The sequence below is a fragment of the Furipterus horrens genome, unplaced genomic scaffold, assembly GCF_987537825.1.
Source record: "Furipterus horrens unplaced genomic scaffold, mFurHor1.1.pri manual_scaffold_10, whole genome shotgun sequence".
NCBI classification, from domain to species: Eukaryota; Metazoa; Chordata; class Mammalia; order Chiroptera; family Furipteridae; genus Furipterus; species Furipterus horrens.
Window position 1 is genome coordinate 82,828,482 of NW_028327180.1, and position 60,948 is coordinate 82,889,429.

The 60,948-nt window shown below is 53.4% G+C and overlaps 2 protein-coding genes across 3 annotated transcripts; one reads left to right on the plus strand and one right to left on the minus strand.

Annotated features, from left to right (window-relative positions):
• The first annotated feature begins 15,533 nt into the window (after positions 1–15,533).
• TCOF1 (treacle ribosome biogenesis factor 1) lies at positions 15,534–49,409 on the plus strand. The gene is made up of 27 exons (XM_090288409.1): positions 15,534–15,700; positions 17,999–18,054; positions 20,777–20,925; positions 21,689–21,762; positions 22,751–22,892; positions 23,457–23,530; positions 25,370–25,600; positions 27,424–27,597; positions 27,815–28,000; positions 28,141–28,347; positions 28,504–28,686; positions 28,846–29,097; positions 29,184–29,381; positions 32,107–32,232; positions 32,427–32,600; positions 32,725–32,931; positions 35,461–35,571; positions 39,852–40,014; positions 41,270–41,400; positions 42,785–42,898; positions 43,202–43,448; positions 43,921–44,003; positions 44,514–44,694; positions 46,580–47,116; positions 47,750–47,847; positions 48,544–48,587; positions 49,337–49,409. The coding sequence occupies exons 1-26, from the start codon at positions 15,593–15,595 to the stop codon at positions 48,568–48,570; spliced, it is 4,233 nt and encodes a 1,410-aa protein (XP_090144535.1). The 5' UTR covers positions 15,534–15,592; the 3' UTR covers positions 48,571–48,587; positions 49,337–49,409.
• Positions 49,410–50,833: 1,424 nt separating this feature from the next.
• Positions 50,834–59,427, minus strand: CD74 (CD74 molecule). Of its 2 annotated transcripts, XM_090288410.1 has the most exons (9): positions 59,307–59,427; positions 55,533–55,705; positions 55,243–55,322; positions 54,709–54,771; positions 53,872–53,967; positions 53,460–53,544; positions 52,310–52,507; positions 51,768–51,830; positions 50,834–51,486 (listed from the first exon to the last, which is right to left on the minus strand). In XM_090288410.1, the coding sequence occupies exons 1-9, from the start codon at positions 59,381–59,383 to the stop codon at positions 51,476–51,478; spliced, it is 846 nt and encodes a 281-aa protein (XP_090144536.1). In that variant the 5' UTR covers positions 59,384–59,427; the 3' UTR covers positions 50,834–51,475. The 2 variants fall into 2 exon arrangements, with proteins under 2 accessions (XP_090144536.1, XP_090144537.1); XM_090288411.1 differs by lacking the exon at positions 52,310–52,507.
• Between the last annotated feature and the right edge of the window lie 1,521 nt (positions 59,428–60,948).

The following is a 60,948-nucleotide window of genomic DNA, read 5'->3' on the forward strand; positions in this document are numbered from 1 at the left end:
CTCTGCCTGAGACTCCCTTTGCCGGCCCTCTTCCCACGTTCAATGGACCCTTAAGTCTTGATTTAAAAGAGGGCCTTGTCTCCCACACCCACCTCAGTGTGCTTTCGCACTTCACTGAACTTACCTCCTTACCTGGAGTTCTGGGAATGAGGGTGGGAGGCGGTAACTGTGTGGGTTTTTTTCTTTTCATTGTATTTCTCCACTGGCCACCAGGACACTGTATGACGTTGAGCTAAATCAAAGAAAGAGCACATGAATTCTTCTTTCCCTTTCCCCAACCCCCACAATCTGATCAGCCACCAAGTCCTGTTAATTCAACCCGGTTAAGAACAGGAGATCTAGAGAAGGCTGCCTGGGTTTAAATCATAGCTCTCTGCCACTTACCAGTTGAGAGACCTTGGGTAAGTCACTTAACCTTACAAAGCCTTAGTTTCCTCGCTGTAAAATGAAGCCAGGCCTAGTACTTTCCTCATAAGTTTGTTGTAAGAAGTCAGTGAGATAACGCTTGTAAAATGCCTGGCCCATTGCCTGGCGCATTGAGCAAATGTTAGCTGCAGAAATAATTTAACTCAAAGTTTCATTCGCCACAGCACCTCTCCTCCCCTCCACAATCACCATGACAGCACTTGACAGCACTCGCTTTGAGAAGGGCTCATCTAAGCTAAGTCTCCTGCTAATGAGCAGGTGCAGAACATGCGCCCAGAAGCAACAGAGGAAAGAGCCAGGGGCCTAAGGCTTAGGCACTGTCCCATGGTCAAATCTCTGCGTTTTGGCCTGGGCAGGTAAGTCCATGGCCACCTGCTGGCCCAGCAGCTCGAAAGGTCAGGTCTCCCAGGGAAGGACCAGGCCCCAGGGGGCCAGCCAGCTTCACATTAGAGCAGCCTGAGCAAGAGTTTTGGTTCCCAAAGCCCATCAGTGTACCTAAGGCCCATGGAATTTGTTCCTTCTCTGCCTGATGTGGGTAGAAAGGTAAGGGGAAGGAAGGAGACTTCTTCTATTCAAGCCTTGGAGCTGGTGCACTCTGTGTCTAGGATGTTGGCGGGCTGCTTCTATCCCCACTGGTTCCAAAGCCTTTTAAATTGTCTTCAAGGAGAGACTACTAATTCCTGACTGATACAGAACTTTTCAGTCCCCAAAGCACATTTACTTTCATGATCTCACTTGATCTCTTAGTTTCCCTCCTTTAAACAGAGTAAGGCTCTCTTCAACTTGACTGCTGGTCTCCTAGCTCCCTTACCACTTGTCCTGTCTGTTGTTTGAGGCAGGTAGCGAATGTTCTCTGTAGTGTCAGACCACATCCCTTAAGCAAATAGATCGCGGCCCATAAACATATGAAAAGATGTTCAGCCTCATTAAGATTTAGAAAAAATACAAATTAAGATCATTATTAGATATCATTTTATACCTAGTAGATTAGGAAAAAATTAAGGAACCTGGCAATACCAAGTGTTGACAGGATGTAGACCAACTGGATGCTTACTGCTAGAGAGAATGTCTATGGGAATAAGTAATTCGGAAAACAAGCTGGTATCATTTTATAAAGTTGATTGTTCACTTTCCTTACAACCTAACAATTCCACTCCAGGCATATATGCTCCCAGGCACCCATATGCCAGCGCTTACCATTTTGACCACACTGCTTGTTAAAATTTTGAAATAGTTGCTTGACAGTTGCTAAATAGCTACTACTTTGGGTCTCTCCCCGTTACCCCTCGGCCCTGTGACCTCCTGTGCTCTGGCTGCCCTAGCTCCTCCCTTGGGGACCTTCCCAACATTCCCCATGTTCCATGGCCTCTTGGAATACCTCCAGCACCAAGCTCCATAGCATTCATCCTGATTGCTCAGTGCCCTTCTCTTTCCAGTTGTTTATTATTATTATTATGTACACACTAGAGAAACTCTTGCTCACATGAGCCAGAGGAAATGCACAAGTTTATTCATAGCTTTAATGTTCTTAGTAGAAACAACCACCACCCCAACAACCACAATAACAAATAAACTATAAATAAGTGGATGTGTGTGGATGGGAGATGCCCATCCTGTTGGGTCAGAGAAGCTGCTCAGGGCTCAAGGTGGATGGGGAGATAGGCCTGTCTTCTAGCAGGTCTAAGGCCCGGTCAGAGGTCATACTGGCTAGCAGGTACTAGGCGCTCACTCTGGACCAGGTGCTGAATGTCTTAGAATTCTATTCATTTGCCAGCCAAAGAGGCAGTCATTATTTTCTTTCATCCCATTTTCCAGGAAAGGAAACAGAAAGGTAGAGAAGTCAAGTGGCTTGCCCAAGGTCACATATTGTGAAGCTGGGATTTGAGCTCACGTCCGTCTGATTCCAAAGCCCAAACTCTTCTTTACCACAGACTGGAGGTTTCCGTGGTACAGGACTTTCTCCACTCAGGATCCCCAGCATCGAGCCCAGAGCCTGACACATGAAAGATGCTTGGCCCAGAGACCTGATACGAGGAATCAATCAAGCTGGTGTGTCCGATCTCAGCCTCTGACCGGGCCTCACTCCGTGCTTATCTCCTGCTTGGTCCCTGAAATGCAGGCCAGGAGACCACTTCTGCCCTGAGTCCCCTGGCTTTCTGGCCTCCTGAGTTTGAACCCAGATTTGTGAGACATCTTCTCTGAGAAGCCCCTCCAAATCTTTAAACACAAAGAATGTGGCTCTAGTTGCTCTTTCCTGCATTCTCTAAATGTTGATTGAGCAATTCCTCTGTGCAAGACCCTGAGCTGACTTGGGACAAACAGCAGTGACCAGATATGGTCCCTGCTCTCTGGAGCTCACAGCTGCCCTGTGACCCCAACCCTGAAACCATGTGCTCCAGAGCAGTGGGTGCTGAAATGAAGTCCATGTGCCAGGCTCAATGGCCCTTTACCAGGCAAAGTGGTAAATCAAAGTGTCTAGCACTGCAGTCCTAGGTTGGGTGTCCTGTCCCCACATGCCTCCTGTCCAACCTTTTGCCTGAGGAAGAATTTATTTTTTGCTCCAGGAAGAGAGGTATAGCTGTGGCGAGTTTAATGTGTTCATTTATTCGTTTGGTTTCCTTAATTTAATCTCTTTAGCAAATAAAAATAAAGACGGTACAATATGTTTGCCCAAAGAGTGACAGGCCCCACCTGAGATGTTATTATTACACTTTCCAGAATTAGAATCACACCACTCCTGCTAATGGCCTAGGTGACCCGGACAGCGGAGGAAGTGCCAGGTGGGGTTTGGAGCTTGACTAGCAGCCCAGCTCTGCCAATAACTGAGGTGGAACAGCCATATCACCTTTTCAAGGCTTTGTTTTCCTATCTTACTCAAGGAGAGGGTGGAACACGCTTACAAAGACAACAGTTTACCTTCACTATCTCATGTTGCCTTCATAAAATCCTGCCGGGATGGCATTCTGATCTTTATATTTTTGATGGGGAAACTAAAGCTGAAGAGACAGAAGAGTCCGGGTGACCGGGCCAGTAAGAGGCAGAGACGAGACCTGACTCCAGGTTCCCGACCATGACCCGGTGCCCTTGTGTCTTCACCAGGGTTTCTCATATAAGTAACATACAGATGCCTCTAGAAAATTCTCACCACTCCTAAGAATACTTCCAGGGACCTTAGGGGCCTGCGGAAACAAAATAGAAGAAGCTGCTTAGTTTGATCTACATGAAAATGTTGGTGTATTCAGAGGGCTGTGGAGTTATGAATTATTCCAGTGCCATTGTGATTGTAAATACACACACCAACATGGGTGGGTTCATGTGGCCACCCGGTGTTCTCGGGTAGACATCCAGATGATCCAAAAACATACTTTTACATTGTTTTAGATGATCACTGAAGTAAACATAAAAGAGTTAAAGTCTTAGAGAACTTATGGAACAACACCCCTCTCCCCATCTGAGATTCTGTCAGGCTGCCTCCACATTGCCTGAAAACCCCTCCCAGTTCTACATTCTTTGAGTTTCCCTGGTAACCATCTGCTGGTAGAAATGACAATTAAGCTGTTCAGCTGCCTGGTTCACTTAGTTCCCCGATATGGCTCGGGGCCAGGGTCAAGAAGGCCTGAATGTACCCACCTGCAGCGACATGCTGAAGCAAGAGGGAGCCTCTCAATGTCAGGAATGAATCTCAAAATAGAGTGGAAAATGCCTAAACCTGGATGAACATCACTCATTCACCCACCACCCTGGATCCACTAATCTGTCCATCTGCCAACATTCACTTCTGCCTGTTCTATCCCAGGTCCTAAATTTGGGAGAGAGAAGATAGGGTTAAAAAAATAATAAGCAAGGTTTACCATAGTTGGCCTAATGTGCTACTCTCACTGTTATATAAATACATATATGTATTTACTCTCTGACAACATTGCTTCCTCCTGGGAAGGTGGGGGGCTCACTTTTCTCTGCAACCTCTTTGTATCTTTATGATTTGCATCATGAATATCTATCTCCTACTTCAGAAATAAGGTTTAATTGTAAACAATGCTCCTGACTGCCATCCAGTGCTCTGGTCACTCCAGCAGCCTGACCCCTCTGTGGTGGCGCTGGTGCAGTGATTTGGGGTCAGTAAATGGGGTGAATAAGGAGGCATCTTCTGGCTCTATTGACCAAGGGTTCTGTGGCCTTGTCCAAAAGGCTGCTGACCCCAGAGGATTCTACTCACGTAACCCCCAGCTTGATCCGGCCTTAATAGGGTGCTGTGCCCAGGAAGAATTACTCGAGGGTAATAAGGGTAACCAACCCCCTGCTGTGGCCTCAAGAGACCTGTTTGTGTGGGTTGGCATGTGGTCACATATGAGTAAAAGTGACCAGGCACGTGTGCCCTTTCCTTTCCCCAGACAAATATTATCGTTGGAGCTATCAGATGCTCTACCAAGCCTGCTGCCACCAGTGAATGGGCAGCTTTCAGTGGCTGTGGTGATCAGGAGGGCCACTCCACACATGTCCCTGCCTCTGGAGTCCCAGACATGGGCTCAGGACACAGGGCCATGGTGGAAGGGAGGGGGTCATAGACTGAGGTTCACTTGTCCCAGTTCCTCCAGAGGCCCAGCCCCACTCAGAGATGTAGTTAGATCTGCAAAGACTGTGTTGATCCCTTTGGGCCAGGCGAGACTGGGACATCTCAGGTGACAGCTTCTCTGGAGACTTTTCTCAATGAGCCTTCCCTCCCCTTGGGATCTCGGCACTTCTGCTGTTGCTGTCCCCCTTCCAGCATCCCTGAGAGCTAGAGACTGTCCTTACCTCTATTTTAAAAGTGATGAAGCTGGAGCCCAGAGAGAAATAACTTACTGTCAAGTTCACCTAGCCTGTCGATCCCTCACCCTGGACTCGAGCTGGCTGGGACCGAGAGCCCCTTCTCTCGCTCTGCCACAGGCCTCCTGAGAAATGTCCTAAGTCCGCAGAATGGCCTCACCTTACTACAGACCTGACCACAGAGGAAGAGACTGACGCCCTTGGTTATACCAAAATGTAAAGCCCCTGTGCCTAAAGACTCCATGAATAAAGCGAAAAGTCAGGCCACCAGTTGGCAGGAGATCGTAGCAACAGCCCCAGGATGAGAGTTCCCACAAATCAATAAGAACCATGCAAGAAGCCTCAAGGAATCGCGGCTGGCGATACAAAAACAGTTTCAGCCCCGCTGATCAGAGACACACAAATTACAAACATGAAAAAGAGACATTCGATGGCCCCCATCAGAGTGGCATCAGTTCTAAAGTCTGACAATTGCCAGCGGGCATCAGGATGTGCAGCTATAGAAACTGGCCAGACCTTCAGATGCAGTCGGGCAGTGGCGGGTGCCCCAGCAACCCTCCCTGGGCGTGCACAGTGACCCATGCAAGGATGTTCACGGCACCGTCGTTTGCATGGTGGAGAACCGGAAATGAGTCAAATGCCCGTCCAGAGGAACACGGATTAATAAATTGTCGTCGTCGTCGGCAGCCGTCCGTCTCGAGAGACGATGGTGTAGCTTCTTAAGAGTCTATCTGCACCGCCGAGAATGGCTGTGCAGTCCGACTCGGGAGTGACACGGTATCTGTCTCCTCCCGTGTTGAATCGACATCTTGCGATGATGCTGGAGTGTCCTCTCCAGTGAAGCTGAAGCTACAGAGCCTGGGCAGGGTGATATGGAGGGTCTGCTGTTGCCCATGCAGCAGACCCCCCCTCTCTTCGCAGCTGAAGGGTCCAAGGGAAAGACGGAGTCAATACAGCTTGGCTTCAGGTGCGCCGCAGGAGTTGCCGGTGTTGACTACAACGTCAAACCGCCTTAGGGACTCTGGCTCCGGATTTTCTGTCGGGGTTTACTCCCTTAGCCTTTCCCCTGAAGAGGTATGCCGCAAGGCAGCGGAGGTTTTGTAAATTGTGGTGCATACCGAATGACTGAGTAGGATAGTGGCAACATATATGCAGAGCTCTGCTCATCAGTATGGATACATTTCAAACAAAATGTTGAACAAAAACAAGCAAGTTGCTTGTATAGGAGGCTATTACAGTATTATGTCATTTACAAAAACCTTTGAAATCTGCAAAGCAATGCTTTATATGTTGTACAAATGTATGCCTATGGAGCATAAATATGGAAATACATATAGGAATGAATCACGCCAACCTCAGGAAATGGAGGGGTGACTCTCTTGGGCGGGAGGGAAGGGAGTGGGCCAAGAAGCATCTTTGTATTTGTGATGACTTATTTCACAACCCAGGTGCTGGCAACATGGGGGCTGTGTGTATTTGTCCCCATGTTTTTATGTTAAATATTTCATCATTTAAAAAAAGCAGGAAGCTGGACGACTGCTCCAAAGCCCATTTGTCTCCCAGGTCACTCACTGATCACTGTCAGAAAATGCCATCTGGAGTTTTCCTCCTAGTTCTTGCTCTTGATTCTGTTCCTTAAGGATCCCGCTTGAAATCCCAGCTGCTGGTGGCCTACATTGGAATTGGCTCCTGCCCTCACAGGCTAATATGCAGGCTGGCTCTGCGGGGAGAAGGCTGCATCTCCCAGCCGCCCCTCCATCGCCACCTACCTCCACCTGTCCCCACTTCTTCGGCCTTCTCAGCAGATGGCTGGCCGCTCCCACAGCAGGTGCTCTTGTGTTGGAAGTCCTTGAAAAGCCCAGAGCCAAAGGAGGCTGGAAGAAACCCCACCCATTTATCAGTGGCATTCTCTGCTAACCATAAACTAGGCTCCACAAGGGATGCAGTGGGGAGAAGTGAGACATCTATTGATTTGCTGGCTGACTTTTGGTAAATGACACAACCTCTCTGAGCCTTGGTGTCTCCACAGGTACACTGAGAGGCTATATGGTCAAATGTGGTAGTTGCAAACGAAGAAGCATCAGAATCAATGGGGGAGTTTTAAAAGCCTAAATGCAAGGCCCTTTAATGGAATTGCCTGAGGTGGGCCCTGGAATTGTATTCCTATGGAATTGCTAGGCGCTGCCAATGCATGACCGAGTTTGGGAACCATGAGACGGTCATTCCAGGTTGGACATTCACATATGTGAGAAAAGCATCTTATTTTCTCTCCCCAGCCCCAGTGCCTTCCCGCATCCTTGTTAATCATCACCCTGGATAGTTTATGCCAAGCAGGGTGCTGGGTGAGAATGAGGGAGCAGATGAGCTTCCAGAATGCGGCCCCTCTCAGCCTCCCACTCCTTAGTAACAGCAGAGAAACTGAGAAAGAAGGGGTGAGGGGGCAAACACTCACCCTTCCACAGGTGGAGGAGGGTCAGGCGGTAGGGACAGACCCCTCTGTTGAGTTTCTGCCCCTCTGCCCCAAGGCCCAGTGGCTCTTCCTCCCTGCCTCCATCCCTAGCAAGGGCAGGAGTCCCTGCAAATCACAGAATTCTAGAACATCAAAGGCAAACCAATGTTTTCTCAATTGCAGCCATTCATCACTACCTTACCACTTGTGCTATTATTTAATTGGCACTTTCATTTATATTGACTCACTGTCTTTTTACTTGAATGCCTGCTTCAGCCCCATTCTAAGCCATAATATTTGTGAAATAACAGGTTTCATGTCCTAGTTATTTTTTTGTTAATACGCATAAAAATAAACACACAGCGATTTCCATTTTCCAGGGTCCATCTATTTCTCTCCTGATGTTACTTCATGCGTCACCACCCTTCCAGAACACGGAGCTGGGCCAATCCCCCCCCCCGCCCCCCCCCCCCGGTTTCACAGTGATGCGAAAGAGGCACAGGGAGGTGGGTCTTGCCAAAATCACGCCACTCTGGTGGCACCCCGGGTTTCCACAGGTCCCCACTGAACACTAAGGGGAGCGCACCTAAGGGCCTGTGATGGGCCCCTGGCACCCTGGTGACCTTGACCTTTTGGGATACCTTTCTTTGGTTTTGCACTGCCCCCTCCTGGCAGGTCATTCTGCAATATTCTTCTTCCTTGAAAGAGTAGCCAGAAGAAGGGTCTCGCTGTGGAATGGAGATGATCCTGCCAGAGGGGAGAAGCTGGGGCAGTCAGGGAAGGCATCATTGTAGAGGTGGCATTTTCACTTGGCTTTGAAGGATGAACAGACTTGAATGGGTTGGAATGCCTATTAAGAAGCTGTGACTTGCCCTGGCCTCTGTGGCTCAGTTGGTTGGAGCATCATTCCATAACCAAAAGGTTGAGGGTTTGATTCCCGATCAGGGCACATACCTAGGTTGTGGTCTGATCCCCAATCTGGGTGCCTACAGGAAGCAACCAGTTGGTACTTCTCTCTCTCATTGATGTTCCTCTCTCTCCCTTCCTCTCCCATCCCCTCTCTGTAAAAGCAATGAAAAAGGATCCTCTGGTGAGATTTTTTTTTTTTTTTTAATGATACAGAAAAAAGAAGAAGCCATGACTTGATCCCGTGGTCAGTGTTTCCCCCAAGGGAAGTGATGCAATGCCAAGTACAGTGTGGAGAACACACAGGGAAGAAGAGAACGGAGGCAGAGGTGATGTGGAGTGGGGAGCAATGTGGCAACAGTCCAGGTAAAGAAGGACAGGGTCTCTTCACCTCACCAAATCCATTCCTACCTCTGGGCCTGCTTCCTTGTCAGTCAGAGCAGGGAGTGGGGCTCGATGCTCTCCAAGGACCTTTCCAGCTCTGAGAAATAAAACCACATAAATAAGAAATGATGCTGAAGGGACTATGAATTGCTACAACCCTTTTGGTAGTTAAGCTGGCTTTTAGCTAATAAAATAAACCTGGGCATCCCCTCTGGCCCACTTTTGATCCATCCTACCATCATTAAAGCTCGGGGCTGTAAAGATGTATTTACTAGGGTGTTTAGAGCAGTACCACCGTATGAGCCATAAAACTAGAAGTGAATAATCTATGTCACGCTGTCTCCACCTCTGTCTGTCAGTCGTCTTGCCTGGGGACTGAGCACTCCGGTAGCTGGAACATGTCACTCACTGACTGTGCAGCATAGGCCTTGATCTCTCTGAGCCTCAGTCTCCTCATCTATAAACAGGGTTGGACCCAGTTACATGCCTTATGGGGTGCTCTGAGGGTTAACTGGTTTGTGCTTGTGTGCTTCAGAGCACAGCACTGGCTCAGGGTACCTGCTCTACAGGCTGTTGCTGCTACTCAACAGGCTACAGAAGATCCAAATATTTGGAGAAACGGCTCTGATATGTTGTTAAGTGAAAAAAGCAAGTCACAGAGTTGTGTGTTTAGCATGATCCTCTTTTGTAAAAAAAGAGACATGAAAAAGACAAGGAGGATTCAAAAGGAGGCCTGTGTTTGTCCCTGCAGAGGAAGGAGGTGAAGGACTCTGACACCAGCTCCCCCACCCCAAGACTGGTTGCGAGAGGAGGGCCTGGAATGTGGGTAGTGGGCTGGAAATGGATGAGAGGGAGGGAAGATTGACTTCATCTCTGTACATCTATGAATTGTTTGACTTGTTACTTCAGGAATAGCTTTTCAGCATTTTCTAAACCTTCAACATCTCCAATAAGATAAAGAGAGAGAGAGAGAGAGAGAGAGAGAGAGAGAGAGAGAGAGAGAGAGAGAGAAATTGTCATCCCATGAGAGGAAAGGAGGTTGTGAGAAATGTACTGGTCCAAGTGACTTAGTCCAGGGAGAACCCATTGCTACAGTGAATGAAGGGACTATCTCTGCGTCCTGGGGTCAAGGGCAGCCATCCCAGGTAAGCCCCTCTCTTGAGAGTTTCAATATTGAAAGGGCCTTTTCCAACCTCTCCAATGAAAAGAAATGTTGAGGATTAGAGAGGGCAAGAGAGTGTCCAAGGCCACACAGCAGAGCCAGGCCAAAAGGGTCCTTTCCTCACTCCTGACCTAGTAGCTCCTCCCTGTATACTACCTCCCACCGCCGTGTGGGAGCCACTCCTGCTAAGAAGAGAAGGGTATAATGCCTCACCTGCTTAGCTTCCTTCTCTTCTGCTGACAGTCCTTCCTTTGCTCACTTTCTCAGTGCCCTGCTCAGGGATTCAAGATGACTAAGGCATGCTGCCTACCCGAGAGGCGCTCACAGTCGAGTGGTTTGGAAGCTTCTGGTTTTTACTGCTAACGAAGACATCTTTTTCTAACCGGTAGGAAAAATGCTCTGAGGCTAATTTTTTTTTTTTTTTTTAATGCACTGTTTTGTTTGCCACTGTCTTAATTGTTGCCATGTTATATTTTATCAGTTTAATGCTTTAATTTCATGCTTGGGGCCTGAAGCAATTCAGGGAAGCATATGATTTGGAAAACCAAGGAAATAAAGAAATTTTATTAGGAACAAAACAAAAGCAACCTATTGCCAGACAGAAGGTATTAGACCATCCTAGATTGGTTTGGGTTTTTTTGTTTTGTTTTGTTTTGTTTTAATACCAGTTCTCCATTTCTTCCAAGGTCAGCCAAGGACTCAGCCCCCGGTTCTTTCTCCATTGCCTTCTAGAAACCTTCCACATTTCTGCTTCCAGGCCTACACTCGCAGTGTGCACCAGCTTGCTCTGCCCGCCTCTCTTTTGCAGGAGACAGGCTGCAACCACCCTTGCATTTGCAGGTATTTATTGATTGGGGTGCAGCCAACAGGACAAGCCCAAGACTGCTTCTGGAGAATTTACATTCTACTAAGTTATGCATTCTACTGGGGCGATCATGCCCCAAGGAGGTGAAACTTAGTTCCTTGAAGGGTAAAAAAATAATCTTTGCTCTTCCAGTGTTTTGTATGCTCATCACCCTGTCTGCTGTCTCAGTGAGTAGCCATCCATCTAGCCACCCAGTCAGTAACCTGGGCATCGTCATCAATTCAGGTTGCCAACCCTCTCTGAGCCCAGGCTCCTGATCACCAGCCCTGTGGAGGCCCAGTCCACAAAGGCTTCCTCTCTCTCCTTGAAAGTTGACCCTATCTGTCTTCACTTTTCCTCTGTGCCCAGATCCCAGGGCCCAGAGATTGAGCATCTTTTTTGCCAACACTTAGACCCCTGTGCTCTTTTCCCCCACCCATTTGGCAAAACCCTAGGCCTGGATAAATCCCACTAAGCACTTTCCCTCTGACTGTATCCAGGTAAGTGAGCTACGAAAGGGGAATCACTTGGCAGAACGGGATAGGACACACAGAAACTAATGGCCACTACCCTCAGCTGGGTTGACAACACTATCAGGCAATTGGGGATTCTGTGGGGCAAGTTTGCTCTTCAACTCTGAATGCTCATTGTCCTCCTTCCTTCAGGCTCCTCCCTACCTCTTTTTGCTCTCAGCAGAAGACCTTGCCTCCCACTTGGCAGAAAAAATAGCAGCTCAAGATGAAATCTCCCTCAACATCCCACTACAAACCTACATCAACATCTGCACCCATCCTGTCTTTGTTCCTTCTTTTGGTTCTGCAGAAGTCATTCCTCTTCCTCTTCCAGAGCAACCCCTCCACCTACACGCCTGATCCCAACCCCTCACACGTGCTCGGGAACATCGCTGATTACCTACACGCCACCCCACCCCCCATTAACCTCTTCCCCTGTGATCTCCCATCAGCCTTTAAACAAACTCAGGTCTCTCTCACCTCCTAACCCACCTCCCTCAGCACACATGGACCCTGTCACAGCTGTCTCCTCCCCTTCACACAAAAACCGAAAGACCCACAGCCTTCCTCAGCCCTCCTTCACTCATTGACCACTGCCAGCTGACCTTCTCCATCATTCCACAGAAGTACTGTGCCCTAAAGCCACCAACAATCCCCATGCCTGTCATTAAACCAAAGCCAATGGTTCCATTCTCACCCTGTCCCACCTCTCAGGGCATTCCCCATGGACTCTCCCCACTTTCTGGAAACTCTCCCCTTGCCTTCCCTCCCTGTGGCCATTCCCCAGGGTTTTCTCCTTCCTCCCTGCCCGCTCTTTCTCTGCCTTTGCAGGCACACCCCTCTCTGTGCAGCCCTAAGCTGTGGGTGTGTCCTGGGCTCCATCCTGGGCCATCCTGCCCTCATCCCCCACCCCCCACCCCTGTCTCAGGTATCATCTCTCTATGGACAACTTTCCCATCTCCCTGTGGGTCCAAACCCAGGCTGGCTTCCAAGTGCCTACTCAGCATCTGCACGTGGTGCCTCCAAAGCATTTCAATCTCAACGTGTCTAAGTGGAACTTCCACTTTTCATGTTCCCCTCTCCACCCGACCCTCCTCGCTCATTTCCCCATTCTAGTCCTGTCCAGTTTTCCCTACCTCTGTGAAAGTCGCTGCCTGCCTGTTTGCACAGAGACCTCTGAGTCCATTCTAATACTCCTTGTCCCTTACCCTCCATGTCAACACACCTCTATGGTGATTTTACTTCCTGATAACTCTGGAAGCTTCCACGGCTCTCCAACACCACTGTCACCAGCACCACTCCCCTTATATTCTCCCTGGATGCCTGCCTGCACTTCTAACCCTAACTTGTCTTCCTGCATCTACACACACTACTCTACTCTCCCCTGGGCATTCACACAGGGCACATTAAAATTCAAATGTCATCCTGTCCCTCTCTGGCTATACTATCATTGACTTTCATCACTCTTAGGTTGAAAAGAAAGATCCTTAATGTGGAATCTACCCTCCGCCCACCGCCTATACTTTCCAATCCTTCCTCTCTCCCTCTGGGCCCTACTACAAAGGACTTTACCTGCCTCAGGCCCTTTGCGAAGGTTCCTCCCTCAGCCCAGGATTCTTCTTCCCCACCCTCCCCTCATAAACACCACTTCCTCAGAGAAACATTCCCTCCAACCCAAGAAAAGACAGATCCCTCCTTCCTGTTAAATGCTTTCACAATGACTAACACATATACATGCAGCACTATTGTTAGCAACTCTTCTTAGCTTTTCCACTTAGAGCTCATTTACTCTCCTGACACCCTTATGAGGTAGAAAATACAGTGATCTCTGTTTTACAGATGAAGAAACTGAGGCACAGAGAACTTATGTAACTGACCCAAGGACACACCATTAATAAGAAGCAAAGCCAGAATGTGAACCGAGGCAGTGTGACTCCAGGATAGAAAACACTAGCCTTTTCCTTCCTGCACTTACTCGCTGTAACAAGGTATTGGTGTGACTATTTGTTTAGTATGTGTCTTCCTCATTAGACAGTAAGCTCTGTTGGGGTAGAGACTGTTTCATTCCCAATGGTGGGTGCTCAATAAATATTTGCTAAGTAGCTGAATGTAGATTAGTCTCCTCCCTCGTCATTCACTGCACTCCCATCAGTCCCATAGTCCTGTCCCTGTTTCTTCCTGAAGCCTTGCTAACCCTAGGAGGCTCAGGTATGTGCTTATCTATGTCTTGGTATCTGATGGAAAAGGTTAAGTGTCTGTACACATTCCAAGTTTTCTAGAGCAAAGGCTAGGTGGTTCGTGCTGTCTTCAGAGTCTCAGCAGGTCCATGAAGTCATACAACAGCTCATTCAAGTGGTCCCCAGCCTAGCTCACCCTGTCCCTGCCAACCTCCTCTCAACACCTACAGCAGCCTCTGGGTGTTTTCTCTGCAAATCCATCCTCCACACTTGGGTCAGAGCAATCTTTTAAAAACACAAACGCAGGGCACCCTCCTGTAAACCACCAGCCAGAGCCTACCTATTTCTTTTGAAGCAAAGTGCAAACTGCTGGTGGGTAAGAAGGTCCTGCAGGCACTGTTTACTTCTTCATCCTCGTGTGTCCTCACATGTCCTCTCTTCCTACCCCCACCTCCAAGCCTATAGCCCAGCAGCACAGACTAGGTTCTATGTTTGGGTTTACCAACCTATACCAGCCTTTAGCATCTCCCGTCTATACTCAGGCAGTGCCCTCTGCCTGGGATGCCAGTCCTTTCCTCTGCACCTAGAAATTCCTACTCCATCAGTAAGCTTCAGTTTAGATGTCTCTTTGGGTACCCCCTCATCTCTGCTCCCTGTGGCTCTGCCTGTCCCAATAATGCACATAAGGCATTGGATCACAGTTGCTTAGTTACGGTGTCTCTCTCCCTGTGAGTTTTGAGGGCAGCTGCCATGCCTTCTTATCTGTCTTTTCATCCCCCCATCCTACTAGCCCATGGTAGCTCAGAGTACAGTGTTCAGTAATGATTTGTTCAATGAATGAATGATGATGGCAAATAGTTTATCAACATAAGAGATGTCCAAACCTGTAAGAAATTTTATGAGTTTATTTGAGCCAAAGTGACAATTGCCAGGAAGCAAAAGCTCAATGGATTGAGAAAATGCTCCAGTGAATGGCAGTTTTGCACCTTATTTTATACATCACAATCAGAGGAGGAGGTATAAGGGGTTACATGAAATCCGTTGGTGGTAGATTTAGGAGGCGGGAGAAAGCAAAGCAGGGGAAATCTCTGGGACTGGATAAAAAGTAAAAAGAATAGACACATTCTTCTTTTACGTTGGTGGGTACAGGATAGCTAACAGTTAACAATTAACATGATAATAGCAACGAGGAGTTCTGAGGTGTCCTGCTCTGGTGCCGTGATTGTGCCCTGACAGGTCTGGAAAGAAGGAATTTACCCTGACATTCCAAAGGAATGTTATCTCAGATGCAACTATAAGGTAAAGGTTGACCCTTGTCAAGGAAGATGCAGGCCTAAGACATGACTACCCGCCATGACTCGCTTTTAGTTAAGGAGTTTTAATTTCAGACCAGCCTATGTGGTTACTTTAGGTCTCTGAGTTTGTAAGGCCACCACGCAGGGCTCCCCGAGCTTGTCAGGTTTAGTATTGGCCCCTTCTTCGTCCACCAGTTTCTAGCTCATGGGTCCTAAAAAGTGTGTAATGAACAACTGAGTTCCTAACTGGGAGTTGGGGTCTAGAAAGAGATGCAGATTGGGATGTTCAGAGATGAATAACACCAGATGGCTGGAAGGCCGGCAGAGAGCTAAGGCGGGAGACAAACTCCTTCAAAGGGCAAGGCTGAAGGATTTAAAGAGGGGTTCAGGTCCAAGCCCCCACCTCGCCGACTGGAGGTCTCCTCGCCCTCTGAGCCTCCGCCCCTTTCACCCGCTGGGGCCCGGCCGGCCACTCCAAGAGATAAGACTACATTTCCCGGCGTGCCGCGGGGCCGGCCGAGCAAACGAGGAGCCGGAAGTGGGATGCGTGAGGTCTAAGGGCACGAGGGAAGTGGCGGGCGGGGACTGACGGGGGCGTGCAGGTGAGCCGACCCAGCCCCAGGTCGCGGGCATGGCTGAAGCCAGGAAGCGGCGGGAGTTGCTTCCCCTGATCTATCAGCATCTGTGCCAGGCAGGCTATGTGCGCGCGGCGCGGGAAGTTAAGGAGCAGAGCGGCCAGGTAAGTGCATGCGGGCCATATGTGCGGGCCGCGTGCAAGATCTGAGGACCGTCAACCCGCGGCGCCCCTTTCCCCTGGTGGGCGCCCCGACCCGGGTCCCGTGGTGCTCGGGGACGCGACCAGGGCGGCCAAAGGAGCCCCAGCCTCTGCTCCCCGCTGCGGCTCCCAGGCTCTCTGGGCCTCAGTTTCCCCTTCGTAGGCAGTGCGCCGGCCGGGACGTGTGATCGACGCGCAGGATTCTTAATTCCCGCGTCCCATACCTACACCGCCTTTCTAGGAGCGGCGATTTCAAGTTTCCCAAGTGCCGGGCCACGTGGTTCGGCGCGGGCCGCTAGGATGAGAAGGCAGCTGCCAGTCTGAGGGGTGGATTGCCATCAGCCCCACGGGTAGCGGCTCCTCGAAGGAGAGCGCCAAGCGAAGGGGCCAATGGCCCCATAACTGGAGCTCAGGCCCTTCGTCGCCCTTCTGTACGGAGTCCCACAGCTTTGGGGTTCGAACTTGCGGTTTAGTCATTCCTTCATTCATTCTTTCACAACTGTTAATCTGGCGCGCGGGGTGCTGGTGACAAAATGATGAGCACTACATTAAGTGCCAAGAACGAAAGGCATAGATTACTAAGACAGGGATGGCGGGTTGCCCTGGTCAGGAGTATCCAGGACTGTTCTCCTGAGAAAGTGGATGTTCATTTGAGATTTAAGAGAAGTGAGGTGGGTATTCCAGACAGAGATGCAAATGCCCGGCGGTGGGCGGGAACTTGTTGCTGACTGTTGGACTTGAGAAAGTCCAATGTGGCTGAAATGTGGAGTACAGAGGGTGAAAGAGGTCCCTTGGGGGGAGGGTGCATATTGGAACCCTATTGTACGCAGCTTGGTCTTAATCTGAAGAGCAGTGCTAAGCCTCTGGAGAGTTGTAAGCCGGTAAAACGATTAGTTGATATCCCTTTGACTACAGTGGAAGTTTTGGTCCTGACTCTTGTTGCTCTCAGGACCTTCTGGGGAGACTAAAGGGTGATGGGCCCTAAGACATTATATATGCTTTTTCCATCCCTCTCTAGACCTCAATTGCCACCCTTTTTACTCTATTAATAGCACTTAACAGTTAACGAGGGCAAAAGACAGTACCTGTCTTCATTGGGGCATTTACCTAAGTAAAAGTATCCTGCTCCTGGAGCATACGTTCTAGCAGGAACAGGCAGGTGACAAATATTTAAAAGGTTAGTGACATAGTGTGCTGGGTGATAGTAGATGCTGGCTGTAAAAATTATACAGGCAAGGGGGATAGGACTGTCCAGTTATAAACAGGGTGGTCAGGAAGCCCCACTGAGAAGGTGACATTTAGGCAGAGAAGGAAGGGAGCGGGTGAGGTGTGCAGTTAGCAGTAGAGAGCATTCTAGACAAAAAAAAGAGCAAGTCTTGATGGAGGTGGGGTGGCCTGACACATTTGGGGGACAGTGGAGTAGAGTGAAACTGACGCTTGATGCCTCAGCATTACTGGTTCACCGTGCTGGGCACGGACTAGGTGATTTCATCCAGGCCTGTCAGCAGCCTGCCAGGTGGGCACCGCTCTTATCCCCATGTCATAAAAAGCAACGTGAAGTTTGAAGAGGTGAAGACATTAGCCCAGCTATTTCGCAGAGGAGTTCTGCATGATTTCAGGCACACCCTCTTGGTCACTCGGCCCAGACCCCTGACACCCGCTGCCTTCGCTGCTCAACCTCCTTGGGGCACTCGACATCCCAGGTTCTTGATATTTGCAGAGACAGTGGGCCCTCAGGCCTTGGCTTCAATGGCCTGGATTTCCCCTGGTCCTTTCTGCTTCTGCCAAGGGACTGGCACCCTTCGGTTCCATTACTTTCCCAGTGGATAAGTGGGCCGCGATTGTGTCCCTGGATGCCTCGGGTGTTCGGTTGTGGTTCACACTGCCCTGGGGACATGGATCAGTCCGACCTTTAAGAACCTCTTAAAGGGTCACTTGTCTCATGGCCTCTTAAGCATAGAAAGTGCCAGGGAGGCTGGGGGCTGGATAAATGCCAGCCTGGAACATTTCAGCTCTGGTATCTCACAGGCACCTCTCCCCAACATGTCGTCTTAAAAGGTTTTAACTGGAAATATTTGCGCTGCTTGTCCCTAGAAGGTTTGGGTGGCACTGGCAAGGCCAAACAAACATATTACCCGGAGCAAACAGAACCCCCTTCTCAACCACCTGTCGGTGCAGGTCATGAGGTTGTAGAGTTGGGCCCGAGGGGACGCTTACTGTGCTAGGGGCGTTAATTGCTGTTCTCTCTTTATTTCTCTGCAGAAAAGTTTCCCGACTCAGCCTGTAACCCTTCTGGACATCTATACACACTGGCAACAGTAAGTCTGACGGTGCTGAAGGTGGGAAGTAGGGACATGCCAAGCCACCAGCTTGGAATAAGCTACGGTACAGTCTGGTCTAAGATGTTCTCACTGTAGACACCATTATCACCCCCAGGAAGTTAGGTCACATGTATGGGTGTCAGGTACCGTGAGAGGACATTGTGAGCTGTGATCATTATTAAATAACAGTAAGGACAGAAGCTTCTCAGTAGTTTGTTATTCATTCAGTCAACAAACATTAATTGAGCACTTGATGAATGCCAAACCCTGTTCTAAGTGTGGAGACGTCATGAAACAGATGTGCCTCCTTTTTTACTGGAGTTGACATTGGAGTCAGGGAAGTAGGCATGCATCAAAGAATGAAACAAATGAATGTTAAATTACAGTGGTAGTAAGGATTGTGAAAAAGGGGTACCTAGTGCCAAAACCACATAAACCTCATTTGGGTTTCTAGGGGAAGCTTCTCTGTGGTGACCTTTGATTTGAAAGCTGCAGGGAGTCGGGGAGTGAACTAGGCAATAAGCATGGAGAGGCAGGTGGAGTGTACCCAGCAGAGGGAAATGCTGATGCTGGGGCCTGTAGCCACGGACCCAGTGCAGAAGAGGCTGGGTAGTCGGCCGGGCTGAGGAGTTGTGTCTATCCCGAGCGCAGCAGGAGCCATGCAAGGGTAATACAGAACGGTGAGATCACTCTGCAGCCTGTCGAGACCAGGGGACACCATCATCCAGGCAGGAGCTGATGGGGCTTGAGACAGGAATAATAGGAGGGAGGAAGTGGATTCCAGGAATACCCAGGGCTGAAACCAGGATCTGCGGATGGGTTGGAGGGGCAGTCTAGTCAGATCCCAGGTATCTGGTTTGTGTATGGAGTTGGAAGGGAACCTGATTTGGAGGGGAAATTTTCAAGGACATGTTGAGTGTGAAATGCCTGTGAAATGTGTAAAACTTAAGTGCTTTTCAAGGATAGGGCAATAATCCAATGGTGTATCAATAGAGCGATGGTTTGAGAATGAACAAGGGGATAATGGTGTTCTTCGCATGCCCTGGCCTGGCCACAGCTAACCAGATGAGTGAAGGACCTGCAATCATGTCCTATAGAGAATACTGAACTGTCCAGGAAGGAAAAGAGGTGGCAAAAAGGCAGGTGAGGGACCACTCTCTGCATATCTCTGAGGATAAAGGGAGCGGCATGTTCTCTGGGGCCGGGGGGTGCTGAAATGGGATCTGTATGTACCTGCTTTAGGAATAGGTTTCAGCTTCTGAACACAAGCGCTTGGTCATCAGAGCTACCCCCAAATTAGGTAGGCTACAGTGGGAATGGTGAGCTCCCTGTTATCAAGAGGTATGTAAGCAAAGGCAGGAATGGTATGAAAGGGACCCCAGCTTCCAGTGGAGAGCTAAGGTCCTTAAAGGGCCACTTAGCCCTCAGTTCTTGGCTCTTCTCTGCTGCTAAAGCAAGCACAGGACACACCCCACACTTCCTCTCCCTCGCCCTCTTCAACTCGCCCAGGTGTCGTGGCTGTTATTCACGGCACTTCCTTCCCCAGGGCACCGCTTCAGTGAGCTGTGCCACAGGCTGTTCCCTGCCCTAGCCTCTGTAGATAGGGGCACTGAGTGAGGCAGGAACCTCCTACCCACCATAGGAAGCCTGGCTTGGTGCTTCCTGATGAATTCAAACCCAGCAACCATCTGTGTGGCCGTGGGCAAACGGTTTCCCTGAGTCTGTGTCTCCATCTGTAAACTGATAGTAAATAAAATGCTAAGCCTGACCATTAGAGGCATTCCCTACCCCCGTCCCCTCAATTTATATAGCACCTACTATGAGCCAGGTCTGTTCTTGATGTAACTGGAAACAAACCAGAGAACAACTTCTTCCCTGTAAACTTATATTCTATTGAGAAGAGTGAGGCAGAACAACAATATACGTCATAAATGAAACGTGTTTTAGCAGGAGGTTGTCAACAAGTGACCTTCCTGGGAACCAGGAACCTGAGAGCACATCCCGAACTATGACAGAGCGATGTCTGTCGCGCTGGAGGACATGGGCGCAGTGACTCCTCAGGGCAGCAGAGTCAGGTCAAAGAGGTGATACTTGAAAGTTCCAGGGACTCAGCCATCTGAGTGCTTATCCTGCCAATGCCCTGGGCAATCACTCGTTCATTTTGAGACACGTGCTGGGCACGAAGGATACATACTTCAGTGAGCTGGAGAAGGTTCCTTTCAGGCAGGAAGTAAGTGCAGTAACAGGAGAGAAAGTGCTCGGTAGAAAATGAAACAGGATGTCAGGGCAGAGAATAGCCCGGGGCTGATTAGGGAAGGCCTCTCTGAGGAGGCTGTGCTGGAGCCTGGCGGACTTGGAGGGCCTGGGCAGAGTCTTCCAGGAAGAGGATGCTGCAGGTGCCGAAAGTTCTGGGGGAGGGAGGAGCTGGATGGCTCTGAAGTGCCTGCAGGTGCCCGCACCTGTCACTCAACACCTGTTAGCTACTGTTATGTATTGACCATTCCTGATGATCTTAAAAGAGTACTAGATAATTATAAAAACACTATAAAATGAGTGAAAAAGCAGAATTTTATCTACACTACGTCTTCATCGCTATTTAAACTCTCTTTATGCGTACTTCCTTTAGAGTGGTGGGAGGATGTGGGAAGGTCTTTCTTTTCAAATCTCCTGGAGTTGTCCTTGTCACTGGGTGGTATAGCCAGTCACCCTTCTTCTGCAGAACCTCGGAGGTTGGCCGGAAGCGGAAGGCAGAGGAAGATGCAGCGCTGCAGGCCAAGAAGGCCCGTGTGTCAGACCCCATTAGCAGTTCCGAAAGCTCAGAGAGCTCAGAAGAGGAGGAGGAGGCAGAAGCTGAAAGCGCCAAAGCTGGTAAGAGCCCTGCATGCGGGCTGCGTTGATGGGGGGCACCATTGGTGCTTGTGGGGGCTTAGCCCAGGGCCCAGCACCTTTTGGGAACAGGCTGTTGTGTGCTGGATTGTTCTAGCAGGGGCCCACCTCCAGCTTCTTCTTCAGTGAGACCTGGGAAGACCAGGACCTTGGAGGCGGACGATCAGAAAGGCCTACCTGTCTGTTTCAGGATGATTTGAACCCTTCTGCTGTGCCAGACCTTGTGTCCCCAGTGCCTTGATAGCATGTGGCAGGACTATGAGCCAGTCCTTTTCCTCTGGGGGCCTCAGTGTCTCAGCAAGAGGGTGTTGGGACTCCACCAAGGATGGAGACAAGTAGCTTTCACTTTGTCTGTCTCTTGCTCCTGGTGGATGTGACTGATGTACCACAGAGCTTTTTCCTACAAGCCTGGGCTCAGACTCAGTTCTGTATCCAGCACCATGCAAGCACATTAGTTTATTTCTTTTTAGAGAGGGGAAGGGAGGGAGAAAGAGAAGGAGAGAAACATCAGCGTATGGTTGCCTCTCACACACCCTCAACTGGGGAGCTGGACTACAACCCAGGCATTTGGGGTTCTGACTGAGGACCGAACCAGTGACCCTTCAGTTCGCAGGCTGGTGCTCAATCCACTGAGCCGCACCAGCCAGGGCAACACCCAATTCTTAGGTGAGCTGAAACTTGTTTGCCATTTTTAGATGAGAAAAAGCTCCCCCTGGTTCACCCAGCAGGTATTTGTGTCTTGCAGCCCCAAGACTAGCACCCACCAACTCCGCAGTCATGGGAGCGGCATTGCCATCAAGCATGAAAGAAAAAGCCAAGGTGAGTGGGGCCACATTCCAAGGTGTTACTCGTATGAATTAAAGTGCCCTGGAGGGGACAATTTCCTGTGTCAGAGGAGGAGAGGGTTGTGGGTAATTACCCAACCTGGATTTAAATCTCAGCCCAAGTTACCAGCAGTGTGATGTGGGTGAGTCGCTTCACCAGTCTGGGCCTCAGTTTCCTTTTCTGTAAAAATAATTAGAAAATAATGGTAATAACCACAACAAACTGCAACTTAACACTTAGCAAGTAACAACTGTGTTCCCAGAACAGTGACCTAGTTCTCTCTATACCTCTCTGTGAGGGGAGGCACCATTTTTAGCACCACTTTATTTATGTTCTTATTTTTTAAGATTTTATTTATTGCCCTGACTGGTGTGGCTCAGTTGGTTGGAAAATCATCCTGTAACTGAAAGGTTATGGGTTCAGTTCCCTGTCCAGGCGCAGGAGTGTGCAGCCCCTCCCGCTAGTCCAGAAGTGTATGACCCCTGGTCTGGGTGTGCACGGAGGCAACCAATTGATGCTTCTCTCTCACATTGATGTTTCTCTTTCTCCCTTTCTCCCTCTCTCAAAGCAATGGGAAAAAATGCCCTCAGGTGAGGATTTTTTAAAAAAATTAAAGATTTTATTTATTTATTTTTAGAGAGGGGAAGGGAGGGAAAAAGAGAGGGAGAGAAACATTGACTAGTTGCCTCTTGCACACCCACAACTGGGACCTGGCCTGCAACCCAGGCATGTGCCCTGACTGGGAATCAAACCGGCCCCCTTTTGGATTGCGGGACGATGCCCAACCCACTGAGCCACACCGCCAGGGTTTTTTTTTAAGTCCCACTTTAAAGGTAAAGAAACAGAGACCGAGGTGGGGGGAAAGGGGAGGAGATTTGTCCAAAGTCAGATAGCTAGGAGTGGTAGAACTGGGTTCAGATGTGGTCCGTGTTCTTAGTTCACCAGACCATACCCAAGTGTGCCTGTCACTTGTTCTCTGTAGGCAAAGACCAAGACTATGAACTCCACACCACATCCTGCTTCCGGGAAGGCAGTGGCCCACCTGCTCTCCGGGAAGTCACCCAAAAAGTCAGCAGGGCCCTCGGCAAATACCATCCTGGCCTCAGAAACCACTGCCAAGACTGGTGAGCAGCACCCTGAGCGTGGGCTGGAAAACAGGCAGGCCTGGGTACTCCTTTGTCAAGCTCTGGGACAGTCAGAGGTTGTCTCCATGACAATGAGGGAGGGCCGCCCACTTCAGACCAATGAGGGAGAGTCAACCACAGGGATGCCTCAGCCTTTGCTGAGGGTGGTGAGCAGCCTGGGTGGTGGTGGAGCATTTTCTGATTCATTGCTCTCAGGTGGGTACCAGGCCCCCCTTGGAAGCTTAGGGACTAAACTCAGAGGCCTGGGTTTGCCTCTATTTCCTTTGTAAAAGTGCTTCGCCCTGCCTGCCTTAGTGTGATAGAAGAAGGAGGTTTTTCTAAGCTGGCGTACCTGTTAGGACCTACTATACCCTTACCGGGGCCTCAGAGGTGTGCAGAAACAGGGACGTGAGTGGGATGCACCTCAGCTATGGGGCTTCAAGAGACGATGGAGCTGAAGCGAAGCTTGAGCGCTCAGGCACCTGGCTCTGATTAGCTGGTGTGGCGGAGCGCAGGCGGGTCTGGGAAGGGTGGCCCTCAGTGCCCTCCCTGTTCATGCCGCAGGAATAGCAGCATCGGCCCAGGCTGACAGCTCCAGCGAGGACTCCTCCAGCTCCAGCGATGAGACAGACGTGGAGGTAATTGCAACCCATCCTCAGGAGCTGCCCTCTGCAAATGTCTCACCCTCCCTCCAGGACCCTGGCTTCATAGACTTTTGGGACCAGATCAGTTCAGCAAGTGCTTCAGGGTGACCGGGAGCTGGAAAGGCTGAGGCCGGGGGTGGGGGTCAGGGGGGAGCCAGGTGCTGCTCATTGCTCTCTGGGCCTGAGAAGGGTCTAAGGTTGTGGAAGAGAGATGCTATCCTGCCTGTGAGACGAGGGAAGGCTTCCTGGGAGAGGTGGTACTGAAGCAGAGCCTTGGGGCACAGGGGGCACCACCAGGGGAGGGATGTAGGGGAAGGGGTTTCCAGAAGGAAGAGCTGCATGAGCAAAGGCCCAGGGACAGGAGGGTGGCCATCCTGTGGTGGGATGAGGCTGCTGAGGGGCTTCTGAGCCCACTGGCTAATGGCAGGCCTAGGCACCTGGCCAGAGATGGGCAGGTCTTAGTCTGTGGCTTCATCTCTTCTCTGAACTGTGACCAGGGAGTCATTTCTTACCGTACATCCACCAAATGCCAGACCTAGGGTGCAATGGTGGGCAAGGTTGGCAGGATTCCTGCTGCCTGGGGAAGTGATGGACGGGGTCCCTCAGAAATTTCACTATAATGGTGATGGCTACTATGAAGGGAAAAGGTGGAGAGCCATGAGGGGTGGTGATAGGAACATGAGGGAACAGCGTGGGCAGAGATGGAGACAGACAGTTTGGCTCTTTTAAAGAACGCTGCTGTGCAGTTTTGTGAGTGAGGGGACAGTGATGTGAGATAGGTTGGGTAGTGGGCCAGACGCACTTCCTGACCTGCAGGACCACCAGAAGCAGTTGGGGTTTTATTCTTGGGGCTGGGAGAAGCCATTGCAGAGTTTCTGGCACAGAAGTAAGACGACCTGATTGATGTTGCAAAAAAGTTCACCTGTTGCGGCCTAGGCTAGAGGACAGAATGGAAGCAGTGTGACTGTAGAGGGGCTGTGAGGGACGTGCTGACAGCCGACACCGAGGCCTAGTGGGAACATGTTGGGGGAGGGGGACCAGCCAGACTCAGGGATGGATGGCTCTGTTGCCTGGGGTACTTCCTGCCCCTTCTCCTACCTCACCCAGCAACCTGTCGAGGTGGAGACCTCACCCCCATCTACCGCAGCCCTGGCTTTAGGCACTTCCCACTTCCATCCCTGCCTTTGGGCCCTAGAATGCAGCCATAAGGATGCTCTGGGAAACCAGCGGTTAACACATGGCCTCAGTGGGCCAGCGGCCAATGCAGGGCTCCAGCAGCAGCGAGGAAGAGTTCGGGGTGGAGGAGATGGCGGCCCAGAAACTCAGGGTCAAATGAGGTCTCACTGACGGCAGAGATGGAGGTGGGGTACTGCCTGCCTTGGACATATCAGACTTCTAGAAGTCTAAGAAAGCCCAGAGAAGGAAGGAATGTGCCCAGGGCACCTCAGCAAGCCTGTGGCAAGATTGGTGTTCAGATACTGGCCTCTGGCTCTTGAGACAGCCACCATGACCTGACACTGCAGTTGAAAAGGCAGGCGAGGACGGGCTTTCTGACAGAGAGGCTGCCCCTCTGTGCCCGACCTGGGGGCCAGGTGGTCGGAAATTCCACCCCCAAAGCCGCACAGACAGGGATTCCAGTCGTGGCTCCGCCCCTGCATGCTGGTCTTCACTGAGTTGGCCTCTCAGAGCCACTTGTCCTTTTGTGGAAAATGGGTGTGACAGGGATGTCTGTCTCGGGGAATCGTTTGGGAGGGCTTTATGAACGCGCACCATTGTATGCCTTCCTGGGGTGAGGGCTGTTACTCCTTCCCTAATTCTGTCCTCTTGTTCCAGGTGAAACCCTCAGTGAAACCACCACAGGTCAAAACCTCACCCGCCCCTGCCAAGGCGGCCCCAGGGAAAAGGGCAGCCCCCGCCCCTGGGAGGGCAGGGAATGTGACACCCCAAGTCAGAAAAGGGGCCCCGACCCCGGCCGGCAGGGCCGAGAAGCCCGAAGAGGACGTGGAGAGCAGCGAGGAGGACACTGAGAGTGAGGAGGAGGCCCCTGCGGGGACTGCCAGCCAGGTGAGGCTGGGGACGGCTGCCCCTTGGGCCCCTGGTCCCAGCAGCCTGTGGCTCTCCCCTGGCCCCCAGCTCTGTAAAAAGCACACCCTCTGCCAGAGAAGACCCCCTTGGAATTCGGGGAGAGGGAGATGGGGTATGAAACTTGAAGGGCCATGGCAGCTGGGCTTGCTTCAGCCACCTGTGGGAACTGCCCCTCTTGCCTAAGGAGCAGCCTTAGAGTGGCCGCTTCCCAGAGGGCGGTCCTGCACCCCACTCTGTCAGCAGCTCCCCTTTACCTCAGTTTCCCTGCTAGTCAACAGGCTGCTCTCTTCATCCCAGCTAGTCTGCTGGGAGGGGACTTGAGAAGTTTTCATTGCTCAGCCCTCTGGCTTCTCAGGCCAAATCATGGCTTGATAGCTAAGAGGAATTTGGTTACCTTCCATCTGCTGGGACCCCCCACTCCTGGGTGGGTGGTCAGAGGTGCAGCCCGTGAGGCTCTGGGTATGTCCCAAGGGAAATCGAGAGGGGCTGAGAAGCTGTTGGAATCAGAGGGAGAGGGGAAGGGGACAGGGTCAGCAGACGGTGGCGGTAAAAGGCCCTGGCAGCCCTGGGCCGCCCAGCAGAGGCCCAGGAGTGGAGTTACCCCCCGCCCCCCGCCGTCCCCTGCCCCGCTCCCTACCCCCAGGCCTGAGGCAGGATGGTCAGTGGGAGACATGCGAAAACGAGGACTGACTTTGCCAGATGTGAGTGTGTGGGGGGCGGGGGGGCAGGCATTTAAACTAACGTGCTCGGGAAGGCCTCAGAGGGGAGACCTGTGTAAAGGCTTGGAAGCTTGAAGGGGAAGAGGGAGAGGCCATGTGACACATGGGAGGTCACTCCAGGTGGGGAGTAGAGTACATGCCAGAGCCCTGAAGTGGGAGTAGGAGTGAGAACCAACAGATCAGAGCATGTAGACCCCATCGGCGGGGCCACTGCCCCTCACTCAGGTCAGCCTGTGCCCGCAGCTGTCCCATGTTGCCTGGCACCCGTTTTTCAGAAGGCACCAGAATGTGAACTTTTACCTACAGTCTGCTCTCTCCATATTGCTTCAGAACTTTGGCAAGGTGCAAACCGAACACACCCTGCCTGGAGTAGCCCACACCCTCTGCTCAGGAAAGTTTTTAGAAAGGAAGTGATCAGAGCTGCTGACTTTCTGGGGTGATCAGCTCAGGACCGAGCAGCTGTGACCTTTCTAAGAAAGACAGGGCTTGTAGCCATCCTGCCAAAACCCTGACGCCATGAGCAGAGCTGCAGACCAGCGAGGAGTCAGTCAGTGGGTCAGTGAGGAGGCGGCCCAGGCTCTGGGATCTTGCCCCAGGAGGCTGGGACAGGCTTCCCAGGCTCCTCCTGCTGTCCGCGTGTAGAAAGCCCAGGGAGGGCTCGCTCCGTCCCCTTTTCACGTTTGGACTGCCTCTCCACCACACCAGGGTCCCCCGATCCTCCCTCTCTTGAGTCCAGCCAGAGCGCACTGGGGCCGGCAGCACCGAGGGGCAGCGCAGCCGGGACAGGCTGTAGGCCCTGCGTGCAGGCCAGGCATGGGGTGGTGCGGGAGCACTAGGGACAACGGCCATAGGAAACTGGTGTCTGTCCGGGCCCAGAGGGTGAGGCACTGGTGGCCGGTGAAATGGGCAGGGGTGCGAAGGCCTCAGGGGTTAGAGTGGAGCTGATAGGCCAGTCAGAGCATCAGCCACGGAGGGCGGTGAGGGGAGAGGCAGGGGGTCCCCAGGGGCCTGGGCTTTATCCTGAAGGTGTTGCCAGAGGGTTTTCAGCGGGAGGGGAACAAATTGCCCTTTCTCTTTTGCTAGGTGAAGGCCTCAGAGAAAACCCCCCAGGCCAGAGCTGCCTCAGCCTCCACCAAGGAGTCCCCCAGGAAAGCGGCTGCCCCGGCCAAGGCGGGGGGGCCAGAGGACGACTCGGAGAGCAGCAGCGAGGAGTCGGACAGTGAGGAGGAGGCGCCAGCCGCCAAGACCCCACTGCAGGTGAGGCCGGGGCAGGAGAGCCCGCAGCCTGTGCCCGTGCCCAGGAGGCCTTCTGAGGACTTGGTCTCTCCCTGCAGAAGAGCCCCAGGCGTGCTCGGAGCCCTGCCCCAGCCTGTCTCAGGGCGATGCGTGGGCTGTCACCGCCCTGGGCGGTCTCCGGTCTCTCCTCACGTCCACCCTCTGGGCTGCTGGCCTGACTCTGCTTCTCTCGCTCCAGGCGAAGCCCTCGGGGAAAACGCTGCAGGCCAGAGCTGCCTCGGCCCCTGCCAAGGAGTCCCCCAGGAAAGCGGCTGCCCCGGCCAAGGCCGGGGGGCCAGAGGACGACTCGGAGAGCAGCAGCGAGGAGTCGGACAGTGAGGAGGAGGTGGCGGCAGCGGTGCCTGCGACCTCAGACCTGGCTCAGGTGAGGCCGGTGGGCACTGCATGGCCCATACCCTGCCCGCAGAGCCACCTGTGGGCTTGTCCTCCCCTGCACCCACAGCTCTGGCCCCCACGTGCCCTCTGGGGGCCTCCTGCCCTAATCCTGTCCTCTGTCACTCCCAGGCAAAGCCCCTGGGGAAAAATTCCCAGGGCAGAGCCACCTCAGCCGCGGGACCCTCCGGGAAAGGCGCTGCCCCAGCACCCCCTGGGAAGGCAGGGCCTGCAGCCAGCTCGGCCCAGGCCTGGAAGCGGGAGCCGGACTCGGAGAGCAGCAGTGAGGAGGAGTCAGACAGCGACGGGGAGGCTCCGGCAGCTGTGGCCCCGGCCCAGGTGAGGCCCCTGTCTGTGAGGTCCTTCACTCTGCACCTTCCCCCGTGCCAGAGTCCCTCCCTCTCTACACACGATGACTGGGTGCCCTCTCAGTGCTTTGTCTGCGCAAAGACATGCTTTGGGCTCCGTCCCTGGATCCCGTATGTCTCATTCCAGGCAAAGTCCTCTGGGAAAGCTCTCCAGGTCAGATCTGCCTCCAGGCCCAGCAAGGGCTCCCCTCAGAAGGCCGGGTCTGAAGCCACCCAGATCAAGGTCAAAAGGTCCAACGAAGACTTGAAGAGCATCAAGGAAGAATCCGACAGTGAGGAGGGGGCATCCTCAGGCATGGCTCCAGCCCAGGTGAGACCGCAGCCTAGCTGGAACCCGGGTGATCCCGCCTGGTCAGCTCCAGGGGAGCCATGGGGAAGGCCGGCAGTGAGCAGTGAGCTTCACCCCAGGCCAGGCGGAGGCTGGGAATGCAGGAGCCTTCTCTAGCTTCTAATGTCTGTGTCCCCTCAGGCAAAACCTGCTGTGAAAACTCCTCACATCAAGGCCTCCCCAAGGAAGGGAACTCCTAGTACCCCTGCAACTGCCAAGGCCCCCGCAGTGCATACGGGCACACCAGCCCCCTGGAAAGCAGGAATAGCAGCTTCATCAGCCAGCACGTCATCCCCAGCTGTGGCCAGGGGCACCCGGAGGCCAGAGGACTCTTCAAGCAGTGAGGAATCAGAGAGTGAGGAAGAGACAGCTCCTGTCACAGCCAGAGGAAAGGTGAGGCCAGTCACCTTGGCTGACTCAGGGCCAGCCCCCTTGTGGTCCCTTGGGTTCCTGTATCTGGCTCTCTTGTTGTTTTCTAGGCTGAGTCTATGGGAGAATGCCTCCCAGCGAAGGCTGCCTCAGCACCCACCAAAGGGCCCTCAGGGAAAGGGACCGCCCCAGTACTCCCTGCAAAGGCAGGGCCGACAGTGGCCCAGGTCAAAGCCGAGACGCACGAAGACTCGGGGAGTAGTGAGGAGGAATCAGACAGTGAGGAGGCTGCCTCGGCTCCGGCGCAGGTGAGACCGAGGAGAAGCCCCCCAGCTAGCCCCGTCAGCACCTGGGACAGGGCCGAGGGTGGGCTCTCTGGGCTCTGCCCATGTCCCCATGTGTGCAGAATCTCAGGGCAGCCTCCGCTCAGCCTCATTCCCCACTTTTTACTCATATCTCCTGCCATCGGGGCTCCAGGACTCCTGTGTGGCCTCGGAGCGCCCACTGAAGTGGCCCCTAACGCTTTCCATGGGCCGTGCTGCGTACCCTGTCCGCCAGGTGCTCTCCGGCCTGGGCCGCCTGGGGCCCTGGCGCTCAGAGTTGCCAGCCCAGAAGGGGGTTATTCCAGCATGGGGTGATAGGGCTGAGACAGAGGCTGCCTACCTGGGTTCACGAACACGGCAAGGAACAGCGCATAGGGGTTCTCAGGAGGTAAGGCCTCTTGGAGGAAGTAGCATCTAAGCCGTGGGCGGAGTTGGCCCCGTGACATGGCGTGTTCAGAGGAGCCCCGGCCTCTGCAAGGGCCTGGTGTGGGAGAGTGCCGGGTTTGGGTGAGGTGCCTGAAGCAGAGCGTTCTGGTGGGATCAATGGGGAGACTGTGGTGGCGGCAAACAGTCGGGGTTTGGTGCCTGGGTCCAAGTGCCTAAAAAGTGATGTAACCCATCAGGGGCTCTGTGTCCTCTTCTGTAAATTGAACATCAAGCCTCACGGGGGTGAGATATCAGCGAGATCTCACCTGCTCACAGCCATCTCTCATCTCCCCAAGGGCGGCCAGGCGCCTGTGTGCCAGAATCAGGCGTCTCCCAGCCTGGGAGACCTGGGAGAACAGGAAATAGCTCCCTCCCTGCACTCACCCACCCACCCCTTATTATTTTTAATTGTTGCTTCTTATTTCGATAACCACTCAGAAATTAGTCATTTCTTTTCTCCCTGCACCAGAGCACACATTTTTTTTGGTTCCCCTCTACTATTACCTTGTGGGTCCCAAGGTCCTGTGATTCCTCTCCTGAGGTTTTAACCTATGCATAGGTCCTCCCAGAGTCTCGACCCAGCGGGCTCCTCTCCCCTTTCTCCAAGCTTCGGACACATTCCAGAGCAAGGTTCAGTGTGCCAAGCTCTTAAATATTTGTCTTCCCATCTGAGCCTCCCACTGGTACCATGAGATAGGTGCTCATTGGTGTTGGTTTCCGGAGACGGAAATTGGAGTTTAAAGGAGTTGTTTGGTAACAACTGAGTGCTCCAGCTCAGCCACCCAGTGAGAGGGTCAGAGCCGGGCCTCCGCCCCAGAGTGCCTGTCTCAGAAGCCTTTTGCCTTTCTCACTTTCCTCTGCCACATCGTGGCTGTAACCTTTCCAGCCACAGCAATGGTTGTGAGAGCTAGACATCGACTGGTTGCCTCTCATATGTGCCCTGACCAGGGACTGAACCCGCAATCTAGGCCTGTGCCTTGACCGGGAGTCAAACCCACAACCTTTCTGTTTACAGGATGACGCTCCAATCCACTGAGCCTCATCAGCCAGGGTTACTTTGGTTTTGATTTGTTCTTTTTCTAGCTTCTTGAGGTAGAATTTAAACTTTTCATTCTAGCTTTTTCTGGTGAAAGTATGTAAAGCTATAAATTTCCCTCTAAGAACTATGCTAGCTTCATCTCATGGATTTTAAAATGATTTAGTTTTAATTTTTATTCTTTAACCTGTGGATTTAGAAGTAGGTTAATTTCCTAATTTCTGGGATTGTGCAGGGTTCTTTCTGTCATTGATTTCCAGTTTAATCCTGTTGTAGCTGAAGGACATGTCTTGTATGATTTCAGTCCTTTTGAATTCATCAAGACCTGTTAGTTCAGGTTAGTCTTCGTTTTATCTACATAAAAGACATTATCCCCCGTGGATGACTTGAGTGCAATACTGATGAGTGCCTTGGCCTTGAGTCATTCTCTTTGTTTAAGTTCTGTCCCTTCCTTTCACTTGTTCTCATGTGGTGAAGGCATCTGGGGTGTGGAGAATTGCTTCCGGCCCCGATCAGGTGCCGTCTGTGATGGAGGTGGGGCCGTGAGGTGCTGCCACGTTGCTCATTCTCCACACTAGCAGGCCTTGCTCTCACACTCCCCCCAAGGGTCTCGCTCTTAGCGCTCTCCTCTCAGGGTCCATGTTTGCTGGGGACCCTGCAGGCATTTGGGGGATTCCTTAGATGCAATTAACATTCGGTTAAGCGAAGAAAAACTCACACAGCAGTGGTTTTTGTATCTCGTTCTGCCATCCCCAGTACTTGGCTCCCGCCTCATAGACTAAGTTGGCTGCTGAAGCTCCAGCTACTACCTCAGCATCCCAGCCCAAGCCAGCAGGAAGAGGACACGTGCTTCCTAAGAAAGTTGAACATGTGCTTGACTTATCTTCCATTAGCTAGAACTTAGTCTTGTGGCCACCTAGCTGAAGGGAGCCTAGAAAACCTTTGCTCTGTGTGGTCTTGTGATTGACACTAAGCAATGAGTCTTAGTGCTTACTACATACCAGGAGCTGTGAAACACTGAGAGTCTCACTTAATCCTCATGGTGACCCAGTGGGTGGGCCTTATTATCCCTATTTTACAGAGGAGGAAACTGATACCCAGTGGCATCAAATGGTTTGCTCAAGTTCACATAGCTATTAAATGGAGGCACTACAATGCAGACTCAGGCACCTAACTCCAGAGTCAGAGTTCTTGACTGACTGTTCTGCATCTCACCCTCTCCCTTCTGTAATCCCCTTTTCCTCCCAGGTGAAGGCCTCAGTGAAAACCCCTCAGACCAAAGCCACCAGAGCGGCTTCAGCTAGAGGGGCAGCGTCAGCTCCCGGGAAAGTGGTCACTGCAGCTGCTCAAGCCAAACAGGGGTCCCCAGCCAAGGCAAGTGGGACCAGAAGCCACAGAAGGTGCTGGGGGTGGAGCAGAGAAAAGGACCAAGCAGTGGCCCCAGCCTGGACAAGGGCCCTGCACAGGCAGGCTCAGCCTCACCACCATCCCACTGTGGGTGGGGTTTGACCAAAAAGGACTCTGCTGTCCACTTCTTTCCCCAATACTGTCATCTTCTTGAAATTCAGGTGAACCTGCCAGCGAGAACCCCCCAGAGCAGTGCTGTCTCAGTGAGAGGCCAGGCATCTGCGGCAGCCGTGAGGAAGGCAGCGGCTATAGCAGCGCAGGCCCCAGGGCCAGGCGAAGATGACTCAGAGAGCAGTGAGGAAGAGTCAGACAATGAGGGGGCGGCACCCACTCAGGTGAGGCCCGGGAGGGCAGGGAGCAGCCCTGTGCTCCCCTTCTGAGTCAGAAGTCCCCACATGCTCCATCCATCTCCTGTAGCCCTCAGGGTTCCGTTTTCTGATTCTGTTCCTGTCACCCCAGGCAAAACCCTCTGGGAAGACCACCCAGGTCAGGACTGCCTCAACCCCCACCAAAGGGTCCCCCAGGAAAGGGGCTGACCCGATACCCCCTGGGAAGACAGCACCCACAGCCGCACAGACTAGGAAGCAGGAGCAGGATTCAGAGAGCAGCAACGAGGAGGAATCAGACAGCGATGGGGTGGCGCCAGCAGCTGTGACCCCAGCTCAGGTGAGACCTGATGAGGAAGTGGCCACGGTGGTGAGCCACCATCACCTTGGCCAGAACTTGGGTTCAGGGCCAGGTGGAGGAGGAAGACCAGAGTAAGGCTCTGACTCCAGGATGTCTTCCACATCTGCTTCGGTGAAACCTGCTGTGAAACTTCCCTAAACCAAGACCTCCCGATGAAAGGTGTCCCAGGTGCCCCCATATCTACCAAGGCCTGCACCATTTGAGTGGACGCACCTGGCCCGTGGAAGGCTAGGCCAGAAATTCCTGCCGAGGCACATGAGGCCAAGGGTCCAAAGATGTCACAGTCAGAGTCATGGGGAGGCTTGGATGGTGGTGCAGGTACCACAAGGCCCTGGGAGCTGGAGGAAGCCACATCCCTTTCCTGGGCCTGGGGCCTCCCTTTAGCGTGTGCTTCTCCCCAGCAAGAGCTTGTCTAGCTTAGTGTGAAGCCTGGCATTTGGGGAAAGGGAAGAAGACCTGGCTTTTATCGGGGTGGCGATGTCCTGCCGAAGTCATGGTAACAAACTCCAGGACTTATAGGGCTTAAGACATATGATGGAAATGGTTGACACGGCCTGGTAGAGGTGATGGATGGCAACTGACCTTGAGCCATGGTGTCAGAAGAGACAGGAGGGAGTGGTGGCAACCAGGGCAAACGAGAGAGCCCTTGCCCCATCCAAGAGACAGTCCCTGTCAGCTCCAGCCACTTGTGACCTTATAGGAATGTACCCTCTGTTTGGCTGGATCTTCCATCTCTTTAAGGAAAGCTGGGAGTCCCTGTGCCAGTCCAAGCTCACCCCGTTAGATTTGTTTTCTTTATGAGCAGAACAAGCACCAAGAAGCTGTGAGATGCTCCTAGCGCTGACCTCTATGGCAGTGCATCTGGCCAGCTATGAGCCGCCTGTCCTGCTGATAGAGATAAAAGGATCAAAGATGTTGGCCCTGCCCTCAAGGAGCTTCTAGTCTGTAGGGCAAGATGAGGTGACTGGATTTTTGGAGAATGTTCTGGTAGTGTCTGTCTGATGGAGCTGGGAGGTTAGGTGTCTGAGAGGCCAGAGGAGAGAATAGAGTGGAGCTGGAAGGGAGACCTGGAGCTCACCAGATACAAGAGTGAGGACAGGCACTCCAGGTGGGCGGGAGAGGGGTGCAAAGTGTGTGCTGGGTGTGGGGTAGGGCATGAAGTCAGTTGGGGTCAGCAAATGCCAGCTGTCAGACAGCAGGCACTTCTAGTTGCCTGTTACCAGTAACATTTATGGAGGACTAGTTGCCAGACTAAGACAATGAGGATATATTTTGGTTTGTGCGGCTTCCTTTTTTTTTTTTCCTTTTTAGGTATTAAATGAGTTGATGTTTCTGTCAGGATGTCCTGATCTGTAAAAGAAAATCTAATTCAGGAGAGCATAGGTATAGGGGATGGCTATCGCATGGTGTACCAAGTCCCAGGGTAAGGCTGCTGTATAGGTGGCTCCTTCGCGTCAGCATTGCTGGTGACCCGGGTTTCTTCCAGCTCTGCTTCGCCAGCCTCACTGTCACAGCAGGGCTGGGGCATGTCCTAAAGAGCTAGGAAATCCCCCAGCTGACTTCACCTCACCTTGTCCAGATTGAAGGCATGAACTCCTTTCACCCTCCTCCCTCCCAAAGCCACTCACAGATTGATCACCGATGAAGGGCCTGTGATTCCCAGGGCTGGCTGGGAGAAGGGGCCACCCTCCCCAAAGCCTAGGGTGGGAACCACCAGAACAGAGCTGGGGTTCTGTTAGCAAGGAAGACACCAGCGTGGTGGTTGCAGTGTGCGTTTTAGTTGACCCATTTTAAAATTGTGAAATAACACGTACAAACCAGGCTCTTCCAGCTTCTCTTGAGAAATTGGATGACTAGGCTTCGCTGCTGGCTGAGCTGAGTAGTGAATGGTGGGGCCTTTGTGGCCTTTGGGAAGCACATGACTGCTGTCCGCCTCTGCCCTGGGCTCCCCTGAGCTGGTCCCCAGCACCTGCTCCTCACTGCGCTCCTCTGGCTCCTCCTCTGGCCCCTAACTGCAGATTCTGCCCAGCCTGCCCCCCATGTGCTGGGCCTGGCAGGAGAGGGTGGCAGCCATTGGCACACTTAGCCAGCTCCAGCTCCTGCTTTTCACTGAGACTGTTACAGCCAGGTGTGAACTGTTCTGGGGCCACTGGCTCACCCTGCAGCCTTCCCCCAGCCTGCTGTCACCTCTCATCCAGATGCCGAGCCGGCAGCCCTTAGTCCTCGGGTTTTGTCTTCTTCATACATCCCTTTCAAGTTCCAAGTCAGCTCTGGCAGGAGGGGAGCACAGCGAAGGCCTGTGTTTCCAGTGGGTGTGGACCATCCTGGGCCAGCAGCCCTTGTGTCCGCTCATCTGCCCTGTGTCCTCCCCCTACCCCAGCCATGTGCATGTAGGAAGGGACCACGCGGCCTACCCTGGGTCCCTGCTCGCTGGCCGTGCTTTCCTGGTCCCTTGCTTGTGCTCCTCTCAGTTAACGCCCTTCCCCCGCTGTGTTCTTGTCCCCTCAGAGGGAGAGTAACTCCAAAACTGCTGAAAGCAAAGCGCTAGCCCCAGCACCCGCAGAGAAGAACTCTGGGGGTTCCTCAGAGAGCAGTGATGAGGAGCTGCCGGCGAGCCAGGTAGGCCGACCCTTCTCTCTGAGGACGCTGTGGGCACAGAGCTGGCTGAGAGGCCTGTGGGGGTCAAGGGCAGATCGTTCCCATTTAAACAGCACTTCACAGTCTCCAGAGCTCTCCCCTCTATTTTGACACATTTATCATCACAATAACCCCATGAGGTGGGCAGCAGAGTGCCATTGACCGTCCAGACTTCAGAGCACGACAGTGTGAGCTCAGAACCAGCTCTCCCACTGCCAGCCCGGGAACCTGGGCACGCCTAACCGCGCTGAGGCCCAGGAGGCTCGGCTGTAACCTGGCAGGGTGGCGTCCCCACTCCTGCGCCTGCGCCCTGGTGCATGTCCGTAGCACACTGCCAGAAAGCAGGAGCCTGTGCCTGCAGGAGGGCACATGGGTTGCCCATTTGCTCTCAGGAATCAAGGCCCTCTGAGTAAAGGTGATTCCCGAAATTTGCAAGCTGAAGAAGGGGCAAACACTGGTCCTTAGGCTCCCTGTGTATCCCTGCTTCCTGTTTGGGACCAAGAGTCCTCTCTGCAGGGCTCATCAGAATCCCGTGGGCCTGGCCCGAAAGCTGCTTGGGCGCCTGTGGCCCATCTTCACATGCTCTGCTGCTCTGATCATCCTCTCCAGATTGTGCCCTGAGGGCGGGACCAAGTCCACTTGTCTCTCTAACTCAGAGGCTCACGTCTGCTAGGTGGGCGCCCAAGCTCCCGTGTGAACCCCAGGCCTTCAGGCAGAGAGCACTGCCCTTTGTCCTCCTCTGGCCCCAAGCTCCTGGAAGCTTCTGCCAAGCACCTCAGAGATGCTGGAGCTCTGCAACTCCCAGACCAGCAGGGTCTCTCTCTATCTCCCCTTACAGGTCATACCACATGCTAATACATCCATCAATAAGGTTAGATGCTGCTCGCAAACCCAGTGATGGGCTGCTCCCTGCCTTTCTCTTCTCAATAGCAGGTTGCAAAAATGACCACTGAACCACAAGTAACATTATCGGCCACTTCTGGGTGCCAGGCTCTGCTGAGCCACAGACTTGCATTATTCTGTTTAGTCCCCACAACAAGCCTATGAGGAGGCTAGCCCCTTCCATTAGTCCCATTTTCAGGAGGAAGGAATGGGGCTCAGAGAAGGCAGGTGAACTGCCCCAGCGTGACATGGCTAACAACAAGTGGACAGACATGGTGCTGGAGCCCAGGCCACCCGTCCTCTGCCCCTCCCTGCCCTGCCTCGCCACACCCCTCTCCAGGGAGTAAGGAGAGCTGAGCTGGGGTGCTGCCCTCTGCTCTGTGGAGCCTGTAGGAGGCTGCCTCCTTCTCTAGAATCTAAACAGCTCGGGGGGGGGGTCACTTCCCCTTCCCTGCGGGGACGGACTAACACAATTAAAACGAACATCATGCCTAAACTGAAACAGTTAATTGGTACCTAAGTCCTGAAGATTCTGGAGTCCCTATTTAAAAACAAGGAAAAAAAGTCAGTGTTGATGCATCCCCCGGGGAGGATTCAGGGAAAAAGGCACAGCCTGGGGAAGCTGCTTCCTCCTCCAAACTGGGGGATTTTTAGCTCTGTAATCCCCAGCTCACTAATTATGATTATTACCGTTATTATGCTTTTATCAAGCACTTCTGTATAGACAAGTTTCATTCTGTTATTATTAGCCTATACGTGGGGGAAAGGGATCGAGGCCAGGGTGGTAGGCAGAGCCCCCAGCCAGGAGGTAGATAGGAGATTGTGGCTTCATGCCCAAGCCCCCTCACTGTGCCTCAGTCTCCCCACCTGTAGAGGATGGGCCCCACCCTCTTGCTTTGAGAGAGACTTAAGGGGGTGGTCTGTGGCTCAGCCCATTGTGCTGGCATTGACTCCAGGCCTAGGTCTGTGTTGGAGCTTGGCACATCTACCAAATTAAAGACCTTGGCCCTGCCCTCCAAGTTTCAGATTGCACACAGAGAAAAGCTCTGGCCTGAGTGGCTCAGTGGGTGGAGTGTTTAAGGCACATGCCTGGGTTATGAACCAGGTCCCTGGTTGGGGGTGTGCCAGAAGTAACCAATCAATGTTTCTCTCAAACATCCGTCTCTTTCTCCCTCCTTTCCCTTCTCTCTAAAAATAAATAACATAATCTTAAAAAAAAAAGACGACCTGAAAGAAACCAAATTAGGGTATTAACTCAGAGGCTTAGCGTGGTTGGTCCTACAAGGAGCTCCTGTCTGGTACCTGAAGAGCTAACTTCCAGTCCTGGCTCTGGCACCAGTTTCCAGTTCACCCTGGCTGAAGCCACCTGCCCTCTCTGAGCCTCAGTCCTCTTGCCCCCCTGGGACAAGACTCCCTGGGGGCATGTGAACCATGGAGACTCCAGGCCACATTCCCAGTGAGTGGGATTTCTCAGTGCCCTGGGTGGGGCTGGCCCAGGACCTGCTAACCAGCCCCCCAACAGTTCTGAGAGGCTCTCGGAGAAGTGCTGCCCTTGGATGCCCTCATGACTATGTCCCTTGCCCAGGGTCAGCAGCCTGGGCTACTCAGCTCCTTACCCTACTCTGCCCCAGACTAGAATGAGGGTATGGTGTGATGAGCTCAGCTTCAACACCAGGTGGTGAGCGCTACCCCCAGGTCTGGTGCTGCATTAGGAAGGGAGTGCCTGCATTCCCTCTGGGTCCCCACTGCCCAGGGCCCAGGCTGCTTCCTCTTCCCATGAGCCTTTTCTAACCACCCCTGCAGGAGGACTCTCATACCCCATCGGCACTGTGCTTTGCCGTTTCTAAAACATCCGAGCCCCTCTGGTGAGTGAGCACAGGCTGACGTTACTAACAGGTAGAAAACTGAGGCACAAAGCTCAGGGACTGGAGCACATGGCAGAGGTGGGATCAGAAGCGGGTCTTAGTCATGGTCTCCTTGTGGCCCTGCACCCCTTCCGTCCCCCAGAGCCCAGAGGCCAGGCAGGTGGTGTGGGCAAGTGGAATGAGGAGGAGTCGGCTTTTGCTTCTGAGCTGCTTTTAACATCCCAGACGCTATTGTTTGCCTCAGTGGGTTTGTTACCTCTCTTCATCCCCGACAATCTGTTCCTCTGTCTTCTTGAATATATATAGATTCCCCCTCCCTCAACTGTAAGCCTTCTCCCACTTTGCATCCTCCTCTGTTTCATCACGTGGGCAGGAAGGCTCTGGGAGCGGCAGATCCGAGCAGCCGCGGGGGAGGCTGCTTGGCAGGGGTAGGAACGGTCCGAGCCCAGCAGAACTTTCCCCTGGGGTGGCACCTTTGAGCTTTACTTTTCACTTTTCCTCTCCCTCAGCACCCTGGGGGTGAGGTGTGGGGTCAGGCTCTGGCAGGTGGGCAGGGTAGTGTCCTGGAAGAGACCTGGGGCCCAGACCGTGACCTCGCAGCTCCCTCCTGCTGCCCTTCATCTCCCCACTGGTCAGAGAGGGTGGAGACCTGACCTCTGGAGAATGGAAAGCAGGCTCCCCACCCCTGGCGTGTGGTTCCGGAGCTGCGGTTCCCAGACTGGTCCCCAGAAGACCAGGGGGCAGCTGCTGCTTTTCTCCCCCTTTGAATGAATGTCTTACCAGAAAATGTAAAGCGCACCCACAGACAGACCAACAAAGAACCCCCATGTACCCTCCCCAGCTTCAGCAGTTATGAACTCAGGACCAGGCCCATTTCATCCAAACCCTCCACTCAGTTGGTCTTTTTTTTTAAACACAACAATAATACAATATCACACCTAAAAAGTTGACCTCCCTATTTTATGTCCCCATTTCCCCCATTCTCTCATGAACGCTTTTTTTTTTTTTTTAAGTACTGTGTGTCCAAATCAGGGACCACACTGGTCTGGGGCCTCTTCGAGTTACCTGTTGGTTTTTCCTCGGGCGGTTTATTTGTTGAAGCCGCAGGGTCAGCATAGCTGGGGTTTGTGTCCTAGGCCACATCTCAGTAGGCTCTGTCAGAATCTGGGGTGGGGACAGCTTGACTCAACAACTCCCCAGGTGGAAGTGAGCTGTGTGACTTTGGGCAGCTCGCTTCCCCTCTCTGGACTTGTGGTTTTCCCATCTGGCAGCCTTAGGGGTTTGTGGTGAGGGGTAGATGGGCTCCTGGAAGCTGTGAGGTGCTGTGTGGGTTCTTAGCAGGTCCACGGGCTGGGAGTGAGCTGCGGGTGCCCTAGGCAGCCAGGATGGCCTCTGTCCTGCTGCCCCGAGCTTTCAGGACCCCTTGTTCATAAATCCCTTCCCCGCCCCTCTTTCCCTCCCCCTGGCCCAGCCTTTAATCACTAGGGGGGATGTTTTTTGTTTTTGTTTTTCAAGGTGATTAAAACCCCTCTGATTTTTGTCGACCCTAATCGTAGTCCAGCTGGCCAGGCTGCAGGCGCCCCAAGGAAGGCCCGGGCCTCGGAGAGCACAGCCAGGAGCTCCTCCTCAGAGAGCGAGGATGAAGATGTGATCCCCGCCACACAGTGCTTGACTCCCGGTGAGCGTGGGGCTGAGTGTGGACCTGCCATAGGGGGCTGAACCCCTGCTGCAACTGCCGGGCTTGGCTGGGGAGGCTGCCCAGAAGGAGAGGTTGCTGGCAGGGTCACTGAGCAAGTTGTTGGTCAGGAGGGGCTTAGGACAAGGCCTGTAGGCACTGCATTGGTTCCTCTAATGAGGGGCTGGCTCAGGATGAGTATTTGCCAGAGCTTCTCTGTACTGGCTCCAACAGGTAGAACTCAGACCAGAGGCTACCTGTGGCAGGGACCAGGTGTCTACCTAGTCAAAGGATGAGCTTTGTAACGACTGACCACCTGAACGTGGAGAGGGCTGTGATGTGGTAGTGAACCTCCCATTGCTGGAGACATGTAAAGGGGATTAAATAATCCCTATACTCTAGACATTGCAGGGAAAGATTCCACCTATCACTGGGAGACAGGACCACATCTGGGATTTCTTTGATATCTGCAGATCTGATTCTACCAGTGATAGCAAGAAAATGGTGAATTACTATCACTTTCATGACATTTTTAAATGAGGATATTAATATCTAATTTTGGTAGGCTAATTTAGAAATACAGACTAGCGCAAAAGAAAAAATGTTACCTGTAATCCCACCGGAATAGTTACTGTTAACATTATACACCCGGTAACTTTACAAGACCCTAAGCTATGCCTGTGTGTTTTCAGTGAGAGTGTGCTGTGCATGTGCTCGGTAATCTTTACTTGCTAATACAGTGATGTTACATATTTCCGACATGACTCCTGCTGGCTGCCAGGTGTCCTCTGGTGGGCATGCCATAGTTTTTCAGCCAGTGCCATGCTGGAAAAAGCCGAGGGTTTTGTTTGGGCCGTTCTTTGGCTTTTATACATAGTGCTACAGTGAGCATCATATAACGGAGCCTTTGTGGGTGACCATGTGGATTCTCACAAGAGGCTGTTTTAGCTACATAGAGAGTCTCAGTTAGCCGGGCCAGCTGAGGGGGAGCATCATGGAGAACTGAAGTGAGGGGACAGGATAAGGAGGAAGCCAGGGTCACTGCCCCAGCAGCCATGTGACCTCCCTGGGCCTTGCGACATGGAGCTGTGACAGCTCCTGCTTGGAAGTCTTTGGGAGGACATTACACAGACTTCTACTGTGTCAGCCCTGAGCACCGCACTGGGTCCGGGGAAGGGCTGATAGACTGAGTATTACCACAGCTGGGAGGCCATGGGCTTCTTTGTCCTGATGTGCACCCCATCCCGCTCCATTTCAGCCGTTAGGACCCATGTGGCGCCTGTGCTCACGGCCCACCCAAGGACCACCCTCAGAGCCAGCGCTGGGGCCAGCAGCAGTGAGGTGCCCAGTCGAGTGACAGAAGGCAAGAAACAGGCACCCGCCACTCAGGTATGTGGTGGGCAAGGGGGGCTGTGCAGGCCAGCAGGGTGGGGAGGCTCCCTTTCCTCTTCCCCTCATGTACCCACACGTGCCGCTGGTGGGGCTGCAGTTGCTCTCCTGACCCCCCACCTCCAGAGGTAGTTGTTCCTCACCCTCAGGGTCCCTCTGGCTGCACCTGCTTCGAGTTCCCGGGTTACCTTTGAGTGGTCAGGAGCAGTAATCTGGGCGTATGGCACCAGGCAGAGCCACTGCTGCAGCCTTTCCAGCATGGTTGGGCTTTTGATTTGTTTTTCTTTTTCTCCTCCCAGTCTGGAGATGCCGAGAATAAAATTGGCCCTTTATTCTGTTCATAGTAGTGACCTCACTTCCCAGCCTTCACCATTTTCAGTACATTTCAGTGCCTAAAACTGGGCAGGAGAGTTAACGGTTCCCAGTCTGTTGCTCTTTGGGCCGTGCCACTTTGTTTCCCTGTTTCTCACCCTGTCTGTTGGAGAGGACAAGAGAGAGTTGGAGGAGGCTGGAGCAGGAAGGAGCTGGGCAGCCCCAGCTCAGAGGGGCTCATCCCAGCTGGGCAGTGTCTGCACTGTGGGCACTGCATCCATTCGGCCAGCAGGTGGTGCTGAGCCTCTGTCCATGCCAGGCACTGGGACTATAGCAGGAACAAGACTGGGAGGCCGTGGGCCCTGCCCCTGTGGAGTTCCCAAGTGAGGGTCAGTGGTGGCCACTAAAGAAGGAAACCAAAAAATAAAATACTGACTAACTGGTGGGTGATTTGAGGAAGGAGGGTTAACTGGAGAATGATGGGCAAGCTGCATTAGAATGGATGGGCAGGGAAGGCCTCCCTGAGGAGGTGACATGGAAGCAGGAGAAGCAGCCAGGCCAGGAAGCTGGGGAGCACTCCAGGCGGGGGAACCAGGTGCAGGGATCCTCTGGGGAAGTGCGTGGGGGTCAGAGAGCTGAAGAAAGAAGTATGGGGGAAAGCTGCATGGCCGCTGGAGGGCAGTTGGGGGCCAGGAGGCTTATGTGGAGGAGTCACGCCCAGTTCTCCCTCCCTAGTTGCTGGTAGGTGTGGGAGGCTGCTGAGGAGGCTGCCGCAGTCACCAGGCTAGAGACTTGTCCCCAGTGAAGGCTCCGATTGAGTGGTGGGCGCTGGGAGTGGTTTTGGACCCCCTGAGAATGATGTGATCAGCTCATAACCCAAAGCCTGGCACCATTTCCTGCCCAGATGGTGGCATGGCCCCTTCAGTAGCCCCCCATCAGTCCCTACTCCAGATCCATGGCTCCTTACAGATACAGGACCCTTCCCACCCCAACAAGACGAGATCTGACCAGGTGTGGCCAACATGACACCTGAGAACTCAGGAGTCTCAGGGCCGCCTTTGGTTGTCCATAGGTGACAAAAAGGAACCTGGCTAACCTCCCGCTGACCCAGGCCGCCCTGAAGGTCCTTGCCCAGAAAGCCAGTGAGGCCCAATCTCCTGCTGCCAGAAACTCATCTTCAAGTGGGGTGAGCTGGGGAACACCGGGGTTCCAGGCCCTACCCTGGGGGAATAGTGATCAAAGGGCAGAAGGGAGGCCCGGGCAGGGGCCCAAGTTCCAGCGTCAGCACTGGCCTGCCCCGTGGGCTCAGCACACACGAGCGCTTGAGTCCCCAGGCCTTGGCTGCCGTCGGAGGCAGCTCTGGGAGGAGTAAACGAGGCCTGTGTGCGAAGCAGCCAGTTGGTACCTGGCCCTTAACCGCAGTGTTCAGTGAGCTTCAGATCTTATTTTCCCTAATTTTTCCTTCCACTTTCTCCTTTCACCAAATTAGGTTGACAGTGCCCTGGGAACAGTCCCTATGGCATGTCCCCAGAGTGCCCCTGTGAAAGCCAAAGGGACCAACCAGCTCAGAAAGCCCAAGGCTCCTGCGATCCAGGTGGCCACAGCTTCTGCCATGGGACGCCCCAAAGCCAAGGCCTCTGGGACCTCAAATGACATCGAGAGCAGCAGCAGCAGCTCTTCAGGGAGCGAGGAGGATGCTGAGAGGCCCCAGGTGGCCCTGCTGACTCACAGGCCTGGTGAGGGTCTCAGGAGGAAAAGGCTGGGTGAGCTTGAGGAGGAACAAGGCATCCTGGCGGAACCTTGGGCTCAAGCCTCTGCTCTGTGTCTGCTTGTTCTGCCCCCTTGGCCTCGTCATCCCACACTGGACCTCAGTTTCCCCATCTGTACAGCCCCTTGAGGAAGTTGGTTCAAACTCTGTCAAAGACCCTTTGGTGCTACTGTTTGACCACTCCCAACTCTATATACCAACCCCACCAAAATCCCAGGGCCGCCCACTCCCTACCCCAGAAAAACAGGAGTGTAAGTGGGCTTCAGCAATTAGGACGGAAGGTTTGGCATTCAGGTGTCTTCGCCTGGCATGCTATGACCGTGGAAGGGAGGGTGAGGCAATGCAGAGGGACCCGTCCATCCTGGGACTCTGCCTTACCCAGCTGGCAGGGGGTACCTGGGACTGGGACTCCCCACAGGATACTTGTGCTCCCCCGGTAGGTCCAGCACCCTCTAGGAACGAGACCTTGGTGGAGGAGACCACAGCAGAGTCCAGCGAGGAAGAGGTGGAAGCGCCCTCCCAGGTACCAGCAGAGGGGAGGGCTGGCAGCCTCAGGGGTCCTAGGCCAGGAGCCCCAGGTCAGAGGTCTGGGCCCTTCTTCCCAGGAACCCCGGGCAGGGTCCTGTCTGTGTAGAATCAGGCTATGCCCTCCTTTGGGGCCCCATCTCAGCATGAAGCCTTGAGTGGCTGACTCTTGGAGTTTTTTGAAAGGGCTCACCCTGATGTGAGGTGATTCCCAGATAAAAACATTCCTTAACAGATGGGATTTCTTTTAAGGTGATCATCTGCACATGGCAGGCACTGGTGATTTTCCATTTGCGTTCGGAATAAGAGTGTTTCCTTTTTAAATATGCCTGTTTAAAACACGTACTAATTAAAATAGTAGCAGTGGTACATACAGAGAGCTGATGTCCCCACCACCCCGCCCGAAGGGGCTGGCCCGATGTAGGGGTCGCTGGGCTGGTGCTTCACAATAGACTGCGCTCGGGCTGGTGGGTGGGGCCCCGGCCCCTTTCACACTGGGCTTCTTCAGTCTCTCCTCTCAGGTTATGTGATCCCTGGCCTGATGACAGCCAATTCCCAGGCTGCAAAGGCCACTCCCAAGCCAGACCCCAACGCCTCGGGTTCTTGTCCACCGGCCACCAATGATGCCCCAGACGGCAAGCGGGAAATGGAGGCCCAACAAGCAGCAGGCACCATGTCCCCTAAAACAGGTGAGTCGAGGGCCACAGGAAGGACACAGCAGGAGACAAAGAAGGATAAGGCAGTGGCCTCCTTCGTTCCCTCCCTCTGAAATAGTCCCACAGCGTGGTCCTGTGTCACCAGGGCTTCTCTAGGTGAGGCCTGGAGGGGCCCACATCGGGTGCCTGGCTCCTCTGGTCTGAGGCAGCCCGGAAGTCGGGTCGTCCGACCCTGCGGACTGCTAGTGCGCCTGGGAGGGTAACCGCCACCTTAGTGGAAGTGCGCCTTCGCTGGCGGAGTATAGGGCTTGGCTTTAGCTGACTTTTCTTCCTAACAAATGGGCTCGTGGTGTGGGGTCCAGGGAGTCAGGAGCTCAGACGAAGGAAAGGAGCCATGTTTGGAGAAGTCTCTGCACGTGGTGAAGACCCCAGGCCGTGGGCTGGCTTTCTCTAAAGCCTCAGACAAGCCCCCAGCCACGGTGGCCTCTGTGTCTTAACCACACAGGGCAGGGGTTGACGCATCCAGTTGGCGTCCAGGCGTGGTGCTCATAGAAAACAGTCACGTGCTATTTGGAGGGCAGACTGGAATGCTCAGGTCATCCAGTTGGGGCCATCCGCCACCCCCGACTCTGCCAGAGACAAGGGATGGGTATCTCAGGTGGGCACACCTGGGACAGCTCTAGGGGTTCCCCAGCGTTGCTGTCATGGGTGTTTGTTAACAGGAAGCAGACACTTGGGCAGCAGGGAAAGAGGCTGGCAGGGCCAACTGTACTCTCCTCCACCTGACTCCTGCCCTTGCTATAGGAAGCACCGGAGGGCTGAAGGGGACCGCTGTCTGTCCTGGGGCACCCTCTGCTCGGCCTGCCCTGCCCGGCTTCCCTAGTCCACCACAGCTCTGGGGTCAGAGCTGCTGCAGGCGCCCCCGAGGGCCTACTGCACGCTGCAGGGAGCAGTCCCAGCCTCGAAACGTGGAGCAGGGCCAGGCCACTGAGCACTCTGGGCCCAGCATGTGGGAGAGCTGTGCCTCTGAGGCCCCCATGGAGGAGGGACCTACCAGCCGCGCAGGGGGCCTGGGAGAGGTGTGGGCAGGGCTGAGGTCCTGCCGCCCACAGGCCTTGAGCGTTTAGCTGCAGCGTGCCCGGGGCCAGGTCGGCAGAGGAGTGTTTGCTCACTTTCCTTCCGGCGCTCTGGGAGGGGCGGCGGGGACGGGCCCACACTTCAGCAGCGGCTGTGGAGGGCTTTCTCTCGTGGGCAGTAAGCAGCACAGTTATCAAAGGAGAGCGAGGCGTGGGAAATTCTAACCCAAGGGCCATGCCACAAGTCACCCTGGCGGGCAGCAAACCTGCTTAATCAGCTGCCACAGGCATACACGCCGCGCCTATCGGCCCCAAGCCGTCCAGACTCCTGGGCAGGAAGAGCCATGGGCCCACTGTGTGTGGATGGGCGTGAGCTGAATTGCTGTCACATCTATGTGACTGGACAGTGTAGAACAGGGGACCTCACTGTTCATCTCACCCATCTTGCAAACAGAAAAGGCCATGAAGGAGCGGGGTCCCAGAGCAAGTTAGTGTATCAGACCCACAACCCAGGTCTCCTGCTTCCTGCTCTGGACTCCTGACCAGACGATACCATCTCCCTCCTGTCTGACCTTTCACTGTGTTGATAGGTTTCGGCCTTTTTCTTTACATTCTGGAATCATGTTCCATTCCCAGCCCAGGCTTGAGATTTTAGTGTGAGGAGACAAGGCCAGGAGCTCTTAAGTTAGGTGGCAGAAAGGTATGAGTTAGGTGACCCAATGGGGGCAGAGTGACTGTTATCTGAGGAGGCCAGTCTTGTCCTTGAGTCCCCTTGGCTCTTGTACCAGGAGAGGTCTGCTTGTTGGTCTCCCAGATCCATGTCAAAGGTCCTTTCTCCACAGGCAGAAAAGAGGCTGGCACCACACCCCCGCAGCTCCAGAAGCCCGGGAAGGGAGCTGGGACCCCTGACGCCTCCATGCTGGCACTGCAGAGCGACATCACCCAGCGTCTCCTGCGTGAGCCCTGGCCCCTGAGCGAGGCCCAGGTCCAGGCCTCAGTGGCGAAGGTCCTGGCGGAGCTGCTGGAGCAGGAGAAGAAGAAGACCACAGATGCCACCAAGGAGAGCAGCAAGAAGAGCCGCAAGCGGAAGCTGTCAGGAGACCAGCCGGCTGCCAGGGCCCCCAAGAGCAAGAAGAAGAAGCAGCTGGAGGCTGGGGAAGGCGGGGAGGGTGACGTTTCCTCAGAAAAGGCCCCCAGGACTACCAAGGGGAAATCTAAGAGACACACAGCAAGTGGTGACCGCAAGGAGAAGGAGAAGGAGTCTCCTGGCTCCCCGAGGGCCAAGGACAAGCCAGAAGGGGAGCCGGAGATGGGGAAGGTTGAGGGTGGAGACCAAGCCAACCCAAAGAACAAGAAGGAGAAAAAGAAAGCCGACAAGAGTAAGTGGCCATCCACAGCCCGGCGCACTTCCCCGCCCGACTCGGGGGCTATTGATCACCACACAGGCAGGACAGGCCCTCAGCTGGCACTGAAGGGAGAAGCTGAGAAATGGTTTGTCCGGGGTCACGGCTGACAGCTACTGGCAGAGCCAGAACTGGGCCCCACAGCCCCTGGGCCCACACTGCAGCCTGCCCCCGAAAGGGAACCGCGCTCCTGCACAGCAGCCGTCCCCGCCCCCCACCCCCTGTAAAGCCGCCCTTAGCTCTGTGCTAGACTCTGCATGCAGTGGGGTCTCATTTAACCTGTGTACTAAGTCGTATTTCATCCCCACTTTATAGGTAGAAAGTGTCTTAAATAATGTGTACAAGTATTTAAAAGTGAGTTAAAGGAAAACAGTAATACTCCAGGTGGGCCATGGATGGGCCAGAAAGTATGAGACCAGGGCAGGTGATCACAGGCCTGTGGGGCTATTTTCATGGCTCTCCAGGGTGTGCGGGAAGCTGGGGACCCACCATCGGGAGGAGTGACCTCTAGGAATGACCGCTGGAGACCTACCCTCGGTGTCTCCTGACACCGACCCCAACACTTAAGCTTAACACCTGTTGTTTAGGAAGTTTACTTTCTTCCCTCAGAAAAAAAAGGCAAGGAGAAAAAGGAAAAGAAGAAGAAAGCCAAAAAGGCTTCAGCCAAAGACCCCGACTCACAATTACAGAAGAAAAAAAAGAAAAAGGTAGAGTGAGTTCCTAAGGGGTTTCTGGCCAGAAAAGGGACCCAACCCAGTCCCCAGGGTGACCGTGATCAGCCCCGTCCTGTGCATGCCAGGCGACGGGGTGGGAGCCAGGCCAGGTTCCTGCCCCGTCTCTGGGGCAGGGGGTAGCATGGTGAGTCATGACACTAGAGGAGAGCCACCTCGAGTGTAGAAGTTATGGAAGTGACCCTGCCTTGTCTGTGAGGTAGAAGGATGTTCTTGGGGCGGGTGAAGGAAGGAAATTCCAGGAGACAGGGAGGCTGTTACAGGTTCCGGGTAAGAGAGTAAACATTCCCTGGGATGAGTGCACCCCAGGTGGCAGGGATCCCCTCCCCAGCTACACTCCCACTTGTCGGCTTCACAGGTGGGGGAGGCTGCTTGCCTGAAGGGGGTGGGGGGTGGGGGGACTCGGCCCCTGTAGTGACGAAGGTCTCACTGGCCTGCGGGGCCCTGGCTGTGCTCAGAAAGGCTGAACGTCCCCACTGCACAGTCCCAGCTCCTTCCTTGAGGGCCTGCCGGGCACTGTCCCTGTCCTTGGGGACCCCTGTATACCCAACCTCTGTTCTGGGAGGGCCTTGAGTCCTCAGGAGGGAACCCTCACCTGCTGCCCTCCTGGTGGGGGTGGCGTGAGTGGGGAGACACTTCAGGTACAAGAGCCTCCCACTCTTCTCTCCTCAGAAGAAGACAGCGCAGCAGCCTCTCTGAGGGGAACAAGGCGGCAGGTACGCTTCCTGGCCCAGGGACCCTTGCTGACTGTCCAGTCCCTGGTGAGGGTGGGAGGGCACCCCAGCATTACTATGGTACCAGGGAGCCAGGCAGGACCTGGTAGGTGGTGGGCCCCGAAGGAAAGGGGTGGAGAAAGAGGTTCTGTCCCTCAAGGTTGGTGGGGCGATGCCAGGAGCCAAGCTACAGAACAGCCATGGCAGTGGCCGCACTCCCTGGGGCAGCACTGCACGTGCCTCGGCGGGTGGGCCCTGCGGCGGCCCCTTGGTGGGTGAGGATGAGGCTTGAGCTCCATCTCTCCCTCACTGCCGTCTAGTTCCTTTTCTTTATGCTCATTAATTTGAGGGCATTTGCTCGTGGGAAAGAAGATGGTTTGCCCAAGATGAGCCATTTCAGTGGACTGTGCTTCCCAGGTGGTGGGGAAGGGGTTAAGTGCACCACACTTTGGGGGCCATGGAGAGCCTGCCTGGGCAGGTGGCAGGACTAAAAAAAGCTAGGCAAGGGGTGAGCCTACCTCCTGGGGCGTGGCCAGTGCTACAGGGTCCAATGTGGTTAGCTAATGCCTGTCCCCTGCACTCACGTGCCAGGTTTTGATTTGATTTGATTCTCCTTGAGGCCGAAAAGTGAGTAAATCTTTCCTCTAGATGTGTTTTCTTTCCCTAGGGATTCTTTAACTAAGTGGTGCCCAATGCCTCTGTACTCCGTCACCAGGACTGGAATTGAACTTTTAATTTCCCTTCCTCCCCAGAAGATGACAGCCAGCTGCAGTGTTCGTGCTGGCCCAGCCCATGAGCCCTGCAGAGGCTGGTCCGAGGAGGAGGAGAGAGTGCACCCAGTTCCGTGACCTCCACTCACTGGTCCCGCACTGAATTTTGTCCTGACACAGGACACTTCGTACAGATGTGTACAATATACATATATTTTTTTAAGTGACCTGCCCCTACTGCCTCAGACCCAACATGCCCAGAGGCCTCGGAACCTTCCACCTCTTTCCCCTGCAGACCCAGTGAGGACCAGCCTGCCACTCCTTCCATGTCCCTGGTCCCCACCTGATGCTGAGGATTTTTCTTCCTTTTTTCTCCATTTTGTGCTTTTGTAAGAACTCAGAAAATAAAGGACTTGGAGAGGTGCCAGTTCCAGTGCACCTGGGGCAGACATTTTGCAGTTCCCTTATTCTTGGAAGGGAGTCTGGCTGACGCTTGGAGGTGAGCAAGCCATTGCTCAGGATTTGTTCTTGACTACGTATCGAGGCTCTGGGATGCTGTGCTGAGTGTGACAGTTTGCCTCAAGTGTCTGGTGCTGAATTGGGGTGGGGAAGGCTTCCTGGAGGAGGTAGCATCATAGCTAAGGGGGAGCTCAAGCACGGTCATGGTTGGTCGCCAGATGCTGGGGTGGGCCAAGCAAATACCCAGAGGCAAGAGATGAAGTAGGTGAGGGGGCGTCTAAGCCACCTTTTGAGGTTTGAAGTTAGGACTAGAGCTGAGGGCAGGCCCTTTTCAGGCGCCTGGGGGAGCACAGCTGTGGCAAGCACAGGAGGAGCAGGAAAACCAGTTAGGACTGTGTTGCCTTGTGATCGGGTCACAGAGGTTCTGAAAGAAAAGGGCGGAAAGCAGACAGGCGAAGGATGAGTCAGGGCAGTTTCTACAGGGCTTGGCGATGGCCTGCAATGCAAAGGCCACCTTCCTGGGCCCAGAGCAGTGGGGAGCTTTTTCTCCTGCTAGAGACAGCAAGAGGCTGTGCAGGAAAGTGAGCAGTGGGCTGGGGTGGGCGTGGAGACCGAGGTCGGCAACTGGGTGTACCCTAACCCAGGGCCCTCAAGGCTTCTTGCTCCCACAGAGGGGTGTCCTATTGGGCTTCATTGGAATGGAGGTGTTACACTGAATATCTTGATTTTGGCCTCCTTTCAAAAAGTCAAGAAAGGGTCGCTGCTCCCTCCTTGCAACAACCAGCTGGGGTCCTTGTGTTGTTGCCATTTGTCATCACATTTGTCGTCTTAGTATAGCAGTGAAAATCAGGGTGTGGGAAAACGGAAGCCGGACCAAGAGGAGCTTGTGCTTCAGGAGTATTCCTCAGGGTAAACGTGGAAACCAAGTGTGTCTGTGTACAAAGACTGCAGCCCCCAGCCCGGCCTGGCCCACAGGCATCTGTGTTGGGGCTCCCTCGGCTGCGTCCTCCCATTCTGACCACTGGGTTTAAGCTTTGCAGTCACCTCTTTGGGGGAAATGAACCAGATCCCAACAGAATAGCTGGGAGCCAAAAGTGATTACTGGCTACATTTTATTCTTACAGGAGCCACGTCCCTAAGGGCAGATAACAAGCTTGCTGTGCAGAGGGAACTGGAGGTTGGCGGAGAGGGAGGAAGGGTTGTGGTGGAGACACTGGTTCTTTCCAGGGAGTGATGCTGGGGACGGGAAGGGTGGCTCGTGCCCCCAGTTACATGGGCTGGAAAGCCAAGGCTAAAGCCAGAAGGTGAGGGACAGCAGCGTATCCTATCTTGGGGCTTAGGGGAGCGTCTCCCTGCACCTGCCCTCCTCATCCATAGGTCTAGGTCTTGGAGCTCCGTGTTCGGGGCTGTGTGGTGTCAGAAAATGGGGGTCAGCCTAGCTCACAGTCCACCTCCTTGGGCCTTGTGTCCATGCTGGGGGATGGGGCTTGGGCAGCAGGGCCCTGCTGTGTCGTTAGTCTGTGCTGTTCTGATGTGGTTTGTGTCCAAGGATGGTGGACAGCCAGGCGCCAGGAGTCTCATGGAATGAGGTGCAGGGTGGGAGGCGGCAGGGGCAGGGAGTGGAAGGGGAGGAGTATGGGGCTAGGGTTGGGAGGCGGAAGACAGCAAGGAAACCATGGCCATGCAGGGCTAACTGGGTGCTGGTGCCTTTGGTTGCTGTTCTCACACGATGGCTACAGAGAGAGAAGCAGCAGGTTAGTGTTCGGGCCACCTGTTGTCTCTGCCCCTTCCCAGCATCCTGGGGCCTCAGAGCAGTCCAGGACTCTCCCCTTTCTGGTGGCCTCTGCTCAGGGACAAGCACTGACCATCATATAGCCCACAGCCCTGTTTCTCATCTCTGAAATGGACATCCCAGGGAGGGAGGGGAACGGACCAGGGTCATGCTGCGCTGGGCATCCACCCGCGAGGGAGTTGGCCCCGCTGGGGGCTGGGTCCCCTCTGGAGGGGCCCTTACCTTGGACCAGATCTGTCTTGGTCACGCCCAGCCCAGATGACAGGTCCTCCATGTCCAGTGGCTCTGCAAAGGAGCAGCAAGGCCATTTGTCAGTTGCAGTCCAGCTACTGTACCCACTGGTGAGGGGCCTATCCTGAGAGAGCAGGCGCCACGTGGAAGGATACTTGCTGGGTGGCGGCGATGAAGTGTAGTTGGGGAATCACAGAAGGGCCAGGAAGGGTGGTGAAATGAAATGGGTGGATCTGTGGGACTTGAGGACGCCTAAGTGCACGGGTGGATAAAATCACGATGACAGGGTTAAAGAATAAATGAGTAAGCAGATGAGTGGATGTAAGGACAGAAGCAATAGATGGACAAACAGATGAGTGCACAGGTAGGTAGATGGACAGAGGGGTGGATGCGTGGCTGAGTGGCTGCCCCCTCGGGAGCTTACACCTTTAATGTCCTGGCCACGTGTGCACCAGGAGCGGCCTTTTGTCTCTCAGCCTTCCTGGTCCTTCCTGCTCATTGTGACACTCCCTGGTACAATGGCCACTGCTTACCACTGCAGTTATGGTGCTGGTGCCCACGGCTTCTGGTGTGGGGGACCTCGGTGCCGTTGGGGAAGACGCACCAGCAGTAGCCGATGCTCCCATAGCACTGGAGCGGCAAATAGTTGCCGTTCTCGTCGCACTGGGGCTTGAACATGCCCGGGTGGACGGCAGGGATGCGGCTGGCCTCTTCCAGGCACTTGGTCAGTGCTGAAGCGACAGGCATGGTGAAGACAGTGAGTGAGTGGACTCTAAGCTGGGGTCTCAGCAGAACCAGAGATCCACATACAACTGCTGTGGGCCTGATGCCTTCTGCCCAAGTGACTGTGCTTGCCCTACCCATTGCACAGATGGAGAAACTGAGGACTGGACCAGCAAGGTCCAAGAGAGGAAGTAAATGGCTGTGTGGCTAATTCACCCTAGAACTTGAGGATTTCTCCCAATACTCCATGCCTATTAGTTTGGGGTTGCACCCGTGACTGATTTCTAGGGAAAAGCATGGACACCTTAGTCTGAGCTTCTGTTACTAGGGGTAGCCAAGCAGAAATGGGGGTTTGTTTGTGGATGTTGTAGAGGGATTTAAACATCAGCTGGGAGGTGGCTCAGAGAGCACCTAAGGTGCCTTCTATGAGTCTATGATGGAGGAATCTTGAGGCCCACGTGGCATGGGCCACTGATGTTCTACTTCCAAAACTGAAGCCCAGAGTGACGAGATGCCCGAAGTTGCATGACATATTAACACCAGAATTAAAACACGGCATTCTTAAAGGCTTTAGAGCTGAAGATCCTGGTAAACACTGTTCATAAGATGGAAAAACCCGAAAGCTCTCTGGCACACGCTGTGACCTCAGGGATGTCCCTCTGAGGGTTGGGGAAGGTTATTGCAATGACTTTTGGGATGTTTCAGCTGGTTTCTGCTCCAGGCCCACCTGCCCAGTGCCATCTTCCACAACAAGGTCACCTCTGGACCCTGTGGGCCCTCAGACGGGGTGGGGGCGGGGTGGGGGCAGCCAAGCCCAGAAGGAACAGGCAGGAGAGACAGGACTGAGAGTTGAAACGCTAAGAGAGTTGAGTTGGATCAGGGAGCACTCCAGGCTCTCACTTCTGTAGCTCTGGGAGGGCCCTGAAGCCATAGCACCCCAAGACTCCCAAATCCCTGTACCTTTTGGTGAACCTTCAGTGAACTTCTCCAGGGAGTTCTTGCTCATTTCAAACAAGAGCCACTGATGCATCCAGCTCTCAAAGATCTAATGGGGACAGAGGTGGGGGGTCAGGCTCAAGAGCCATATCCAGCCCTGCCTGGCTTTTCCCCCAGCAGCAGAGACATGGAGAGCCAGGCAGGGCCTCTGTACCCCTGGGTCCACTGCAGCCTGGTTCCCCCTTAGAGATCCACAGGGTTTGGTCAAGTTGGCTCCTCAGCTCCAAGAACTCTCCTGTGTTTGCAGCTTTTTAGTTCTGCTAAGCTTCCTCCAGCTTCCTGAGAATGGCTCCCTGGACCACCTTTCACCTCTCCTCTTCCCAGCCCTGCCCTAACCATCAGGAGAGAGGGCGCCAGCACGGGGGGCACTGCTGACCTTCCAGTCCAGGCTCTCCATGGTGCTCTTAAGTTGTTTCAGGTTCTCTGGGAAAGTCCCCTTCAGCTGTGGGTACACCTTCAGGGGGTCAGCTTTCTGCAGGGTAGCAGGGCAGGAAGGAAGGTTGAAATGTGCAGGTAAGGTGAAATGTGCAACCCACGTTCCCCTGGTCTTTCCTTCTGAGGGGATGGACCCAGGCTGCAGCAAGCTTGGAGCCTGGGCCTCTGCCATGATGGGGTGGAGGGGAGGGGAGGCAGTAAAGGCAGGCTAGCTGCGCAGCTACAAGACACCAAGACTGGAAGGTGGGAGACCCAGTTTCCAGGTCCAGTTATACCAGTAGCCTGTCTCCTATTTGCAGATGCCTGCTCATCTTTCAGGTCCCACCTCCTCCAGGAAGACTGTGTGGACCCCACCCCCAGCTAGAAACGGTCTCCTGTATCTCCTCACAAAGGCTCTGGCACATTCCTCATCACTGGGTCCTTTGCCTGTTTCCCATGCGAACCTGGTATCCCTGTGGGATTGGGACCTGGGTTCGATTGCCGCCCCCCCTTGTGGGCCCAGAGCCTTGTACAATGCTTGGTACAGAGTAGACGTGCAGTAAAAACTTAGGAAGGAAAAAGTGGGTGCCTCGGTTTAGCCATCTCAAACACTCAAAAAGCAGGGGAGTAACAGGGCTAGAATACAGACAACTTTAAGGGCCACTCTTGCATTCCTTTGCTAATTTGGTGAGCCCATATTGAACGTCTACTATGAGCCAGGCAAGGTGAGGGCCTTGGAGCATGGCCTTGTCAGGGACCTGTGTGAGCAGGCAGGGCCACCCAGCCGGGTCCCTCTCACCAGGAGCAGGTGCATCACGTGGTCCATTGAGGTGTTGCCGTACTTGGTGGCGTTCTGCATGGGCTGTGGGAGGAAGGAGTGGGGGTTATCAGTACTGGCCCCCAGAGGAGGGGCCATGCACAGAGGCAGCAACTGGGGTCTGGGTAGGTCTAGAGGCCCAGATGCTTCACGGGACCATCTCTGTCACCTCCAAATGTGAGAGCTCGAGCAAGTCACTTTACCTTTCTCCCTCAATGTCCTAACTGGTCAGATTTGCATACACTTTCCCATCCAGGGCTTTGAGAACAGCAGAAGCAGCACCTTGTAAACTGTAGAGGGCAGGGCCCTCCTGTCAGGGATGAGCCCAAGAGGCTCTCCTCCAGTCCTGGGATTCCTCTTCTCCCTGAGGTGGGCCCTGTCCTCCCCCAGCAGTCAGGATGTCCTCCCTAGCTGGGCTTTTCCCAGGTCCAACTGGTCTCCCCTGTCCCTTGGCACCTGCCCTCCATCCAGGCTAAATAACACTTTCTTTTTGCACCGCCCTGGGGTCGTCCTTACCCCTTGGAGCATGCCTTCCATGGGCAGTGCGGCCATCAGCATGGGGGTGGCCATCCGCATCTTGGTCAAAGGCTTGGCAGCTGTGGGGTAAGAAGGTATAGCATGAGGGTGGCCCCAGTGCCCAGGGAAGAGGGTACTCAGATCTGGGACCAAGATCTCAGGCCCAGGTGAGGAGGGGCTAGAATTCGAGACCAGGGAGAGGACAGTGGGCCCAGCTAGGTACAGGAATGGGGTCTCTGAGGTAAGGGATGGTAGGGGTGGGGGGGTCAGGATGGAGGTGAGGCACTCACGCTTGGGAAGCTTCATGCGCAGGTTCTCCAGCTGCAGGTTCTGCGAGGTGACCGTCAGCTTGTCCAGCCGGCCCTGCTGCTGGTACAGGAAGTAGGCAGTGGTGGCCTGACCAGCCAGGAGCAGAGCCACCAGGACAGAAAAGCCTGTGTACAGGGCTCCGCGGCTGCACTTGCTGTTGTGAGGGAGGGAGGGTAAGTCAGAGAAGAGTCCCTGGAGGTGGGGGCCCCATGGACTGGCTGGGAGTGGGGGAAGCGGTCTCCCCATTTCCATCGGCCTACCCACCTCCACAGCTACCCCTGACAAACACACACTTTAAGCACAAACAAGCGCCTATGGACATTCAGCTTAAAGACATTTCCCCAGCCCTACGTCCAACCATTGGCCATACAGCCCTCCCAACGTGAAATCCTGGAGCTGCCCCTGGCCCTGGCTGCGTGGGGAAGAGCCAGGGACAAGTGCTTAGTCCTATCTCGGCCTCCATCCCACCTGTGCAATGAGGGGTTGAGATGGGGGGGGTCTCCTGAGGATCCGGGCTGCCCTCGTGGGGAAGGGGATTTTTACTCTCCTACCCACCCCACCCCTGCAGTGAAAGCAGAAAAGGGAAGGAAGTGGGACCTGGACGGCAGAGCTTGCAGGCCCACCTGAAAAAGAGAAGTGAGGCCTTGACATTTTAGGTGTAGGTTGGGGGCATCGGTCAGTGTCAAGCTAGAACAGGGCCAGGGACTGCCCCCACTGGCCCAGACTCTCCATGTGTCTTTGAGCAAGTCTCTGCCATTCTCCGGGCTGGCCACATGGGTACTGCTCACCTCAGCAATTCTAGGATTTGGTAGTTTTCTTTGAAGAGCTGAGTTTGGGCACAGAAGTATTTCACGTGGTAATCTCCACTCAGAAGGGATTTCTGCAGGAGTGGGGTGCCTGAACCTGTGGCCTGGGAGAATGTTTCATGTTCTCTGCACTGGCTGGCTGCACAGGGAGGGCTGGCCAGACCTCGGTCCTCAGAGTGCCCTAGCAGCTGCTGGTCTTAGATGCAGTTTGGGGGGCACATGCACAAATTAGAGTATAGGGGTTGTAAGGACCCTGCCCCAGGACCATGAGGGTTCCTGACCTGTTTCTCCCACCTCACCCTAGGGGTGGGGCTCCTAGCACCCCGTTGGAAACTGTCAGGATGAGACTGCCTTGTTTACTCCAGCAATCAGCAAGGGGCCTAGGAAACACCAGGACAGCCTTCTGCCCAGTGTAACTCATGGCATCAAACAGCTCATTCTCACTGGCTTCCTGCTTGCCAGCCCTCTGCAATTCCTGGCCCAGGGCCCAGCCCAAGAGATTGTTATTCTAGAAGGAGAAAGCAAAACCCCCATGTGGGGGAAAGGAGGGGACCCAACAGGAAGGAAGAACAAATCCCACTTCTTGGCCTTCCCAAGAACCAGAAGTTGCCTAGCCTCCAAAGGTGGTGAATAGCCCACCCAAGCCTGGGTCTTGCCGGGGCTCAGTGTCTCCAACTCGTTATCCACATGCTCACTCCTTCTGCAAACCCACACCCAGTCTAATCCCAGCTCTGCCTCTCACCATATGATCGCAGGGAAGTCCCTTCCCTTCTCTGAACCTCAGTTTCTCATAAGGCCCAAGAATCTAGAGGGCTGTATTGAAGAGGAGACCACATCATCTGGGTCAGAGCAGCTCTGCTGCTCCCTTAGCTCAGGCACCCAGGGCAAGTCAACCTCTCTGAGTAGGCTGAGGTAAGAACATCTACTCAAAAGGCTGTTACATTAAATAAGACCATGAGGGTAAAGCTCTCAGCTCCATTACTAACACATACCACTCCACAGGTAGCATGGACTGCTATTCTCAAGGGAGTTAATAGTTAACTTTAACATCTGGCTTCCTTCCTCTTTATATATCTTGAATGCCTGTCCTCTGGGTTCTGGACCAGGGCCAACTCATCACCCCTCTCTTTACTTCCTCCTTCCACTGCCTCCTTCAATAATAAAGAATTGGCCAAAGTCAGGAGCCAACCAGAACTAGCAGGAATGATGACACAGATGTTGCCAGGCAGAAGTGTTCACAAAGGGGTCTGAAACTGGCTCAAGTCTGGAATGGCCTGAGCACACAGGGGCTGAGCCAGTTTTAGATGAACTAACTGAACTAAAAGGAAAACCAGACACAGATTTGAGGAGGGGTACCCTCTCTGTACACTGAGCCCACACTGGGTCTGCACCTCACTGGGTGGCCTGAGCTCAGAAGGATCCCACCTCCCCTCTCTGCAAACTATACCTCTAGAAGGGGGCCAGATGGTAGCTCAAAATTTGAAATCAGACTAGTCCTGGGTTCAATTCTGGCTCCAGTAGTCACTAGCTGTGACAATTTAGGTAACGTATCTATTTTCTCATGTAAATAATGGGATAATAAAAATACTTGACTCATAGGGTTACTGTGAGAATTAGCATTGAGTTTAGCATTTAGTTATATGTCTGAAATTACTAATGGTAGCTGAGAACTGGTATCAAGCACACAGTGAACAGGAGCTATTATGACTATTGTCATTATTACTGAGACCCAGAAAGAAGCAGTGATTTATCCAAGTCACATGTGGCTGGCCCTCTTAGCCACAGGATTCCCCAGGATTTTCACAGATCATTGCTCTAATAATGGTCTGTATCTGGTTACCTGTCCCCTAGAATGCAGGTCCTTGTGTCATCTCTGAGTGTCTCTCTCAAACCCCTTTCTGCCTGGCAACAGCTGACATCATCACATCTAGCTGTAAGTCCCAATGATTCACAAATTACTTCCTGGAGACTGGGGAGAGCAGGGGACATTGGGGTAACTGTACTCTAACCAACCCCCCCTGCTTTTTTTTCTTCAGGAAGACACATGAGTGAGGCCATCTGGAGGCTGGGAGAGGGGTGTGGGGGTCCTCTAGATCAGAGGTCCCCAACACCCCGGGGCCGCAGACCAGTACTGGTCCCCGGCCTGTTAGGAACTGGGCTGCACAGCAGGAGGCAAGGGAGCAAACCTTCACTTGCATTACCACCTGAGCTCTGTCTCCCATCTCCCCTGGCCCCTACCCCCCCATCCATGGAAAAATTGTTTTCCATGAAACCAGTCCCTGGTGACAAAAAGGCTGGGGACTGCTGCTCTAGATGACCCCTTGCTGCATGGAAGAGGTGCACAGGCAGAACACAACCCACATCGACCCTCAGCCCTTTCTAGAAATTTAACCAGAGCCCCCCTTTCTGTTTTTTGACCCCCTTTCTACATCTTTCAGTTCCTCCTGTGATGGCTGATGCCTTCATCTACTCAACAGACACCTGCAACTATAATCCCCTTAATACAAACACGTGTATCCGTGCATGGTTATTAGGAGGGAACTCCTCTGTGATGAGCCGCCCTATCATTCTTTTAAAAACTTTGTTTCTCAATCTAGGACCTATAACATTTTCAAAATCTGGTGCAAGATTTCTAACCTAAGGTTCATGGCCCGGCTTCAGGGGTCAAGAAACTCTAGAGAGAGAGTCCAGAGCTCTTTTCTCATTTTCAGAAGGGAAGCTCATGATGTGAAGTTAAAACCCCTGCCATAAAGAAGCTCCCTCATTTTACAGGAGAGAAACCAAAGCCCAGGGCAGGCCAGAGACTTGCTCAAAGTCACACAAACATTGTTAAGAGTCAGAGCCTGACTCCATGTCTCCTGTGACTCTGGTCTAGTGCTCCGTCCCCAGCACCTCTGCATATCTGTGCGGTCCGGGATGTGTGCGTTCTCTCCCGCTGCTCACACATACCTCTCTGGGGCTCTGGAGCGCTGGCTCAGCATGGGCATCTGCTCATGGTTGGAGATGAGGTCGCGTTGGTCGTCCATGGTTCTGGCCTCTGGTCTAACCCAAGCCTCTTGCTGCCTCTGCTGCCGCTGCTGCTGCCTGCGTGTCTGAGACCCTGAACCCCAGGCTCACCTCTTGAAGTTTGGGGTAAGGAGAATTCTGATTCGTCCACAGGAGGCCACTCCACCCACCTTGTAGACGTGGAAGTGAAAGTCACAAAGCTGGAAATACCCTGACTCGGGCAAAGCTGCGTCTGATGGGGCAGGATAGGGAGGGGGAGCTCCCCAGGTAGGTGGAAAGGCCGGCATGCTCCCATTGGCTGTTGAGGGCCCTCATCACTTGTTTCCAAGCAGACCTTTGGATTCATAAGGTTCTTTGGATGTTTTCAAAAACACCAGTCCCTAGAAAGGAAATCATTTTGAAGCAGAAAATGCCTTTGTTTGTCTCCCCTCTCACCCATAAATATGTGGATGCAGAAAGGAGCTGCTCACCCTCTGTGAGCTCAGACAAATCCCTCTCCATCTCTCTGGCCTCAGTTATGTCATCTCAAAAACAGGGGAGGAAAGTTGGATTCGGTGTTAGCTCTACTCCTACCTAACTCAAGCATTTTGTGAACCTGAGTCCAGAGCTTATGGCTCTAGTACTAACATTTGCCACCATGTACTATACCTACCTTTGTGCCAGGCCCTGTGCTAATTGGGTTACACACTTTGTTCCATTTAATCTTTATGGTAAACCTTAGAGGACTGTTTTATCATCTCCATTTACAGGTAGAGACATGGAGGCTTTGAAAGGCTACATGCTTGCCCAGGATCATGCCTCCAGGAACTGGTGAAGTCCGTGTTTTTAAACACTCTTCCCCTCTGCCTCCTGATGCTCAAATTGTGTGGCTCAAATTCAGGAGAGGGGGGAAAGGAGGAAGAAGGAAAAGAAGAGGGACTGAGAGAGGGTACCCAAGGGAAATTTAACTTTGTTGGCAAGGTTTTATTTCTTATTACCTGTCGCTTATATACCATGTTCATTTTATTAATCTTTTATCTTTTGTTTTTTTAAATTTACATTAATATTTTTTTTTTAATTTAAAGACTTTGTGTTTTAAGATTCAGTGAGTCTTAAATTTGTAGAGTCAAGGGAGACAAAGTATGTGTGTATGATGGGGGAGGGAGAAAAGCAGACATGGCCTTTGATGCAGCCAGATCAAGTTCAAATCCCAAGTCAGAAACATCTTAGCTGTGTGATCTGAGCCACTCCCTCAACCTTTGTGTACTGTTTTTCTCCTTTGTAAAGTAAGGACAATAATATCAACACTAAACTTGCAGAGTTGTTAGACTAATAAGTATTTAGCACAGAGCCTGGTACAATAGGGATGCTCAAGAAATAAAACTGTTACTATTTAAATATTTACTATTAAGATATTTTTCTGCCCTGACTTCAAACTATACTATGAATCTATAATAATCAAAGCAGCATGGTACTCACACAAAAACAGACACATGAATCAATGGAACAGAATATAGAGCCCATAAATAAACCCTTGCTTATATGGTCAATTGATCTTCAACAAAGGTGGCAAGAATATACAATGGAGAAATGACAATCGTTCTTC

Excerpts from the sequence above, each read along its gene's own strand:
- TCOF1 (XM_090288409.1), top strand. The coding sequence starts at position 15,593 with ATGGCTGAAGCCAGGAAGCGGCGGGAGTTGCTTCCCCTGATCTATCAG. Across the intron at positions 32,932-35,460 it reads CAGCTGTGACCCCAGCTCAG|AGGGAGAGTAACTCCAAAAC; the intron begins GTGAGACCTGAT and ends TTGTCCCCTCAG. Across the intron at positions 42,899-43,201 it reads GAAACTCATCTTCAAGTGGG|GTTGACAGTGCCCTGGGAAC; the intron begins GTGAGCTGGGGA and ends TCACCAAATTAG.
- CD74 (XM_090288410.1), bottom strand. The coding sequence starts at position 59,383 with ATGGACGACCAACGCGACCTCATCTCCAACCATGAGCAGATGCCCATG. Across the intron at positions 53,968-54,708 it reads ACGTGATGCACCTGCTCCTG|AAAGCTGACCCCCTGAAGGT; the intron begins GTGAGAGGGACC and ends GCTACCCTGCAG. Across the intron at positions 51,831-52,309 it reads CCAGCACCATAACTGCAGTG|AGCCACTGGACATGGAGGAC; the intron begins GTAAGCAGTGGC and ends GCTCCTTTGCAG.